This window comes from Mya arenaria, chromosome 1 (assembly GCF_026914265.1).
Source record: "Mya arenaria isolate MELC-2E11 chromosome 1, ASM2691426v1".
Taxonomy (NCBI): Eukaryota; Metazoa; Mollusca; class Bivalvia; order Myida; family Myidae; genus Mya; species Mya arenaria.
Window position 1 is genome coordinate 3,806,345 of NC_069122.1, and position 63,557 is coordinate 3,869,901.

The 63,557-nt window shown below is 36.8% G+C and overlaps 4 protein-coding genes across 8 annotated transcripts in view; 2 read left to right on the forward strand and 2 right to left on the reverse strand.

Annotated features, from left to right (window-relative positions):
• The first annotated feature begins 6,734 nt into the window (after positions 1-6,734).
• LOC128233507 (bile salt-activated lipase-like) lies at positions 6,735-10,458 on the forward strand. The gene is made up of 3 exons (XM_052947211.1): positions 6,735-8,284; positions 8,436-8,589; positions 8,967-10,458. The coding sequence occupies exons 1-3, from the start codon at positions 6,904-6,906 to the stop codon at positions 9,196-9,198; spliced, it is 1,767 nt and encodes a 588-aa protein (XP_052803171.1). The 5' UTR covers positions 6,735-6,903; the 3' UTR covers positions 9,199-10,458.
• A 141-nt stretch (positions 10,459-10,599) lies between these two features.
• LOC128233515 (uncharacterized) lies at positions 10,600-22,606 on the reverse strand. 2 transcript variants are annotated; one of them, XM_052947222.1, is made up of 9 exons: positions 22,455-22,606; positions 20,785-20,954; positions 18,557-18,665; positions 18,061-18,189; positions 16,959-17,122; positions 14,561-14,620; positions 12,724-12,991; positions 11,339-11,491; positions 10,600-11,178 (listed from the first exon to the last, which is right to left on the reverse strand). In XM_052947222.1, exons 1-9 carry the CDS (start codon positions 22,504-22,506, stop codon positions 11,090-11,092), a joined length of 1,194 nt encoding a protein of 397 aa, XP_052803182.1. In that variant the 5' UTR covers positions 22,507-22,606; the 3' UTR covers positions 10,600-11,089. The 2 variants fall into 2 exon arrangements, with proteins under 2 accessions (XP_052803182.1, XP_052803188.1); XM_052947228.1 differs by lacking the exon at positions 14,561-14,620.
• A 22,309-nt stretch (positions 22,607-44,915) lies between these two features.
• On the reverse strand, positions 44,916-47,390 carry LOC128243632 (collagen alpha-1(X) chain-like). Its single transcript, XM_052961547.1, has 3 exons — positions 47,280-47,390; positions 46,677-46,868; positions 44,916-45,378 (listed from the first exon to the last, which is right to left on the reverse strand). Exons 1-3 carry the CDS (start codon positions 47,308-47,310, stop codon positions 44,933-44,935), a joined length of 669 nt encoding a protein of 222 aa, XP_052817507.1. The 5' UTR covers positions 47,311-47,390; the 3' UTR covers positions 44,916-44,932.
• A 3,643-nt stretch (positions 47,391-51,033) lies between these two features.
• The window catches only part of LOC128240811 (uncharacterized), an 18,715-nt gene continuing 6,191 nt past the window's right edge, over positions 51,034-63,557 (forward strand). The window contains exons 1-4 of one of the 4 annotated variants that reach the window (XM_052957727.1): positions 51,088-51,148; positions 52,743-52,777; positions 61,501-61,596; positions 62,979-63,557. The exon at positions 62,979-63,557 is cut by the window's right edge and continues 6,191 nt beyond it. In XM_052957727.1, the coding sequence (XP_052813687.1) occupies positions 63,013-63,557 (545 nt within the window). In that variant the 5' untranslated portion in view covers positions 51,088-51,148; positions 52,743-52,777; positions 61,501-61,596; positions 62,979-63,012. Of the gene's footprint in view, positions 51,149-52,742; positions 52,778-61,204; positions 61,231-61,500; positions 61,597-62,978 lie in introns of those variants that run through there. The other 3 variants (XM_052957713.1, XM_052957721.1, XM_052957736.1) reach the window with 3 other exon arrangements.

The window sequence follows — 63,557 nt, forward strand, 5'->3', positions numbered from 1 at the left end:
TCTTTCGGTGAGTATATCAGTTTCATGACTTCTAAACTTTCGGTTAGTATATCTGTTCATGATTTGTTAACTTTTGGTTAGTATATCTGTTCATGATTTTTAACTTTCGGTTGATATATCAGTTCATGATTTGTTAACTTTCGGTTAGTTTATTAGTTCATTATTTGTTTACTTTCGGTTAGTATATCAGTTCATGATTTGTTAACTTTCGGTTAGTATACCAGTTCATGATTTGTTATCTTTCGGTTAGTATATTAGTTACTTGATTTGTTATCTTTTGGTTAGGAAAAAAATTTGGAAGTACCTATTAAATATAATCTTCACAGAGCATCGCCTTGCTCTTATGAAAGTAGCAAGATATGGATTATGTAATATATGTCTCAAGAATAGAGAGACATTATTTCATCTCTTTTAAGATTGTTCAGTTGTTAAACTAATTTGGAACAAAATTAACAACTTAGTGAATCAGATACTCAAATATAACAATGAAAACAGTATTCAACTGAACTATGACTGTATTGTTCTAGGGGTTGAAAAATCTAAAATAAAAGACATTATAAATACAATTATTTTTGAAACAAAATTGCAAATATGGAAACAGAGAAATGAATGTAAATTTAATGGGGCAACAGGAATATCAGAAGAAGCTGTGTTAAAAAAAATAAGGTGGAATATTAGAATATTGTACATGCATAATAAGTCATACGAAATATCAAAGATTAAAGAATTCATTTATGTACACTCATAAAAAAGATAAAAGCATAAGCTAAAAAATAAAATTTAAGAAAATGAGTGTAAAAATTCTTTCTTTAATGAAATAATTTTTTAAATACTCACAATTAAATTTAGGTTAAGAGTCACACATCAACGCTTTCATTTTTTTTGTTTTCGTTCCACACCTGAAGGCAGCGACAAGTGTCAATACTCCATGAAGTAAATTTGATAATTTCACCATTGCTTTTGTTTTAGATAACTAAGACAATGGCGAAAAGAATCAAAGATAAACATCCCTGGGACTCTCCTGAAAGACAGAAAAAATGAATTTAAATAAAATTTAACACTTAAAACGATGCAAAGCCACAAAATCTGATCTTAGCTTACATATTTATGATACTCTGTAAATATTTTATTATAGCTGGAAAAATATCAATGTCTTAATAATACTATGTACATTCTATATGATAATGTTAAACTGTTAAATGTTGATACATTTCGTATTACAATTAAAGTCATTACTCACAAAGATATTCAGTAGATTTTAATGGATGAAGTAGATCCAAATATTCTTCCTGCGTATTCCAATTGAATCTTTGCATGACAAACGAAAATAACATCTAGAACTTGACAAAAAGAATAAGGTATAAATTCGAAGCACATGTAAATTTAACGGAAGTAGAAATGTTCAAGATAAGGGAAGTAACCCGTGAATGGGGCTACACTACACCATATCTATTCCACCACTGCATTGATGTATTGCTGATAAAATATATAAAAATCATGTATATCTGATATATTTCTTTAAAACATTTCCTGTTTGGTTATTTTTGTTATGTATAATTGTAAGTGTTGTCAGGGGTGCCCCGATCCCTGGAAGCACAAATGTTTCGGGGAAAATAAAAGGGACTTCATTGATGTCTCAAAAAAAAAAAAAAAAGAAAAAAACTTTCGGTTAGTATATCTGTTCATGATTTGTTAACTTTCGGTTAGTGTATCAGATAAAGTTTTGTTCACTTTCGGATAGTTGATACGTTTATATTTGTTAACTTTCAGATAGTTGATAAGTTTATAACTTGTTAACTTTCGGTTAGTTGATAAGTAAATGATTTGTTAACTTTCGGTTAGTTAATTAGTAAATGATTTGTTAACTTTCCGTTAGTTAATCAGTAAATGATGTGTTATATTTCGGTTAGTTAATCAGTAAATGATTTGTTAACTTTCGGTTAGTTAATTAGTAAATGATTTGTTAACTTTCGGTAAGTTAATTAGTAAATGATTTGTTAACTTTCGGTTAGTTGATTAGTAAATGATTTGTTATATTTCGGTTGGTTAATCAGTAAATGATTTGTTATATTTCGGTTAGTTAATTAGTAAATGATTTGTTATATTTCGGTTAGTTAATTAGTAAATGATTTGTTAACTTTCGGTTAGTTAATTAGTAAATGATTTGTTAACTTTCGGTTAGTTAATTAGTAAATGATTTGTTAACTTTCGGTTAGTTCATCAGTAAATGATTTGTTAACTTTCGGTTAGTTCATCAGTAAATGATTTGTTAACTTTCGGTTAGTTCATCAGTTAATGATTTGTTAACTTTCGGTTAGTTAATTAGTAAATGATTTGTTAACTTTCGGTTAGTTAATTAGTAAATGATTTGTTAACTTTCGGTTAGTTAATCAATAAATGATTTGTTAACTTTCGGTTAGTTCATCAGTAAATGATTTGTTAACTTTCGGTTAGTTAATTAGTAAAGGATTTGTTAACTTTCGGTTAGTTAATCAGTAAATGATTTGTTAACTTTCGGTTAGTTAATCAATAAATGATTTGTTAACTTTCGGTTAGTTAATCAATAAATGATTTGTTAACTTTCGGTTAGTTAATCAATAAAAGATTTGTTAACTTTCGGTTAGTTAATTAGTAAATGATTTGTTAACTTTCGGTTAGTTAATCAGTAAATGATTTGTTAACTTTCGGTTAGTTAATCAGTAAATGATTTGTTATATTTCGGTTAGTTAATCAGTAAATGATTTGTTATATTTCGGTTAGTTAATCAGTAAATGATTTGTTAACTTTCGATTAGTTAATTAGTAAATGATTTGTTAACTTTCGGTTAGTTAATCAGTAAATGATTTGTTAACTTTCGGTTAGTTAATCAGTAAATGATTTGTTATATTTCGGTTAGTTAATTAGTAAATGATTAGTTAACTTTCGGTTAGTTAATTAGTAAATGATTAGTTATATTTCGGTTAGTTAATTAGTAAATGATTTGTTAACTTTCGGTTAGTTAATCAGTAAATGATTTGTTAACTTTCGGTTTGTTAATTAGTAAATGATTTGTTAACTTTCGGTTAGTTAATTAGTAAATGATTTGTTAACTTTTGGTTTGTTAATTAGTAAATGATTTGTTAACTTTTGGTTAGTTATTCAGTAAATGATTTGTTAACTTTCGGTTAGTTAATTAGTAAATGATTTGTTAACTTTCGGTTAGTTAATTAGTAAATGATTGGTTATATTTCGGTTAGTTAATCAGTAAATGCTAACTTTCGGTTAGTTAATTAGTAAATGATTTGTTAACTTTTGGTTTGTTAATTAGTAAATGATTTGTTAACTTTTGGTTAGTTATTCAGTAAATGATTTGTTATATTTCGGTTAGTTAATCAGTAAATGATTTGTTAACTTTCGGTTAGTTAATTAGTAAATGATTGGTTATATTTCGGTTAGTTAATCAGTAAATGATAACTTTCGGTTAGTTAATTAGTAAATGATTTGTTAACTTTCGGTTAGTTAATCAGTAAATGATTTGCTATATTTCGGTTAGTTAATTAGTAAATGATTTGTTAACTTTCGGTTAGTTAATTAGTAAATGATTTGTTATATTTCGGTTAGTTAATTAGTAAATGATTTGTTAACTTTCGGTTAGTTAATTAGTAAATGATTTGTTAACTTTCGGTTAGTTAATTAGTAAATGATTGGTTATATTTCGGTTAGTTAATCAGTAAATGATAACTTTCGGTTAGTTAATTAGTAAATGATTTGTTAACTTTCAGTTAGTTAAATAGTAAATGATTTGCTAACTTTCGGTTAGTTAATCAGTTAATGATGTGTTAACTTTCGGTTAGTTAATTAGTAAATGATTTGTTAACTTTCGGTTAGTTGATAAGTAAATGATTTGTTAACTTTCGGTTAGTTAATTAGTAAATGATTTGTTTACTTTCGGTTAGTTAATTAGTAAATGATTTGTTAACTTTCGGTTTGTTAATTAGTAAATGATTTGTTAACTTTCGGTTAGTTAATTAGTAAATGATTTGTTAACTTTTGGTTTGTTAATTAGTAAATGATTTGTTAACTTTTGGTTAGTTATTCAGTAAATGATTTGTTATATTTCGGTTAGTTAATCAGTAAATGATTTGTTAACTTTCGGTTAGTTAATTAGTAAATGATTTGTTATATTTCGGTTAGTTAATTAGTAAATGATTTGTTAACTTTCGGTTAGTTAATTAGTAAATGATTTGTTAACTTTCGGTTAGTTAATTAGTAAATGATTGGTTATATTTCGGTTAGTTAATCAGTAAATGATAACTTTTGGTTTGTTAATTAGTAAATGATTTGTTAACTTTTGGTTAGTTATTCAGTAAATGATTTGTTATATTATTTGTCGTTTCAGGGTGTATTCGATATATGTTCGGCTGCTAGGCTTGTCCCTATAGTTTCCATTGTAACATTGTTAAGGTTAATTGTTTGGCATTTCCTCATAGTTCTAGTATCTTTCATTTGACACGAACATGACTATATTTTCATACTTTATTAGAATAATTCTCCTTTGAGAATAAATTAGCGGTGGTCGTATTTAGTTGTGCATTCAGTTTTGTCCTTGTTTTATTATCAACCTGCATACCACTTTTATCAATAGTGTTTGTGTGTGTATTTAAGGCATTTATTAGGAATAGTGTATTTCAATGTAGGACTGAATATAGCTTTTATCTATCTCGCTCGTGGAGGGTTTTGGAACATTTCACTGCAGTAAAAGGTGACTATGTAGGACGGAGAACAGCTTTTATCTAACTAGTTCGTGAGGGGGTAATATTAGGGACGTATAGAACAGTCGGAGTTGAAAGTGTAGGACGGAATATCATCTTTATCTTAAAAATGTCCTGAAAAAGTGTCTGTACTCTTAATTGCAATAGGAGATGAGAGTGATAACATCAATCTTATGGATGATGTTCTGTAGCGGGTATTTGGGGGCATTTCCTAGCGTTTACATGTAAGATATACGACGAAGAATAGTTTGTATCAATCTTGTTCTTGGGGGCAATATTTCGGAAATTAAATTATTTGTATGAGGCTACAATTTATCACGGGAGGTGGCTCTTACTATATGAATGGTTAACGTTGTGTGAATAGCCCATATTGTTTCCAGTCAGATATAATTAGGCCGATAGGGCATTGGACTTTATATGTTTGCGTGGTTACTGATATACCCATCCCTGTGCAGGATATAGTACCTATTCCTATTCCTTTATTGCAACTAAAATCGGAAGTAAAATGGCGGATTTCGCAGTCATTCACTTTATTATATTGTAATGTTTTACGTTTTAGTTCGTTCACATTTTATCTCTACGCGATAAACCCTGAAAAGATTTCAAACTAATAGTTTACAGGCATCAAACAGTTCACGTTCTTGTACATTAGATACCGCAAGTAGGATCAAAATATACGTCAGTCAAAACATAACAATTCTTGTTAGGATACCCCTTCTTCCTGCCTATAGTAATGGTGAAATAATTGTCTCTTGTCTTCGTGTTCTTGTGCTAAGAAACAAAAAACAAAAGATGTAAAGTGGTAATACAGTTTAGAATCAATATTTAAATGACCATATAAATTATGAAATAATTCTCTTCACAATGTGTCCGTTTATAAGCTTGAGCTTTAGCTCAGGACTTATGTTTTAGACCACAAAATTCAACTGTGTACATGTGGAGTTGAAAATCAAACTCTAGAGTACAAGATTTTAATACAAATCAGTTTGTGAAACATACCTAGAATAACGTTTGGTTTACAAATTATTTCATGTTTATTCTGAAGTAAGAATGTGTAATAACAACGCCTTTTACAGTTGAGGGAACTCAGAAATACGATACATAATTCATTCAAAGCAGTTTTCTCCCCTCTGAAATATAAATTAGCTAAATTGACCACATATACCCAGTCGAATTGGTGGTTAGACGGAAGAACAGATATCCTATACATTACCAATCAATTTATACCTCAGATTTTGCAAACATATATTGGCGTTCATACTCTAACTTCTTAGAATTTAAAGCTGGGTCATTTTCCTCTGCATTGCTATATATTTTTGTGCAAGTAGAAAAATTATCAACCCTTGCATATAAATGTCTTATGTTTCATGAACATAATAATGTTTCTCATTTCCATAAAGCATTGCTACGGATAATTGGTCTAAATACTTGTATGTAAATAATTTTTAATAAGCTATGTTTGGAGTAGAAACAGTATTATCTACAATACAAGTGTGTTCATATTCTCTTGAAATTGAAATTGGAATGCATAATGGAATAACATCCTAGTAGACATGTATGGTTAAATCTGAATGATGATAATGAAGGTGATGAAGATAATTACGGTAATGTGATGGTGGAAACGATGGTGGTTGTGGTGATGATGATAATGACGGTGGTCTTCGCCCAAACCATTCAGCACTATCAGTGCTTTGATTTAGTCTTGCTTCGTTTTATTGTGCTTAGAAATAAATACAAAAGAAGTATGCAAAATGGTATAATACAGTTATTAATCAATAGTTCAATGAGCATATAAGTATAAATGTTCTATTGCAATGTCGGTTGAGCGAATAATGTAATGCTTACCTCACTGACCATATTTCAGAGATGTCAACAGTTTGAACTATTTACCCAATTAACGATGCACGGTTGTTATTTAGATAAAATTTATAGTACGCTTGTACTTTCAACACCGATAAAATCATATATAGGTTACGCGTCAAACCGACAAACGCCAGTTTGACTATAGCAACATATTAATGTCGGCTTTAGCGTAGGAAATAAATGATGAAGCAATCTGTACGACTATAGCCAAACTGTAGGTATATATAGCGGTATATCCATTGGATGTCTTTAGTGTTAATAGTCTTCAACTCACAAGAAGATCACAACCATGGCTTCGGCTTGCCTTCTGATTGTCCTCGGGGTGCTGGTGTGGGGCGACCCGTGTATGGGAAGGGCGGTGACGGTGCTGACGCCGGTCGGTAAGATCGCGGGGGCTTCAGAGCAGCTCGTTGTTAACGGTCGACCTTTCGGAATATCGCGTTTCCTTAGTATTCCTTATGCCGAGACGACCGGCGGCCAGAATCGCTTCAGGAAACCCATTCAAAAAGCACCATTTACGGACATTTTCAACGCAACTCAATTGCCTATGGGCTGTTACCCAGGACACCAGGTGAGCACAACTGCTTACGGCATGTTTTTGAACTTTACTGAGGACTGCCTCATACTTAACGTTTATGTACCGCACATGTTTGAACGTAACGCCTCGTTACCGGTGATGGTCTGGATACACGGCGGCGCGTTCGTGGAGGGTGCCGCCGCCATCTACCCGGGTGAAGGCATAGCAACGTTAGGTAACGTCATTTTGGTCACCATTAACTACCGACTCGGAATGTTCGGCTTTATCCGCAGCGCCAGTGGCGACCTGCCGGGCAACCAGGGATTGTGGGACCAACATCTCGCCATTAAGTGGGTCCATAACAACATCGCCGCTTTCACAGGAAACCCAGATGATGTAACGATAATCGGAGAATCGGCGGGTGCAGCTTCCGTTATTTTCCAAACGCTTTATGCAGGAAATAGAGGCTTGTTCCGGCGGGTCATTGCCCAGAGCGGATCACCACTCGCCTACTGGACAATTCACAACGGACCTAATGCAGACGCCCTCATGAAGAAGAAGAGTTGTGGTGGGTCACCGGATCCCGCTAGCTGCCTGCGCGCTCTTGCGCCGGAAGTGCTTCAGGACGAAGACACATCACCGTGGCTACCCATAGTGGACAATGACTTCCTAGTTGCTGATCCGAAAGATATAGTGTTTGGAAACGACCCGAGTACAGCAGCCGCAAGAAACTTATTTTCTTCTGTAGACTTTCTTACAGGGATTAATGATTTCGATGGAGCGATACAAATCACAAGTATTTGGCCATCTATTCTTGGTTACACGAACATAGACAACTTTACTCTGACGCAGGAGAAGTTCTCAAAGGTTGTTGTTCCGATAACTGTTAGTGCTGCACAGCCGTCTGTGAATAACGAGACGGCTGATGTTTTGGGTCGGCTAATGGACTTTATGTACACGGACTGGAGCCGCCCCGATGACAGTGACGCCGTGCGTAATGCCCTTGTCGATCTGTCAAATGACGTGCCATTCTTCGCGCCGGCGATGTCCACTGTGGAAGGCCATGCATCCCTTGGCGGCGCCCGGACCTTCCTATACCAGTTCAGTGTTGCTCCAACCACACACACCCTAGAAACACCTTCATGGATAACAGGTTATAATAAGTTTTATTCACCTCAAGTAGAAACACCTTCACGGGACACCTGTTTCAATTAGCTTTAATCACCTCCAGTGGAATGTGTAGTTTACAACATTTACTACCCAGTGGTTGTATATGATTTATCACTGTTCGTCTCTGACTGCAGGCCCGAACCATGCGGACGAAATACAGTACGTGTTCGGCTACCCCCTCTATAGTGCTACTCCAACGTCCATCATGAACACCGGCCACTACACGGACCAAGAGCGCCTGGTTGCCGACGCTCTCGTCACCATGTGGACAAACTTTGCCAAAACCGGGTAAGCTACAAGTTCACATGTCAATAACTTTTAACTTATTTGTTTTTCTTACAACGATTTTGAAACATGTCATTTTAACGTTATATTTATCACTCTCGTTGGCACGATGGAACGAGAGAGAGTGTGGTTATGTGTGTGGAGAATCCCGCAGGATAACCACTTGTCCGGCTTGGTGACCACATACCAATATAACATGTTCCTAGACCGGGAATAGAGCCAAGTAGAGAAGCGAGTGCACTTGTGACAGTGTGACATGTCAATTACACTAATGGTCTTCGATGACTACGTTTCTCCAATTATGACATCTTTCTTTACTGTCCTTGTCGTGTCTTGTCCAGTTTACTGTCACGTTACCAGGAAACTATGTATTCTTTTAGGGATCCCAACAAGCCGATGAACGTGCCCTGGTACACCAACACCACGTGGCCGGAGTATGACATCAAGTCACGAGCCTACATGCAGCTGAGCGGAGACGGGGCGACGGCGGGCAGCCGGTTTGCGGCACGTCGGATGGAGTTTTGGCAGCACTTGTTTCCTGCTGTAGCGAACACGTACGATTGTCACCCGCATGCACAAGGGCCTAATGTCCCTATATTGGTAGGAAAATAATCTAGCGGAATTGTGTATCGACGGATTGGGGCGACGACTTTACCCGAAACATTCTTCTCTCATTATTTTGTATTATAAAGTCACTGCAAATGAATCTTCGCTTGGTAACTGCGTAAAGGAAATTTTTGAGGACATTGATATTTCACTCCAATGACAGAGAAACATTAATCATATCACATCTGTGTGTTTATCAAACCTTATCAGAAATCTTAAAGTGGCGCTCTTATTCAAAATCAATACATATACATGTAAAATAAACAAATGTTGAGTGATACAGCCTCAACTACTTACTAAATAATGCATTTATGGAAAAATATTAATTACTATAAACAATATTATAACTGTTTATTCAATAGCTCAAAGCGTAATAAACATTAAATGACTGGTGAATGTTCAAAGATTTACTGCGATTTATTATGGTCTCATAAGGTAGAAATACCGTGTTTTCTGCACATTTCTTTTAAATTAAACTCGGTATCCTTCATAAGAACCATTGTATTCGACATTTGTTCATCCTTTTTTGTATAATAAAACAATTGTATTAAATGTGTTAAATCTTATTTGGGAGTAATAGTGCATCTTTAACAAAGCGACTTTCAACTAATTTAATAACATCTTGACAGTACAGTTCATTCTTAAAATTCATATTTGGCTTTGGCAAGTGACGTTCAAACGATTATGAAATATTGGGCGTAACTCAATTAAAACTCAAATTCAGTGCAATCAATTATATTTTATAAATTAAAAATGCTCATCACAAAGCAATACAAAATTGGCACAAAACCCTGAACGATGTTTCTGAAATACTATCGCCCGAACAAAATGACCCGAATAAAGGTCAATAAGTCACCTTCAAAATACACAAAATCATAATCAAATAAAACAAGTACATCTTAAACACTTGCTGCTATTTTGTAAGGAATAGAGTGGGTCATAATCTTTTCTGTGGACATACCAGAGCCGGATTTGAAAATGAACAACGGCGACTCTAACAACGGTTTTCACATTCACGATGTTTTAAAATATCGGCCTACATATATTGATTAGTTTGAGTTAGTGCTATATTTATTAATAATTCAAAACAATAAAAACACTCATTCTCAAAGCCTGTTTAATGGATAAATAGAGCAATGTATATTACCAAGAACTATTTCAATAAGCAGTGTATGAATAAAAAAACACTAATACATGTTGTGCTGTAAGAAATAGTATATATAACAAGTGTTCATTACTTGTTTATAATAAAAATAAATAAACATATATGTTTGTATACTATTTACAACGCCCTTTCTAACGGCTGCTAAAATAGAATGTGTCCCTATAGTGTCCACCGTATTGATAAGGCGTAAACACAACTGTGTGTATGTTCGTTTAAAGGTTCCCGACCTACCCTATGTTTTGCCCCGACCCTTGACGTTTTTTTGCCATAAGAAATTGATTGTTTCATTTGTTTGATTTAAATCGGTGTTCTAAAGCATTAAACAACAGTTTTTTGTAACACAATTTTTCAAGAAAAATATGATAATAAAAAAAATCGAAATAATATATATTTCGATCTACCTACTCTGTTTTGGTGAAACTAATACATGTTTTTAGGCCTGATGACGAAATGCCAACATTATGTATTATGTTTGTCGACTATTTTACGGCAGACATTAGTTTATTATGCGAAATATGTTTTAGTGTATATCGTAACAGAAGCAACCAAGATATTTAAAAGCAATACATATTTTATTAACGTAGTGACAGCCTGTTAAGTGTAATTCTGATATACTATACCCAATACTACAAATATTAAATGACATATATAGAGTACAACTTCTCTACAACTAAAGGGAGGTTATCACTTCTTGACCGGGATTCAGAAGGATTGCAGGGGTTGTTTCTATTGTCAATCATATATAAGTAGCATCATGGCGTGGACAAGGACCATTGTTGATACTGCTCTCGGTGCAGAGGAGGGGTGCGTACCCATGCCATCTGAAATAGACATCAATTAAACAGGTATAACACATTATTGTATAAGTATGGCTACGAGCATTGTAATAACCACATGTCAAGCGTGTGTGCATCTCCTATCATTGGTCACAGTAGCGAGAAGGATAAGTAGTAATTTTGACTAAAATGTGCTTATACATACCGTTTTCTGCTGCTGGCATATGAATCTCGGAGAGATTAAATACAGTTTTTCCAATGACATCAACAACGTGGTCAAGGAACATGAGGTTGCCTTCTGTCAACATTCTCTTGTCATCACAAGACGGACATTCGGTCAAATCCCCGCGATAGTTGCCTTAATGAGAAGGTGACGTGAAACGGTAAAGTTCATATAGCTAGTACACAGCACAAGATACCACATAGTGATTATAAGTATCTTCCATGGCCGAGAGTGTAAGATAGGTTCATTCCGACCCGAGCTTAGGGTGTTTTGCGGAAACGAGGTTTACCGAGTTTCCGCAAATCACCCTGCGCGAGGGTCGGGATGAACCTATCCTACACGAGCGGCTATGGTAGATGCTTTTTCTCCCACCTCAGTTAAACAAAATTTAGTAAAAATGTATTTTTTGCTGGAACTCCTTTGTGCTTAGTGAAAATAATTGCGTACGGATATGCGATAATTCGTGGTTGTCATGGATATTCGCGCAGAGATTCAGAGTATGTAAATGGTCTGATCGGTCTTTAAATAGTTCTAAGAAGAGTGAAGCATTATTTCTTGAAAGATGCGTGAAAACTGTTTTGTGGTGACATTTGAAGCGAGAAATAATTAACAAGCGTGCTAAATATTGCCACGAGAAAATGTGTCCATGATGCGCTACAGACGACAGTCTTCAACAAGGGAGGTAATTACAATGTGGTGACCATTAAAATAAGTTCCATACGGGCATTTTATCTTCGCCCGTGGGAAAGATATGAATTTCTAGCATGGTTAAATTAATGGATCTACTTATCTGAGGTGGGAGAAAAGTATTTCTCAGACGAGAAAAAAATCTGACCAGGTCATTTTATTAAACAGGGCCAGGCCACTTCGGACAACAGGGACATGATTCGAAGAGTCCTAACAAGGCTAATTCTGATAACAGGGACTTAATTTTGGCAATCCTAACACGGATAGTTCGGACAAAACGGACTTGATTTGAACAATTCTAACAAGGCTATTTCGGACGACGCATATATGATTTGAGCAATCCTAACAAGGCCAGTTCGGATTACAGACACATGATTTGAAGACGACTCAAAATACAAATTCGATGTCAAATTTGCAGTTATGAAGCTTATATATGGGGATTTTTAGTTATCAATAAAAAAAATAGTTGCACTACATACTGCTGCCTTTGCTCGAAAACGCATTAAAATTTTAAAGAAGGGAGAGCTTTGATTGTTTTAACACTGTATCCTTCATAAAAGCCTTGTTTTCGACATATGTTTTCATCCTTTTGAGTTTATTAAAACGATTGTATTAAATGTGTTAGCTCATATTTGGGAGTAACAGTGCATCTTTAAGGTATTCTTTAGAGTAACGTTTACCTGTATCATGGAGAACTATTGCTGGAATTTTGTCCATCCAAAAGTTGCTGGCACTGGTGCTCTTAAGAAACCTCGAGACATAAGGGTTGGAGTAGGAATTTAGGAGCCCAAATTTATGTAAGTGATACTTTGAAGCATCCGAATGAACAGCCCAGTTATTGGCCAGCGTGTATGTCAAAGAACTGTTAGGTTGGTCGCTGCTATATGTAAGAGCCAGAAAGTTTCCTGACATGTTTGTACTCGACATATTAGGAAACATCGCTGCTACCTGTCATAAAGATAGATATGAATAATATATTATGCATGAAAAGGCCAATAAAGTGACACTCTTATTCAAAATCAATACATACACATGTATAACAAACATACACTTTGATTGATAAACCTTTAACTACTTACTAAATAACGCATTTATGAAAAATATCAATTACTGATTACAAGATTGTAACCTTGTTTTTAATAGCTGAAAACGCAAAAAATATTAAATGATTGGTGAATGCTACAATATTTACTGTCATCAACTATCGTCACACAAGGTAGAAATACCGCGTTTTCTGTACCTTTCTTTCAAATTTAACTCGGTATCCTACATAAGAACCATTGTTTTTGACATTTATTCATCCTTTTTGGTATATTAAAACAATTTTATTATTGTGGTAATCTTATTTGTGAGTAAGAGTGCATCTTTAACTATTCAAGTTATCATGCACCTTTCTTTTAAAAAAATGAGAAGACTTGGGATCTTTATAACATTACTCATCATTAATTTAGTATTACATGTAAGTAACAGTATATATAGCTCGATATAATTAATTTTACCTTCAATGTATTTAACCAGTAAAACAACGTTAAAGGGGTCTTACACTGTAGTTAGTTAGTTGGTCTTGAGGTATTTGGAATGGTTTATAGATCTTAGTTTAAACATTTTTTTATTTTACGATTGTGAAGAAAGTTATGATAACTAATACTATGTCACTCTCGTTGGCACGATGTTGCGCGAGAGTGTGGTCTTCTAGAGTGGGGGAAACCGGAGTACCCAAAGAAAGCCCACTTGTCCGGCTTAGTGACCACCAACAAAATTCACATGCGCCCAGGCTGGGAATCATACTCGGGTCGCCTTGGTGAGAAAGCGAGTGCGCTAACCACTGCGCTAGCCGTACAACCGATATGTATTTTAAAGACTGAATACACTAAAACTTGTTTAAGGGGGCGTTGACCGTGGTGTAGTTGTTAAAGCTGACAGTGACCAATGTCTGTACAACTGAGGCTGATTGTTTCAAACTTGGGATGCATTTGGGCCCAATAATAATCTTCGCCACAACGTTATCACAGTCCTACGCATATGTTCCAGAGAGCGACTGAGATTCAGCAAGGGCTTATCAGCTAGTAAATCACTTATAACTGTTAATCTCCCATTAACTTCAGCTGAAAGCTTAGCCATCCCTAATTGGCCCTCTTTGATCTTATCTGGGCTGGTGAAGTTGAATTCTGAAGGGTCAAGTTAATTTCTTTAGATGCAGTTCTTCAAAATATATTATTTATTTTTTAAAAGTAAATACATTTCTTAACTAGAAAGAAGAAGAATTTTATGCTTTAATATTTTAACGTTTTTAAACATTATATGAAATTGAAAGAAAAATGAATGAAATAATAAGGCAATATGGATAATTTCTGTATTTTTGTGTTTTTCATGATTGTAATAATTAAGAATTGAATTGTCTTATGTTTTAATCATTACTTAATTTGTATACTGTAATATACAAATAATAATTTATCAATATTTACGTTGTATGGTAATGATGGGAACAAAACAGAAACAAATGAAATTTATCCTCACATGAAGGTAAAACATCGCACCGCCCGTCCTTTGTTTGCTTTTTTCTTTCCAGTCTGTTTCCTATGTACGGAAAGGGGGGAGGGGTAAATAAGATGCCCAAAGACTTGTCGTGCTCATGAACCGTATATATTGTTCAAAGGTCAATGTCACTCTTAAGTTTTACAATTTACCAATTTACAATTATGGAGGAATGTTCAAATAGTGTGTGTTTATATACCACGTGATAAATTGCGTCATTAATGCTACGTCGGAAGGCAATATTTTGATTTGAAAAAAGACTTTGATCAATGATAACTTCACTATTTCTTCACCATTTTAAATGAAACATAGCGCAGTCTTCGCCGCTTACAGAGCCCGCCCTCGGTCTTTTACCAGAGTTTGTTTGAGAGCTTAGTTTCTTAAAACACTTCGACAATTCTTTTCACAATACGGCGTCTAACGGAGCACTGTCAAAACATTATTTTGGAAACAGGTTTGTCGAAATGTTTGATAAAACTAATGACCTTATGAAATTTCGGAAATAAAACAAATACGGGGCTCTTTAAGCTTTATAGACTGCCCTTTGTTTCATTTAAAATGGTGTTGTTAAAGAAAAGTTACCTTTGATTTAAGTCTTCATTGCAAGCAAAATGTTGCCTTCCGACGTAGCATATTATGACGTAATTTATCACATGGTATACACACACTGTAAAAGGAAGGATGGATATTTTGACGATGTTACAAACTGTGAAACACGTTGCTCAGATAAGTGCTCCAGCTAAGCCTAAAATAGCAGCATCCTACTGTCTTTTTACCCTGCTGTGCACCTTTGCTTCACATAGTCAATTTTCAGAAAGTATAAAATAATAATTTTGATATTATTATATATAAATGAAAGATAACACCTTAGGTATTCATAACAAACTATTAGTATTGAAAGTAGTTAAGACACAGACCCATTACAAATTAAACATTGACCAATGCAAGTGTCCATAAGGATCAGAAGTGCCCTTGCTGACCTGGCACCAAGCTCTTTACAAATTATGGCTGGAACAATGAATAATAAGTTTGTGCAACCATTATCAATGAACTTGTTTGATGTTATTCAAGATTGGTACCTTGAAACCCCTCTCATGATTCAAGCTATCTTCAAAGGTTTCATAAACAAGGTAGCATCAGCATGATGACAAACAATATTTTTTTGTAAAGAAATATACAATATTATATTGCCAATATGACACGTTTTTGAATTCATTGAATGAAAAATAATAGTGATACGTAAATGTTTTAATCATTTATTTATCATGTGTAATGGATGATTTTTTTTAGATATATTAAGGTTTGCATTGATCATTACGTGTTGAAAATTCACAATGCAGTTTTTTGAAATTTATTGAACACTGAATGAACAGTTCTTATACAGTCCAGTTGCACAAAGTATTACTACTTGACTGACTTGTTGTAGTCGTTAATTAAAAGCATGGGCTAAACTGTAATTTCTTATTTTTTTAAGGAATCACATGACAAGGGTATTTATCTATCCATCTATCTATCTAATGTCAAACCCCTACAACGCACCTAGACATTTATTTTCAGACACTTCTTCAAGGTCTTTGAAAAGCCCCACTTATTTCAGCATTAGTGTAATATATAATTATGTTTATATTTTCAATATGAGTCGTAAGTGATATCAAACAATTACTTATTCAATCACAATTACTGTAACCTTTGTAACAAAATTGTTATTAAGTGTTGAGATAAAAAATATCTCCTTAAACCAAATTGAAAATCGCAGTCTTCGTTATTTCTAGCAATGTTCATTTTCTAACCCTAGCTAAGACTGTAATCTTGAAACTTGATAGGATCATAAAACATTCCACGGATGATACTATCAGCAGCTCATGACAGACCATGTTATTATAATTAAATGCCCATCACTAGGAATTTTTTGGGAAAAGTGGAAATCTGGTACATATGCGTAGGACTGTTTTAAATCAGCTTTAATAAAACCAGAATACAAATTTATTTTGGGATTATGAAAAATAATAAAAGGTACGGGAAGTTAATACTGCGTTGCTTGAGAAACTTTTAACTTTTTGATTGGAGTCGTCTGATTTTAATATCATTCACATTGCAAAATAAAACTTCAGAGCGAAATTGACTATCGGCGTACTGACGCCTTTGTTATTCCATCGCTTCACTCTGATTTGACAAGTGAGACATTATTTGATCAGTCATAATCGACGTTTCAAATAGCCGCCGTTCTTTTTAACAGATCTTTAAAGCCGATTACAAATATGTTTTCTCTTTATTTGAATTACTTTATATTTTAAAGTTTTAACAAAAAGAAAAATGTACATTTAAAAATTGATTCGCGTTTTTCGCACCAGTTCTACACATTTTAACATATACGTAATACCTCTACTTGAAATGTCTGTGATCGGGCTGAGCTGTTAAAATTCATCAATCCGTCAAGGATAATGATTCCATTCGGTCGCAATGCCAGTGCTGTTTCCCGTCCGTAGGTCTTGACCAACCAAGGAAGTAACCATCTGTAAATGGTCATGTTACTTCCGATATGTACTGTAAAGACATTTTCATAATTATGTTAAAAGGATGATTTAAGTGATGAGCATGCTGCTGCTGCTGCTGCTGCTGCTGCTGTTGCTGTTGTTGCTGCTGCTGATGATGATGATAATGATGATGATGTTATGCTACTGCTGCTGCTGCTGCTGCTGATGATGATGATGTTATGATGCTGCTGCAGCTACTGCTGTAGCTGCTGCTGCTGCTACTGCTGATGATGATGATTGTGGTGATGATGATGATGATGATGATGATGATGATGATGATGATGATGATGATGATGATGATGATGATGATGATTGTGGTGGTGATGATGATGATGATGATGATGATGATGATGATGATGATGATGATGATGATGATGATGACAATGATGCGATGCTGCTACTGCTGCTGACAATGATGACGTTGCTGCTGCTGCTGCTGCTGCTGGCTTTGCTTCTGCTGCTGCTGCTGGCTTTGCTTCTGCTGCTGCTGCTGCTGCTGCTGCTGCTTATGATGATGATGATGATGATGATGATGATGATGATGATGATGATGATGATGATGATGATGTAGTTTGATATGCTTCAACTGTGACTCATGTTAGGTATTTTTTACCTAAAAGGGGTCTAAGACGAGCTCGTGGCTATAGTACTTTCAGTCAAAACATTGTGACAAAACCTTTGGTAAAGTAAAATATATAATATATAATGATGCTGATGCTGTTGTTGCTGTTGCTGTTGCTGCTGCTGCTGCTGCTGCTGCCGATAATAATAATAATAATAATAATAATAATAATAATAATAATAATAATAATAATAATAATGGGGTCACCTAAAAGGGGTCTAAGACTATAGTATTTTCAGTCAAACCTTTGGTTAAGTGAATATTTAAGCCATATATATTTATCCTTTTGCATTTTTTTCATCAAACTACGCTTTACTAACGCTTACCTCCTTCCTCTAAGTCAAACGCCATGAAAATCACGGTGTTGTTTATCTGTTCGCCTTTCTGTCGATGTTCATCTATTTGCCTAGCAACCTCAAACATGGCGGCCATTCCAGATCCGTTGTCATCGACTCCTACAAAAGCGAATTTTGAAAAAACAAAAACATTTTAGTTGAAATTATCCAATCAACTCTGGAAAAAAAGGTACGCCATACTGCTTTATTGCACAGTTAAAATAAAAAAAAATATGATCGCACGTGTTAAAATCAATATAATAAGTGTATGCTATTTGAAAAAAATCGCAATTAATTTCAGAGAGAGATCACATAAAGCTTTATTTTTACAAGTGAAGAATATTCTGTTATGAAAAGTTCTTTCATATCAGTATTAAAGTAATTACGAATGACCGAAATATTAATGAGTTCATGGGATACTTTTCAGGTCGCTACATAGAACTAAGCGCCAGTGCTAGTGAAAAGTTGATATAAATATACTTCATACCAGAGGAGTTCTGTGTTGTGTCGTAGTGGGCTCCAACTGCCACTATTTTGTCGTCCTTCTTTCCAATACGAAAACCGCGTGAAACGCCAATAACGTTGGAAAAGGTGACCTGCAAATATAAAAAATTGGTATCTGATAAAGTTGTGTAGTAATGTATGGATTTTAAAATACGTCGCTTCAACTGGCATTTTAATGATTACTGTTTTGTTACCGAACGCCTCAGGTTTTTTCAGAACGTCTATTCTGTAGATTTTTTTTTTCTTTAAATCTCTATATAGTTGGATCGCATAGGCGCCGCTGGTAAGGAATACAGTGGAAAGTGCATACAGGCCCAGGGGTCAAGCATTTAAATGAATACCCTTCAAAGAGACAAAAAATTCAGATTAAATAGATATTACACGAGGGACAAATAAAACACGCCAAAACGAAAACAACATAAGGAAAAACAAAGCATGAATCGAAATACGTTAACCAGAAATATTGGAGTTAAGAAATGTCGGGTTGTCCGGTTAGCGCAGTGGTTAGCGCACTCGCTTCTCACCTAGGCGACCCGAGTCCGATTCTCGGCCTGCGCACATGTGACTTTGGTTAGTGGTCACCAAGCCGGACAAGTGGGTTTTCTCCGGGTCTCCAGTTTCCCCCACAACATAAGACCAAACTCTCGCGCAACATTGTGCTAACGAGAGTGACTTAGGATAAGTTATCATAACTTTATCGTTGTAAAATATATAATGTTTAAACTAAGAACGATCGGCAAAACAGGATTTCCACTTGAAAGTTAATACTGCTATAAAAGCACTTAAGTGTTTCCGGTTAAGATTTAAGTTAAAACTAAGAGTACTGTAAGTAGACTCCAGCGGGCGCCGATTGTGTTTGCAAGGTCAGGGGGTTTCTCTCGACGATTTTTAAATAAACAAGAAAGAATTTTTTTTTAAAAACACGACATCGACTTCAAAGTCGATTATATAAAAATACATCGACATTATGGTTTCAAATACCTTGCAATCTAAAAACTGAAGATTATCAAATTTTAAGAGAAAAACAAATGCATTTCCTTCAAATTGGTACTTGTAAATAAACGTATATATTCAAACACTCTATAGAATGAATCTGTTGGTAAAAATGCAACTAATAAAAAGTAACACTAAGCACTAGCGGATCCGGAAGGCGCATCCGAAGCCCGGCCCCTCCCCGTAAAATCGTCCAAATAAAGTAATAGAAAACGCCAAAAATGCACCATTTCGGATTAGAAAGTGTTAACATTTTCTGACGGGGAGTACCCCACACACCCCTGTGACCACTTAAACCAAATACATTTCGGTCCTGAGGGAGGGGCGCAAGTCAAAAGACTACTCCCCTAAGTAACTCCCCCTCTAACGTCGGATTCTGAATCCTCCTCTGCTAAGGCTATATACAAACGATCTATATAAAACATTAGTAGGTATTAATAATTACAACAAAAATAAAAGCAACACTGACACAGTTCTGAAATGATACGGACAGAATCCCGAATTGTTCAGAAACGCAAACGCTGATGATGATGATGATGATGATGATGATGATGATGATGATGATGATGATGATGATGATGATGATGATGATGATGATGATGATGATAAAGGATGTTTCAATACGTTACACAACTTTGATGCATTGTTTTTTTCAAATCGGAACTCGGCCATTTTCCATCGAAAATATGGGCGGTTTACAATGTCAGAAATCTTAACATTTAACTACGCTGCAATTAGATCGCGTAGTAATTTAGATTTACCAGTACAATATGTTGTTTTTACTGTTAGGAATATTAAGGAATATTAAGTATTTATGCTATAATTCACTTCACCGTGAAACAATTTAAACTACGTTATAAATACAACTTACATGTTAAAAAAACACTATTCTGAATTAATATTATTACATGTATTATATATTTTACGCACTACTTTCACTGATGTTCCAGCATACATCCGAGTTTGTTTTCGATGAAAAATGGCCGAGGAGTACCGACTGTGAATGATTTGTCGTCGGCGGCCTCTCTTTCTTAAGACCAATATTGACATCAATCATCGTTATTTTCATAACAAGTAACCCGATTAACTACATCGTTTTTAGGTAACATTATCACATTTATCAGAAAAATCAGAAATTCATTTTTGTTTATTATTTGAATCGAATAAACTTTTAAACCATTTCAAGCCTTATTTTGTTATCAAATGATGATTACCTACCTTTTCTTGCGAAAAGTTCTGAACGGTGGTTTCCAAGCCTAGCCGTTTGAACTCACTGAAAATTAAATCTCTTGACCTGTTTTTGTAATCTAAGTCGGCCTCATGGTGTCTTGGTTGTGAAAAATAGTTGCTAATGATGTTCTTCATGTAATCTTGATTAGCAGCCAGCACTGAAACGAAACAATGAATAGTTTTGGACATACATGCAATGTAAAACATGTTTTAATTGCCCTTGGCATTAATTGCAGATCATTAATTGACCCATTGTTCTGAACTGAATTAAGGAGACAAACGGGATAATGAGATTATAATGCGATTATACATACCAAGTTAAACCGATGTAAATGCTTTCAACTTGATCAAAAGAGATATAATCGCCACGTACCTTAGTGCAAGAACTAGCATCTATTTCTACATGAAGTTATTGAGTTACTGCACTAAGGGAAAGTATTATAATCACATGGAATTAATAGTCACAATTCACAAAAAATGTGTATGTGTTGTTGTTGTTTTTTTTTAAATAAAAGGGGCTCAGATCCCTTATGTTATGATCTTTAATTCTATATTTGTCATGTATTTAATTGTATATTGAAATGATTGTTCAAACATGTATACATATACGAAAGTCAAATAATATTTTTGTACTAACTTTGATAATTGCAATACTACTTTTTTTCAGTTCATCCTTTATATGTAAATAATATTAGTCGCTCACTACATAGTATAGCTGTAATGCTGATATATTTATATGAAAACTTAAACACAAAAACGGTAAAATTTACGTGTAATAAAATATGTTCTGTTCTGTATACTATTAGGGTTTGATAGATTTGTGATTTACAATTCTAGTTAATTCTTAAACATAAATTGATTATAATATTGATTTAATAGTTCACACTACATTGTATAATTGCAATTGTAATATATTAAACGAAACACAAAAAACTGTATAGTTTACGTGTTATAAATTATGTTCTGTTCTAACAGGTTTTATGTTGTCAACAGTTATTATAAAATGTGTTTAAATGAGTTATTTGACTAACATTTAGACACAACACCGAACTGCATTGGGCATATATACTTTTGAGCATATATTTTTTATTCTAAATTCAAGCATCAAGCCATTCAGTTTTTTTAATATCGCTGCTTTCGCTTTATTGCACATTTAAGTATTTAATGTCATGCATTCAGACAAAAAACATATCAATATATGAATTATCTTAACTTTTGGTGTTTGTTCTGAGATTGTGACAATCATTTTGTTTACATTTCGCATTATCTTTTCGTTTTGGTTTCTGACTCTTTTAAACGTGAATGAGTCATTTTTACACATACTTGTGTGATAGTTTGTGCACGGTACTCAACAATATAGCAGGACATGCATATAAAAAGCAAGACGAAATAATAGTGTCGTTTCTTTAAAATAGAAACTCAATCGTAAATCAATCTCTAAGATGTGGCATAATTCAGAAGTGGCAGAACAAGTTTCTCGCATTGGTTTTATATTTTCACGAAATGCTCTGTTAAATGTAATTTTATCAAAAATATGCTACATAACTCCGTACTTACGAGATCACATCCATACAGCATAGTAGCTGTATTTTTTGTATTTTGTAAGAACAATTCCGCGCTACCTTATCAATTTATTTAAATAGAAAACACCAATCTACCTTTAGTTGAAGACCAGGCACCAACGATACATATAAAGTGAACAACAAACATGTTTAAAGCCACCAGAATCAATCTCCTAAGATATATTATATCTACAGAATACACAGAGAAATCAGCCCGCCAGCTAGTAGAATCCGGAGCGCAAACAGTAAATGTTTACAGATCAAGTGCAAAACGGAAGTATATGTTTATATACTAGGGCGTTTAAGGAAATCGGTCAGCTTATTAGCTATGATTGTTATCATTCAGAAAAAGTGGATTCAATTGTTTCAGCTCTTTAGTCCAATCTTTTGATCTTTGATCATGGACATAATGTTCATAAATATACGCTTTTGAGTGTGTTTATTTCGAGCAATATTCCGCATAATCACGCGTACTTTCTAATGAAGCTCGGGGGCAGTGATTACTTACAGTCTCAAGTCTGAGTTCAGACTCAAGACTCATTATGGCAAAACTTCATTCCATTGTAACATTCCTCCTGTCAGAGTAGTGATGGTAAAATGTGCTGAAATATATTAATATTTGAATTTTTTACTATTATTAACATACATCTTTGTAAAAGAAAGGGAATACATATGATTTTTTGTTCCTTTATAAAATGCTTTTCTGAGTCTAAGTCTAAACTAGGCCTTGAGACTGTTCGTAATCATTGACCCAGGACCATTAATTACGAACAGTCTCAAGTCTGAGTTTAGACTCAATTGGCAAAACTATTATTATTTAATGCACTGTAACTTTCTTTATAGTTGATTTTTAATGATGAAATGAGCTGAAATTTTTAACTATTTGAAATTGTACAATTTTCACATTTATATTTGTATAAGTATGGAATAAATATGATTCTTTGTTATTACTTGAAACTCGCTTTTTTAAGTCTGAGTCCAGACTTGGACTTGAGACTGTTCGTAAACATGGCCCCAGGCGTCCGTGCGCTGTCTGACTTGATAAACGTGTCGGTAACGCAAATAAGTGAATATGTTATGTCTGGTGTCTCAATTTTATTTCGGCATCATTTAAAGGGATTTTATATGTAGAAATACACTGACAATGATATTCAAACACCGCTCGTTTAGCCTTGAAATATCAGAAAATACGTCATTTCACTGACTTCCGATGTCAAGTGAATAAAAAAACAGTACATTTTTATGTGAATTAGTTTACCAATCAGCAAGTAATACCTTTCAATACGATGGCTTACCGATTTAGGACCAATGGTTCGACAATTAAAAATGACTGACTTACTCATGGATCGCATACTGTTATAGCATAAAACAAGTTTCGTGCTTAGATAATGATCCAACGTCCAGAACAAGTTTGAATTTAAAAAAAAATGCAAAACACTACATGTACTGGTAACGATAAGCTAACCGTACAAGAAGTAAAACTTGCAAGTATGCTTAAAATTTGTCAATCGCTGTGTATACATTTAGACTCATAGACATTTACTCACAAAAACCGTTTTCTTTATGATTCTGTTCGTAACGGTATAAAAAAATTAACATGCTCAAACATTTCTGCCGGAGCAAGCAAAGGGACTACAACGGCAGTATAGCGCCTGTTCTCCGATATCGCTTCGTTTATGTCGATAGAGCACCGCTAGGGCCCCGTTATGGAACGGCGGCCCTCCGGTGGCCTCCTTGTGTACCGTACTGGTACAGATGTGAAACCGTAGTCCTTCCGATGTACTTACGATGTACTACCGTTCTCCCATCACACCAGACGAAGACCATGAAGACCGCACTACGTCCTGACAAATTCGATGATCGCAGCGGTCGAATTATTAAAAAAAAAGCTTTACTCAAGTTCAAACTACAACCTTTCTGTGTGCCTGTCAGGCATTCAATGCGCCTCAAACTTTCCAAATACGTTCTTACTGCGCGTTTCTTCGCGCGTGCGCCACGTTCAATTCGTTCTCTGTGCGTTCTTACTGCGCGTTTCTTCGCGCGTGCGCCACGTTCAATTCGTTCTCTGTACGTTCTTACTGCACTATTTGTTCATGTTCTTGAAATCCCCCGCTTGATTGTTATGGTTCACAGTGGCAGATCTCGTAATTCATAACTGGGGGACACAAGTGGGTTGGAGGGCTGTTCTTCCATCCACATGGATATTTTGTTTCAATGATGTATTGAAATTAAACGTTTACACCATACATGCTTATTAAGATAGTAAATGTATAACATCAGCCAAAACAGGTGGATATCATTATGATGTCCATCAAAAGTTTCATGGGTTTGCTGGAGCAGGTTTTGAACAGGGACTTGCGTTAGAGGGGGTAACTTAAGGGCACAACTTTTTGGACATGATCCATTGACATTAATATGTTTAAAATGTGGGAAGTGGGGTTAAGGGGTACTCCCCCTAGAATATATCAAATATTTTTAGTCTGAATTGGTGCATTATGGCGTAATTAAGTACTTTTTTCTGAGAAATATTGACAAAAAAATAACCTTTAAGTTCACTTGCGGGCCAACAGGGGGGGGGGGAGGGACACAGGCACTACAGCCCCCCCCCCCCCACTGAACGACCCGCCCATGGTCCACTTGTAAATAAAATAAATGATTTTTTTTTTGCCTGCTTGGGTATATAAGTAAAAAAAACTGACAGTGGCACTATAAATCTGGGTCCGTGAGCCCAGCTCAGATACACCCAACTGCAATTGACTAAATAATATGGTGATTTAAAACCCATTTAGGAACATTGATCGTCAAAATAAAATAAAAGATGAAGTTAATTTTAGTTTTTAATTGTGAAATAAAGAGAGAGTACTCGGACTTACAACCGGGAATTTACAGGAGGTAGGCGAAGATGTTATCTCCCTTGCTTGATTCGACGGAAATAAACAAAAGAAAATCTGATTCGTTAGCTCCGCCCATTCACCTTCGTTTCTTTCGGTGACATTTACCATATAAGGTATAGGCGAAATCGTCTATCCTTGTAATTCTGAACTTATCACTAGAGAAAACGCGATGAGAACGCCATTTAATATTTCCGTCCAGTACCACGCTTGCACTACGTCAATCAAGTTCATACTAGGTATTAGTTGCGCCGTCAATACGTCAAAGCCGTCGTTAATACTTTCTCATTAAGTTCTTACTACGTCCTGATCCGACCACGTCCTCACTAGGTTCTTTTAACATGTTCAAAGTCCTCTCACGTCCTTCACGCCTATAAAGACCATACCACGTCCATGTCGGTGTCTACAGCGTTCCTTTTACGTTGACCAAGTTCATGCCAGAATTTTTGAGGACGTAGTGGGAACCCGGCCTAGTGTTATGGGGGTATTATGAGCAATATGATAACGTAATACTACGGTACTAATGACGTAAGGATAAATGGCAGCGCAACGGTATCACTCCGCTATAGCTCCGATCAGCGGTGGTACATCGGTAAAACAAAAGCAGCGCTTCGGTATAACATCGATGACAGAAAATACGGTATACGGTAGCATATCAGTATGGAGGCTATTCGTTGCCAAAAGTCCAGACGTGTATGTGTGTATTTTAGGTTTGTATCATTGATGATTTACCAATTTATATTTTACAACCGCCAACTCATCGGTTGTATGTTTACATTTTACACTGCACATTTTCATTTTTCATTGTACCGATTGGAGTTTTATTCTCGTTGCATCTATTCATCAGACGATTCAGTCGTGTTTATAAAGTTGTGTATGTTAAACACACGTCATTCTGTGAAAGTCACAAGCTGGGTTTTACATTGCAGTGTGTAGAAGACAGATTTAAGTTCGTAGTTCTACAAAATACATTGTATGGTGGTAACTTTTCATTCGCAGTTGAACATGTTTAAGAGATGAATTTAATTTTATTTATAGAACCTCCGCCTTAACCATGTCTTAACTCCGCCTTAACCATGTCTTAACTCCTCCTTACGTCTTTCGGAAATTTCCGCTATCACTCGGCTCTATTTAAACCAATTATGGATACTTTGGACCATGGACATTGCGAACCTTATTATGGACATTACGCATCATCTATATTATGACACTATGGACTATGATTTGGAAACAGGATGGATTATACATTATTTCATGTCGAATAAAATAATATATGATATTACAACATGTTTTTGTCTATATAATAGTAATTAATACGCACATATGACATGAAATGAGATGTATGCAAAATGATACTTGACTCAAACACAACAAAATGTAAGTCATTAGCATTAAATTATACTTCAAAAATGAAAAGTCCCATTGTCTTATTTTTGTTTTAAACTCTCACAGATTGACCGCATAGGCGGATCCAGGGGGAGGGGGGGCGGACCCGGCGCGCGTCACCCCTAAAATTTTCCAAGTATATGTATAAATTATTAATATCGTTCCATCATTGTAGATAGCTTTTAAGGTTATGATTTGCTCCACACAAAAAAAATATATATCGATTTACCGTGGTTGTATCGAACATCTATATGGCCACATTGGACTCTTACGAAACATAATTGGTCCGAGACTTTGTGGAACGCTCTTATCGATTGAATTATCTATTATGACGCATTCAATAGAATGTGTTAGCGTTTGGCTATCCTCCGTTTTTACGGCTATACGCAGGAAGTAAAACGCCGTTCAATCGGACACATGCGTAGTTTTGTAGTGAATATCGGACGGCTGAAATTCATGCGGGGAATATCGGACACAACAGTTATTTTAATAATATATGTTCTGGTTTTATTCGACATTGTGTTGAATGTATTAACCCTGAGAAGTCAGTGAAACAGACGTTTGCTCGCCTGTTTCACTTTTCGGATCGTTCGTCATAATGACTAAATACAATGTACAGAATAGCACCCAGCAGACTACGTTCTGTGCAAACAATTTTTTTTTATTTGTCTTCACATTTCTATGACTTAGGAAGTATTTTAAAGTTTATTACTATAAGCGACTGTCTTATGCTAAACAAATTTAAATTTAAATTGTCTGGAATTCGAGTAATCCGAGTTCGAATAATCAAGGTTGGATTTTTCATGATTATGTTATCTTGATTTGGATCCAAGCTTTTAACACTCAAACTACATGAAAATTTAAAAAAAGGAAACATGTATTTTGAGCAGGCGACACTTTTTGATGTAGACTACGGGAAACAGTTGGGAATTGGAACTGATTCGACTGCTATTTTTAAAGGATGTGCTCGAAGAGATATGCCGTTAGATTTAAAGCCTGAACACTGTAATGTCGTTTTTCTGTGCTCGATTCAGATCCGATTCCGGTTTCCATAGCTCACAAACTGTAATGGTTTAACCCTCATCCTGCCTTCAAAGAAATAGTCCGCTGAATTATCATGTGTTTGGTCATTAAAACTTGTTTGGTCCGTCTGAAAACTGGTAAAACAGTTGACTGAGTGTAAATCAGCTTGGATCCAGATCAGACGCCGAGTTAGTTCGTCCAAGCTGGTTAACTTTAAAATTACTGTGGTCGCGATCGGTATGATAAGGGTCAATACTGTTTATAGCGGTAAGGGACAATTTACGAGAGGCAATTCATTTAAACTCATAAAAAAACAATTTCCCACTATGGCGTCAATTTCTATCTGCTCGAGATGCTAATACATGCGTATCTATGAAGTAAATGGGTAATTTCGATAAAGTTTTGTTTGTAACCCTAACCATGCCGATAGCGACCGTAGTGATGTCGTCAACCAGATTGGATCCGGATCAGACGCCGAGTAACTCGGCGTCTCATCCGGATCCAAACCGTTTAGCAATCCAGTAACATTTTCACCAAATCCGATAATATGAAACAAGATTAACTTAAGAGATCAAATACACGAGAATTCAGCGGACTACTTGCTTAAAGCAGACACTTTCACTCGGTGTCACTGAACAAACATTAAAGTTTGCCCAATAACTGTATGAATTACTTTTTCAATTTTACCAAGATCTTTCAATTTATGCGGGGGAAAAAAACTTGATCTATAGGGAGGTGACGATCAGCTTAACGGCGTTACTACGTTACAAAGTGTCTCTCGCAGTTCAAGCTTTGTAAAAACAGTGTAAACTATGGAACGCCGGGGCGCAATGCTTCTTGCGAAATGCGAAATACTTCATGCTTTTTGCATAATGCTTAATGTTTTTTTGCAAAACGCTTAATGCTTTATGCGAAATGCTTTTTGCGAATTGCTTAATGCGAAATTCTTTTTGCGAAATGCGAAAAGCTTCGATTCAATATTTTTTACCGTTGTTAGCATAAATTGAGCAGAATCATTTTGTATGAAATGAAAAAAGGAACACATTAATTTGAAAAATAATTTTATCTGCATGTAATATAGAGGTGAAAAATAATACGTTTGTTGTGTCTATTCATTAGAATAACATATATAAACACACCAATACAATATAATATTCAGAAACGGTAAAGTAAAGGGGTGTCCTAGAGAAAATATGCCAGAAAGTCAGTTAGATTGCGAATAGCAAGATGTGAAACTCTGTATATTGCTGTTAACGCGTTAGGTTAGAAAGAGTATCGTTTCTTCCACCGTATAATAATATTTCTGTAGCAGTATCAGTAGCCTATGTCTTACATCCCCTTCACTGCCGGGAGCAGTTCGGAACGTGCACAATATTTCGTCCGATTCAATTTGATTGTGTTATGCCATATGCGAAATGCTTTTTGGGAAATGATTTTTGTGCAAAATGCGAGATGCTAAATGCTTTTAAAATGCTTCATGCGAAATGCGAGATGCGAAGGAAATCCGTTATTCAGGAGGTGTTACTATATTTAGATTTCACATAGCACGAGCTTCCGTAATTCCGTACCCGGCCATTCGATTGGTCGAAAATGAAACTATTGTTCTATATATAGCATTTGCATAACGCATTTCGCAAGAAGCATTGAGCCCCGGCGTTCCATAGTAAACACATGCAATAGTTTAAGAGCTTGAGGCCGTCGCGAAGGCCTCCGACCCCCTGAATTAGCATGAAAACACATGGGGGCCTTAGCGGCCAACAGAAGTCAATTTCAGAAGTTACGCCCCCCCCCCCCGAACTGAGAAACCTGGATCCGCCACTGGACCGTGTTGACAACTATTTTTATTTTTTGTTTTGGAATTAGCCAATTTTTGCGTGAATGTCTGGATACCAGTGGTATAAGACTGCTGACAAAAGATCAGATACAGTTTTTCCGTTTTACATTCGCAAATTAATGTTTTATGGCTAAAAGTGATACTACAGTAACGTTTTAAGAAAAATGAAAAATGTCAGCAGTTTTCCAAACAATTTAGATCTGTTTTATTGTGGGTAATCTTATTATTTGTATAGAAAGCATTGCTGCCAAAATCAGCCGAGTCTGGGACAAAAAAGGTTGTCAAAACTGTCAATATGTGAGAGTGCAGCTTTAAATTACTATAAACACAATTTTAAATTCAACCATTAGAGGACACTTTCTTGCCTTTTTGCAATGTTTAAGATTGCAAGTAATATTAGATAATTTAAAATTTACGAAGAAAAAAATCTAAATTTTCATTAAGTGGAAATTATTCACTAAGATGCCCCAGAGGTTTCTTACCTGGTAGCTGGAACTGTATGGATAAAATACAATAAGATTACAACTTCATATAACTCGTACATTATACTGTAACGAATATTATTTTATAGGTAATTAATAAAGTATTTTAATGATGAAGTCAATTTATTGCTAATAAACAATTATTACTTGCTGCTAGCTTTTATACCCCACCCACACTCAACAGTCAGGGCTTTTTTCACATTTAGGTGAAGCGGACCTAGCCCTTTTGGAGGGGAAAAATCGCGCGTTTGTTTTTCTAATCTAAGACTCACGATATCTATTTTATCATGTTCTTGAAATCCCCCACTTGATTGTTATGGTTCACAGTGGCAGATCCCGTAATTCATAACTGGGGGACACAAGTGGGTTGGAGGGCTGTCGTTCCATCCACATGGATATTTTGTTTCAATGATGTATTGAAATTACACGTTTACACCATACATGCTTATTAAGATAGTAAATGTATAATATCAGACAAAACTAGGTGGATATCATTATGATGTCCATCAAAAGTTTCGTGGGTTTGCTGGAGCAGGTTTTGAACAGGGACTTGCGTTAGAGGGGCGTTACGGAAAAGGGCACAACTTTTTGGACATGATCCATCGAGTGGGCATGACATTAATATGTTTAAAATGTGGGAAGTGGGGTTAAGGGGTACTCCCCCTAGAATATATCAAATATTTTTAGTCTGAATTGGTGCATTATGGCGTAATTAAGTACTTTTTTTTGAGAAAAATTGACAAAAAAATAACCTTTAAGTTTACTTGCGGGCCAACAGGGGGGGGGGGCACAAGCCCTACAGCTCCCCCCCCCACCCACTGAACGACCCGTCCATGGTCCACTTGTAAATAAAATAAATGAACAATTTTTGCCTTTTAAATCTGTGTCCGTGAGCCCAGCTCAGATACACCCAACTGCAATTGACTAAATAATATGCTGATTTAAAACCCATTTAGGAACATTGATCGTCAAAATAAAATAAAAGATGAAGTTAATTTTAGTTTTTATTGTGAAATAAAGAGAGAGTACTCGGACTTACAACCGGGAATTTACAGGAGGTAGGCGAAGATGTTATCTCCCTTGCTTGATTCGACGGAAAAAAACGAAAGAAAATCTGATTCGTTAGCTCCGCCCATTCACCTTCGTTTCTTTCGGTGACATTTACCATATAAGGTATAGGCGAAATCGTCTATCCTTGTAATTCTGAACTTGTCAATTGACTTTTGTAAACCTGGACTTGTTGGACTGCAAATGTTCATTTTACGAATGCGAGTGTCAACTGTAGGATTGCAGTTTTACATATCCATGATTCGGCTTTATAAATTACATCATCATATTGTTAAAGGCAAGTTATACGATCTATGTTTTAGTGAGTTTATACAGGGCCGATCTGACAAATATACATTTTGACTACTATAATGACAAATGACAAATCAATACGGAACAACTGACGAATAGAAACAATAAATAGCACGTCTACATTGACAAATGTAAGATATATTTAGTACGATTAAGAAGCACATTGTGGGAATTACACGTCTGGACTTTTGGCAACGAATAGCCTCCATATATCAGCTGCTTCGTTGGTACTATATCAGTATTGATACAGCCAATTGTGAGTTTTGTGGTGCTTTCTCGACGGAGCCCCGCCGATTTTCTTGCCGTTAATAATTGAGTGATCCGGTTTAGTCCCAGCGGGGTACACATTAAAGCTAAAAATCAGCCTACATTTAACGATTGGCAGAATGGCATATAACACCTTTACAGATGGCAGGGCAGAATGGAGCATTAAACTTTCACTGAACGTTTGGCAGAATGGTGTATTACACCTTTGCTGAACACAGGTAGGATGGCGTATTACACTTTCACTGAACGCTGGGCAGAATGCCGTATAACACCTTTACAGAACGCTGTGCAGAATGTCGTATTACACCTTTACTGAACGCTGGGCAGAATGACGTATTACACCTTTACTGAAAGCTGGGCAGAATGTCGTATTACACCTTTACTGAACGCTGGGCAGAATGTCGGATAACACCTTCCCTAAACGCTGGGCAAAATGTCGTATTACACCGTTACTGAACGCTGGGCAGAATGTCGGATAACACCTTCACTAAACGCTGGGCAGAATGTCGTAGTACACCTTCAAAGAACACAGAGCAGAATGGCGTATTACACCTTTACTGATGACAGGGAAGGATGGAGTATTACACTTTCATTTAACGCTGGGCAGAATGTCGTATTACACATTTATTGATGGCAGGGTAGGACAGAGTTTTACACTTTCAGCGAACGCCGGGCAGAATGTCGTATTACACCTTTACTGATGGCAGGGTAGGATGGAATATTACACTTTCACTGAACGCTGGGGAGAATGGCGTAGTACACCTTTACTGATGGCAGGGAAGGATGGAGTATTACACTTTCATTGAACGCTGGGGAGAATGGCGTAGTACACCTTTACTGATGGCAGGGTAGGATGGAGTATTACATTTTCACTGAACACAGGGCATAATGTCGTATTACACCTTTACTGATGGCAGGGTAGGATGGAGTATTACACTTTCACTGAACACAGGGCCGAATGTCGTACTATACCTTTACTGATGGCAGGGTAGGATGGAGTATTACACTTTCACTGAACACAGGGCATAATGTCGTAGTACACCTTTACTGATGTCAGGGTAGGATGGAGTATTACACTTTCACTGAACGCTAGGCAAAATGTCGTATTACACCTTTACTGATGGCAGGGTAGGATGGAGTATTACACTTTCACTGAACACAAGGCATAATGTCGTATTACACCTTTACTGATGGCAGGGTAGGATGGAGTATTACACTTTCACTGAACACAAGGCATAATGTCGTATTACACCTTTGCTGATGGCAGGGTAGGATGGAGTATTACACTTTCACTGAACACAGGGCATAATGTAGTATTACACCTTTACTGATGGCAGGGTAGGATGGAGTATTACACTTTCACTGAACACAGGGCCGAATGTCGTACTATACCTTTACTGATGGCAGGGTAGGATGGAGTATTACACTTTCACTGAACACAGGGCATAATGTCGTAGTACACCTTTACTGATGTCAGGGTAGGATGGAGTATTACACTTTCACTGAACGCTAGGCAAAATGTCGTATTACACCTTTACTGATGGCAGGGTAGGATGGAGTATTACACTTTCACTGAACACAAGGCATAATGTCGTATTACACCTTTACTGATGGCAGGGTAGGATGGAGTATTACACTTTCACTGAACACAAGGCATAATGTCGTATTACACCTTTGCTGATGGCAGGGTAGGATGGAGTATTACACTTTCACTGAACACAGGGCATAATGTAGTATTACACCTTTACTGATGGCAGGGTAGGATGAAATATTTCACTTTCACTGAACACAGGGCATAATGTCGTAGTACACCTTTACTGATGGCAGGGTAGGATGGAGTATTAAACTTTCACTGAACGCTAGTCAAAATGTCGTATTACACCTTTACTGATGGCAGGGTAGGATGGAGTATTACACTTTCACTGAACGCTGGGCAGATTATCGTATGACACCTTTACTGATGGCAGTACAGAATGTCGTATTACACCTTTACTGAACACAGAGCAGAATGTCGTATTACACATTCAATGAACACAGGGGGGGGGGCGAATAATACATTCAATGAACACAGGGCAGAATGTCGTAATACACCTTTACTAAACACAGGGCAGAATGTCGTATTAAACATTCAATGAACACAGGGGGGGGGGGGGGGGGGGAGGGCGTATAATACATTCAATGAACACAGGGCAGAATGTCGTAATTCACCTTTACTAAACACAGGGCAGAATGTCGTATTAAACATTCAATGAACATAGGGGGGGGGGGGGGGGAGAGGGCGTATAATACATTCAATGAACACAGGGCAGAATGTCGTAATTCACCTTTACTAAACACAGAGCAGTATGTCGTATTTCACCTTTTCTGAACACATGGAGGGATGGCGTATAACACCTTCAATGAACACAGGGCAAAATGAAGCATTACATTTTTACTGATGGCAGGATAGGATGGAGTATTACACTTGCACTGAACGTTGGACAGAATGTCGCATTACACATTTACTGATAGCAGGGCAGGAATTAGTTGTATACCTTCATTGAACGCTGGGCAGGATGGAGTATTACACTGTCACTAATAGCTGGGCACAATGTAGTATTACACCTTTACTGAACACAGGGCAGGATGGAGTATTACACTGTCACTAATAGCTGAGCACAATGTAGTATTTCATCTCTACTGATGGCAGAGCAAGATGAAGTTTTACACTTCACTGAACGCTGGGAACAATGTAGTATTACACCGTTACTGAACACAGGGCAGGATGGAGTAATACACTGTCACTAATAGCTGGGCACAGTGTAGTATTACATCTCTACTAATATCAGGGCAGGATGGAGTTTTACACTTCACTGAACGCTGGGCAGAATGTCGTATTACACTTTTACTGAACACAGGGCAGGATGGAGTATTACACTGTCACTAATAAGTGGGCAAAATGTAGTATTACACCTCTACTGAACACAGGGCAGGATGGAGTATTACACTGTCACTAATAGCTGGGAACAATGTAGTATTACACCTCTACTGATGGCAGGGCAGGATGAAGTTTTACACTTCACTGAACGCTGGGCACAATGTAGTATTACACCTTAACTGATGGCAGGGCAGGATGGAGTTTTACACTTCACTGAACGCTGGGCAGAATGTCGTATTACACCGTTACTGAACACAGAGCAGGATGGAGTATGACACTGTCACTAATAGCTGGGCACAATGTAGTATCACATCTCTACTGATGGCAGGGCAGGATGAAGTTTAACACTTCACTGAACGCTGGGCACAATGTAGTATTACACCTTTATTGAACACAGGGCAGGATGGAGTATTACACTGTCACTAATAGCTGGGCACAATGTAGTATTTCATCTCTACTGATGGCAGGGCAGGATGAAGTTTTACACTTCACTGAACGCTGGGCACAATGTAGTATTACACCTCTACTGATGGCAGGGCAGGATGAAATTTTACACTTTACTGAACGCTGGGCAGAATGTCGTACTACACCGTTACTGAACACAGGGCAGGATGGAGTATTACACTGTCACTAATAGCTGGGCACAATGTAGTATTACATCTCTACTGATGGCAGGGCAGGATGAAGTTTTACACTTCACTGAACGCTGGGAACAATGCAGTATTACACCTTAACTGAACACAGGGCAGGATGGAGTATTACACTGTCACTAATAGCTGGGCACAATGTAGTATTACATCTCTACTGATGGCAGGGCAGGATCAAGTTTTACACTTCACTGAACGCTGGGAACAATGTAGTATTGCACCTTTACTGAACACAGGGCAGGATGGAGTATTACACTGTCACTAATAGCTGGGCACAATGTAGTATTACATCTCTACTGATAGCAGGGCAGGATGGAGTTTTACACTTCGCTGAACGCTGGGAACAATGTAGTATTACACCTTTACTGAACACAGGGCAGGATGGAGTATTACACTGTCACTAATAGCTGAGCACAATGTAGTATTTCATCTCTACTGATGGCAGAGCAAGATGAAGTTTTACACTTCACTGAACGCTGGGAACAATGTAGTATTACACCGTTACTGAACACAGGGCAGGATGGAGTATTACACTGTCACTAATAGCTGGGCACAATGTAGTATTACATCTCTACTGATGGCAGGGCAGGATGGAGTTTTACTCTTCACTGAACGCTGGGAACAATGTGGTATTACACCTTAACTGAACACAGAGCAGGATGGAGTATAACACTGTCACTAATACTGGGCACAATGTAGTATTGCATCTCTACTGATGGCAGGGCAGGATGAAGTTTTACACTTCACTGAGTGCTGGGGACAATGTAGTATTACACCGTTACTGAACACAGGGCAGGATGGAGTATTACACTGTCACTAATAGCTGGGCACAATGTAGTATTGCATCTCTACTGATGGCAGGGCAGGATGGAGTATTACACTTTCACTGAACACAGGGCAGATTGGTGTATTAGACCTTTACTGAAGGAAGGACAGGATGGCGTGTAACACCATCACTCAACATAGGGCAGAATGGTGTATTACACCTTTACTGATGGCAGGGCAGGATGGCGTATAACACCTTCACTGAACATTTGGCAGAATGGCGTATAACACCTTTACTAAAGGCAGGGCAGAATGCGTATTGCACCTTCACTGAAGGCAAGGCAAGATGGAATTTTACACCTTCACTGAACAGAGGGCAGGACGGCGTTTTACACCTTTACTGAACACAGGGCAGGATGGCGTATTACACCTTCACTGAACACAAGGCAGGATGGCGTATTACACCTTCACTGACCACAGGGCATGCTGACGTATTACACCTTCACTAAACACAGGGCAGGATGGCGTATTACACCTTCACTGAACACAGGGCAGGATGGCGTATTACACCTTCACTGAACACAGGGCAGGATGGCTAATTACACCTTCACTGAACACAGGGAAGGATGGCGTATTACACCTTCACTGAACACAGGGCAGGATGGCGTATTACACCTTCACTGAACACAGGACAGGATGGCGTATTACACCTTCACTGAACATAGGGCAGGATGGCGTATAACACCTTCACTGAACACAGGGCAGGATGGCGTATTACACCTTCACTGAACGGAAGGCAGGATGGCGTATTACACCTTCACTGAACACAGGGCAGGATGGCGTATTACACCTTCACGAAACACAGGGCAGGATGGCGTGAAACACCTTCACGAAACACAGGGAAGGATGGCGTATAACACCTTCACTGAACACAGGGCAGGATGGCGTATTACACCTTCACCGAACACAGGGCAGAATGGCGTATTACACCTTCACTGGACACAGGGCAGGATTGCGTATTACACCTTCACCAAACACAGGGCAGGATTGCGTATTACACCTTCACTAAACACAGGGCAGGATGGCATATTACACCTTCATTGAACACAGGGCAGGATGGCGTATTACACCTTCACCAAACACAGGGCAGGATGGCGTATTACACCTTCAACAAACACAGGGCAGGATGGCGTATTACACCTTCACCGAACACAGGGCAGGATGGCGTATTACACCTTCACTGAACACAGGGCAGGATTGCGTATTACACCTTCACCAAACACAGGGCAGGATTGCGTATTACACCTTCACTAAACACAGGGCAGGATGGCATATTACACCTTCATTGAACACAGGGCAGGATGGCGTATTACACCTTCACTGAACACAGGGCAGGATGGCGTATTACACCTTCAACAAACACAGGGCAGGATGGCGTATTACACCTTCACTGAACACAGGGCAGGATGGCGTATTACACCTTCACTGAACACAGGGCAGGATGTCGTATTACACCTTCACCAAACACAGGGCAGGATGGCGTATTACACCTTCACCAAACACAGGGCAGGATTGCGTATTACACCTTCACCAAACACAGTGCAGGATGGCGTATTACACCTTCACTGAACACAGGGCAGGATGGCGTATTACACCTTCACTGAACATAGGGCAGGATGGCGTATTACACCTTCACTGAAAACAGGGAAGGATGGCTTATTACACCTTCACTGAACAGAGGGCAGAATGGCGTATTAAACCTTCACTGAACACAGGGCAGAATGGCGTATTACACCTTCTCTGAAAACAGGGTAGGATGGCGTATTACACCTTCACTGAACAGAGAGCAGGATGGCGTATTACACCTTCACTGAACACAGGGCAGAATGGCGTATTACACCTTTTCTGAACACAGGACATGAATGCGTATTACGCCTTTTCTGAACACATTGCAGGATGGCGTTTAACACCTTCACTGAACACAGGACGGGATGGCGTGTTACACCTCTACAGAACACGGGACAGGATGGCGTTTTACACCTTCACTGAACACAGGGCAGGATGGCGTATTACACCTTCACTGAACACAGGGCAGGATGATGTATTGCACATTCACCAAACACAGGGCAGGATGATGTATTACACCTTCACTGAACACAGGGCAAGTTGGCGTATTACACCTTCACTGAACACAGGGCAGGATGATGTATTGCACATTCACTGAACACAGGGCAGGATGATGTATTACACCTTCACTGAACATAGGGCAGGATGATGTATTACACCTTCACTTAACACAGGGCAGGATGGCGTATTACACATTCACTGAACACAGGGCAGGATGATGTATTACACCTTCACTGAACACAGGGCATTATGATGTATTACACATTCCCTGAACACAGGGCAGGTTGGCATATTACACCTTTACTGAACACTGGTTCGAATGGCATATTACACCTTCACTGAACACAGGGCAGGATGGCGTAAAACATCTCTACTGATCACGGGACAGGATGGCGTATTACGCCTTCACTGAACACAGGACAGGATGGCGTTTAACACCTTCACTGAACATATGGAAGGATGGCGTATAACATCTCTATTGATGGCAGGGCAGAATGGCGTGTTTCATCTTCACTGAACACAGGACAGGATGGCGTATTACACCTTCACTGAACACAGGGCAGGATGGCTAATTACACCTTCACTGAACACAGGGAAGGATGGCGTATTACACCTTCACTGAACACAGGGCAGGATGGCGTATTACACCTTCACTGAACACAGGACAGGATGGCGTATTACACCTTCACTGAACATAGGGCAGGATGGCGTATAACACCTTCACTGAACACAGGGCAGGATGGCGTATTACACCTTCACTGAACGGAAGGCAGGATGGCGTATTACACCTTCACTGAACACAGGGCAGGATGGCGTATTACACCTTCACGAAACACAGGGCAGGATGGCGTGAAACACCTTCACGAAACACAGGGAAGGATGGCGTATAACACCTTCACTGAACACAGGGCAGGATGGCGTATTACACCTTCACCGAACACAGGGCAGAATGGCGTATTACACCTTCACTGGACACAGGGCAGGATTGCGTATTACACCTTCACCAAACACAGGGCAGGATTGCGTATTACACCTTCACTAAACACAGGGCAGGATGGCATATTACACCTTCATTGAACACAGGGCAGGATGGCGTATTACACCTTCACCAAACACAGGGCAGGATGGCGTATTACACCTTCAACAAACACAGGGCAGGATGGCGTATTACACCTTCACCGAACACAGGGCAGGATGGCGTATTACACCTTCACTGGACACAGGGCAGGATTGCGTATTACACCTTCACCAAACACAGGGCAGGATTGCGTATTACACCTTCACTAAACACAGGGCAGGATGGCATATTACACCTTCATTGAACACAGGGCAGGATGGCGTATTACACCTTCACCAAACACAGGGCAGGATGGCGTATTACACCTTCAACAAACACAGGGCAGGATGGCGTATTACACCTTCACCGAACACAGGGCAGGATGGCGTATTACACCTTCACTGGACACAGGGCAGGATTGCGTATTACACCTTCACCAAACACAGGGCAGGATTGCGTATTACACCTTCACTAAACACAGGGCAGGATGGCATATTACACCTTCATTGAACACAGGGCAGGATGGCGTATTACACCTTCACTGAACACAGGGCAGGATGGCGTATTACACCTTCAACAAACACAGGGCAGGATGGCGTATTACACCTTCACTGAACACAGGGCAGGATGGCGTATTACACCTTCACTGAACACAGAGCAGGATGTCGTATTACACCTTCACCAAACACAGGGCAGGATGGCGTATTACACCTTCACCAAACACAGGGCAGGATTGCGTATTACACCTTCACCAAACACAGTGCAGGATGGCGTATTACACCTTCACTGAACACAGGGCAGGATGGCGTATTACACCTTCACTGAACATAGGGCAGGATGGCGTATTACACCTTCACTGAAAACAGGGAAGGATGGCTTATTACACCTTCACTGAACAGAGGGCAGAATGGCGTATTAAACCTTCACTGAACACAGGGCAGAATGGCGTATTACACCTTCTCTGAAAACAGGGTAGGATGGCGTATTACACCTTCACTGAACAGAGAGCAGGATGGCGTATTACACCTTCACTGAACACAGGGCAGAATGGCGTATTACACCTTTTCTGAACACAGGACATGAATGCGTATTACGCCTTTTCTGAACACATTGCAGGATGGCGTTTAACACCTTCACTGAACACAGGACGGGATGGCGTGTTACACCTCTACAGAACACGGGACAGGATGGCGTTTTACACCTTCACTGAACACAGGGCAGGATGGCGTATTACACCTTCACTGAACACAGGGCAGGATGATGTATTGCACATTCACCAAACACAGGGCAGGATGATGTATTACACCTTCACTGAACACAGGGCAAGTTGGCGTATTACACCTTCACTGAACACAGGGCAGGATGATGTATTGCACATTCACTGAACACAGGGCAGGATGATGTATTACACCTTCACTGAACATAGGGCAGGATGATGTATTACACCTTCACTTAACACAGGGCAGGATGGCGTATTACACATTCACTGAACACAGGGCAGGATGATGTATTACACCTTCACTGAACACAGGGCATTATGATGTATTACACATTCCCTGAACACAGGGCAGGTTGGCATATTACACCTTTACTGAACACTGGTTCGAATGGCATATTACACCTTCACTGAACACAGGGCAGGATGGCGTAAAACATCTCTACTGATCACGGGACAGGATGGCGTATTACGCCTTCACTGAACACAGGACAGGATGGCGTTTAACACCTTCACTGAACATATGGAAGGATGGCGTATAACATCTCTATTGATGGCAGGGCAGAATGGCGTGTTTCATCTTCACTGAACACAGGACAGGATGGCGTATTACACCTTCACTGAACACAGGGCAGGATGGCGTATTACACCTTCACTGAACACAGGGAAGGATGGCGTATTACACCTTCACTGAACACAGGGCAGGATGGCGTATTACACCTTCACTGAACACAGGACAGGATGGCGTATTACACCTTCACTGAACATAGGGCAGGATGGCGTATAACACCTTCACTGAACACAGGGCAGGATGGCGTATTACACCTTCACTGAACGGAAGGCAGGATGGCGTATTACACCTTCACTGAACACAGGGCAGGATGGCGTATTACACCTTCACGAAACACAGGGCAGGATGGCGTGAAACACCTTCACGAAACACAGGGAAGGATGGCGTATAACACCTTCACTGAACACAGGGCAGGATGGCGTATTACACCTTCACCGAACACAGGGCAGAATGGCGTATTACACCTTCACTGGACACAGGGCAGGATTGCGTATTACACCTTCACCAAACACAGGGCAGGATTGCGTATTACACCTTCACTAAACACAGGGCAGGATGGCATATTACACCTTCATTGAACACAGGGCAGGATGGCGTATTACACCTTCACCAAACACAGGGCAGGATGGCGTATTACACCTTCAATGAACACAGGGCAGGATGGCGTATTACACCTTCACCGAACACAGGGCAGGATGGCGTATTACACCTTCACTGGACACAGGGCAGGATTGCGTATTACACCTTCACCAAACACAGGGCAGGATTGCGTATTACACCTTCACTAAACACAGGGCAGGATGGCATATTACACCTTCATTGAACACAGGGCAGGATGGCGTATTACACCTTCACTGAACACAGGGCAGGATGGCGTATTACACCTTCAACAAACACAGGGCAGGATGGCGTATTACACCTTCACTGAACACAGGGCAGGATGGCGTATTACACCTTCACTGAACACAGAGCAGGATGTCGTATTACACCTTCACCAAACACAGGGCAGGATGGCGTATTACACCTTCACCAAACACAGGGCAGGATTGCGTATTACACCTTCACCAAACACAGTGCAGGATGGCGTATTACACCTTCACTGAACACAGGGCAGGATGGCGTATTACACCTTCACTGAACATAGGGCAGGATGGCGTATTACACCTTCACTGAAAACAGGGAAGGATGGCTTATTACACCTTCACTGAACAGAGGGCAGAATGGCGTATTAAACCTTCACTGAACACAGGGCAGAATGGCGTATTACACCTTCTCTGAAAACAGGGTAGGATGGCGTATTACACCTTCACTGAACAGAGAGCAGGATGGCGTATTACACCTTCACTGAACACAGGGCAGAATGGCGTATTACACCTTTTCTGAACACAGGACATGAATGCGTATTACGCCTTTTCTGAACACATTGCAGGATGGCGTTTAACACCTTCACTGAACACAGGACGGGATGGCGTGTTACACCTCTACAGAACACGGGACAGGATGGCGTTTTACACCTTCACTGAACACAGGGCAGGATGGCGTATTACACCTTCACTGAACACAGGGCAGGATGATGTATTGCACATTCACCAAACACAGGGCAGGATGATGTATTACACCTTCACTGAACACAGGGCAAGTTGGCGTATTACACCTTCACTGAACACAGGGCAGGATGATGTATTGCACATTCACTGAACACAGGGCAGGATGATGTATTACACCTTCACTGAACATAGGGCAGGATGATGTATTACACCTTCACTTAACACAGGGCAGGATGGCGTATTACACATTCACTGAACACAGGGCAGGATGATGTATTACACCTTCACTGAACACAGGGCATTATGATGTATTACACATTCCCTGAACACAGGGCAGGTTGGCATATTACACCTTTACTGAACACTGGTTCGAATGGCATATTACACCTTCACTGAACACAGGGCAGGATGGCGTAAAACATCTCTACTGATCACGGGACAGGATGGCGTATTACGCCTTCACTGAACACAGGACAGGATGGCGTTTAACACCTTCACTGAACATATGGAAGGATGGCGTATAACATCTCTATTGATGGCAGGGCAGAATGGCGTGTTTCATCTTCACTGAACACAGGACAGGATGGCGTTTAGCACCTCTCTTGAACACGGGACAGGATGGCGTATTACACATTCACTGAACATCGGGCAGGATGGCGTTTAACACCTTCACTAAACACAAGGCGGGATGGCGTTTAACACCTTCACTGAACACAGGACGGGATGGCGTGTTACACCTCTACAGAACACGGGACAGGATGGCGTTTTACACCTTCACTAAACACAGGGCAGGATGGCGTATTACACCTTCACTGAACACGGGACAGGATTGCGTATAACACCTTCACTGAACACAGGGCAGGATGGCGTATAACACTTCTACTGAACACGGGACAGGATGGCGTATAACACCTCTACTGAACACGGGACAGGATGGCGTATAACACCTTAACTGAACACAGGGCAGGATGGCGTGAAACACCTTCACTGAATGCAGGGCAGGATTGCTTGAAACACCTTCACTGAATGCAGAGCAGAATGGCTTATTACACCTTTGCATGATGCTTTTACTGAGCACCGACATGAAATTGTTACAAAATACTGCACGGAATGGCGTATTACATTTTTACTGATCGTTCTGCATGCTGGCGTATAACACTTCTACAGTACGTAGGGCACATCATGAGCTTTAAATGCGATAATCTAGATGTTTGTACGATTGATCATCCAGTTTTGATTAACAAAAACATCAAATTAAACCAAATGTCTTTTTTTCGACAATGTCTTCGGAGTCTGTGATATTTCCATAAAGCTCCTGTCACGTGTACCTGTTTGTGTGGCTACATACGTATAGGGACCATATTCAGTAACGTCTTGGGTTCGAATTTGACGCTCAGAATTTAAATTTATTTTATTATTGTTATAAAAGATGCAAAGAGAATAAACATTGCTGTGTCAGTTACAATTTACCTATTCTATAAACAGACATATCTTTTGTCGATATTAGTTAAATCATATTTTGAAACATTTAAGAATTTGGAGGATGAGTCTCAAACTCAGACTGAAAACGTAAGTGAAAACTGGTCCAGTAAATATCAAACGTGTAGACGATTTACAAATTTCGTACAGGTTCATGCCTTGGAAAATTGCATGGACTAATTGTCATATTTATTTTAATTAGATACTACCGTTGTATGCACGTATACACTCACTAGTTTCTATGCATGAGCTTTCTGAGAATTAACGGCGTAGGTTACATATAAAACATTCAATCTAAGAATCCAGTTACCGAAATGTTACCAAGATCTTGTTTAAACACACACACACGCACGCACGCACGCACGCACGCACGCACGCACGCAAGCACGCACGCCCGCACGCACGCACGCACATACGCACGCACACACACACGCACGCACACGCACGCACGCACACACGTATGCACGCACGTACACACACACGCGCGCGCGCACGCACGCACGCACGCACGCACTTCTAACGGCCAAACACACACAAGATACGAAAGACATACAACGTCAGAAGTCAGTCGACACATTATACAAATTTAAAAATATAGTAAATATTTAATTGATGTTGGGGTAACTGCCCAGGCATGGTCAGAAGAGGACAGGATGTAACTTACTGGAGTGTAAACCGGCTGACCAGCGCTCAACCCCACACTTTGTCTGACTGTCCCTACTTGTACGTGTGTCCTTGTACATTAACTTACAGCTAGATGGCGTTGTAATCCGAAGAAGTCAATACAAATACAAACATGAACACGTAAAAGCGGAATTGCGCACTTTTTTTCTAATTGTCCATACACAATGAACACGGATATGTGTTTCCTATCTGCCTTCAGGGCTACCTTCGCTTTACGGAAGTCACAAATTGTTAAACATATTGCTCGCTAGAGTAATAACAAAATAAAGACATTATTTGATATTTTTATTTAACAAAAGGGGATGATCAATCGTACACACTTCTACATCATCGCAATTAAAGCCCCAGAAAAGGACGTCCACCTATTCCCAAACAGCGCATCATCGTCGGGGAAAGTTTGTTGGACCCATACTTCCTCGCCTGTCTGTAGTTCCGTCATAATCGTCGCCGATCCTTGGTCGCGCATTCCATCGGCCGAATAAGCGTGGATTCTGGTCAGAATTGCACCGTTCTTCACTATGGCGCTCTCGATGTGGACCTTTGGCACGTAGTCACTTAGGATGGATGCCGAGAACATGTATATTCCATGCATTGGGGCAATGAAAAGACCATGGCTATTGTGATAAGCCCCACCGCTGTTGAGCAGTACGGTCTCAAAGACGATTGGTTGCCCTACAGTGATGTGCTGGATTTCTTGCTTGTCCACTACAGCATGGAATGCCACTGGCTGCTCTACATCGACAACAAAGCGTTGCCGTCTTGTGTTTTCTGCAATGAAAGCATGTTTTCAAAGAATTTCATTATACGTTTTTATTGATACACATTTCAAATACAGAAAGCCCAAAATTAGGAAAAAACGTGTGTGTTATTTATAAAATACAATATAATTTCAAGATGAAAATGACCTAATCAGGGAAATAAAGGTAACATTTAAGTCATTTACATTAATGCATCCATTTGTCTATCAAAAAATACAGTACATATAGTCTTGGTTTTGAGAATGAGACCACTTTTAAATTGGGTTTATATACCGTTTTCGTAGAGACGACAATCGATCTGACGGGATAATTCAAACAGCACAATCAGTGTGTGTATACCACGTGACAAAATGCGTCATAAATGCTACGTCAGAAGGCAACATTTTGCTTCGAATGAAGACTTTTTACAAAGATAACTTTACTATTTCTTCACCATTTAAAATGAAACGTAGCGCAGTTTACGCCGCTTACAGAGCATCGCCTTCGGTAGTTTACCAGAGTTTGATTGAGAGTTTAGTTTCTTAAAATACTTTGACAAACCTTTTCACAATACGGCCGTCTGACGGAGCACTGTCAAAACATTATTTTGGAAACAGGTTTGTCGAAGTGTTTGATGAAACTAATCACCTAATCAAACTCCGGTAAAAGAACGAATGGCAGGGCCCTTTAACCAACATAGATTGCCCTTTGTTTCATTTAAAATGATGAAGTAAAAGAAAAATTATCTTTGTTTTAAGTCTTCATTTTAAGCAAAATGTTGCCTTCCAACGTATCATGTATGACGCAATTTATCACGTGGTATACACACACTGATAATATAACAAACTTAGGTCCAAAAAATGTTCACCCTCACGCTCCACTGTAATTCCACAACGTAAATTGTATTTCCTATCTTTGTCCCAGATATTTTGATTTTAAGAGATTTGTTTTTTCTAGATTTTTTTTTGAGATAAATAAACTCAAATTTCTTCTGAATTATGTATCAAGTATTCCATTTAACAGTTTCAAGTTTTAAATAAAAATATATTTTGAATTTTTCCATATTTAAAAACAAAATGTGCCTTAAAACCACAAGTTAAAAACACAAACATAAACAAACATAAAAAAACATAGCCGAAGACAATGTCTAATTGGAATACAGTAGCATAACATTTATCAATATGTATGAGAATTCCACCGATGAGGTCGGAATAACCGCCTAATGTAACCGACAGTAAAAATATAGAAATTTAGAGATATTAATTAATGCGAAAGCACATTCAGAAAACCAAATGATTATCAGAGTTGAAGTTAACTCTCGTACAGTACCGCTTAGCCGCTTGTTCGCACTTCTTGTAGATACGTTTGTATCAACGGTTGCCTCTTGAGGTCCGGCGTTCACGTTGCACATGACAACTTTCCGATTTAGTTCAGCAATCATACGACTCTGAAGAACGTTGTCTTTTGTTTGTGTTTCAAGCGAATCTTGTAGTTTTCCTATCGTTAAAGTCTTCTGCGCATCTGGTAAAGGGTAGCAATACATTAATAATGCATTATTGGAAAATTGTTCAGCAGGTGAAACCAGAAAGCATCTTTGTGAGAAAAGTCTTATTAGTGAACATTTCATTATTTTGACACAGATGAATATAAATTTCATCTACTTTTCATGCCATTATTGTACCTTGATCAATAGCAAATGTGGGTATCAATCCCATCTGCCACCAGAGTAGTTGCTATCAAATGCCTCAAAAAGGAGGAGGGAATAAATGTTCAACATCTTATTGCATTAAAATAGTGAAAAGATAATTAAAGAAGTAAATGTAAAGCACCCCATATGCATTAATTAAATGTGTCGACGATCTTTGACAAATTGTGACATATACAGAATAAAGCTATAAACAAACATTTATAAATGCAGTTTTATCATCTTACCTTTACGTTCGAGTTCTTCAATTTTGGCCATTACTTTGCTATATTCAAGTTCACTCGAAACATTCACGAAAAATGTCTGAAAAACAAACGCAATAGCAACTAAGTAGCCTCCAAGTCTTGCCATAATGTGTATATGTAATAGATCTAGACAAACTTGGTCTACAGTTACTAAGATTTCATGAATGTATTGAAAGGTCACACTGATAAGTCTTTAATTAGCACATAGTTGATACAACGATTGCTCTCTGCTCTCTTTCCCATTATGTACACTATTCAAATGATCTACTTATTATACACACGTCATACTTATACAAGATTCCCGCCTAAGTTGTGTTTGTATGTATGTCTTTAGAAATTACGGTCAAGAATATCCCGTGAAAGTGCAAGCACTTATTTTTTCAACGGGGTCCTTTGTTTTTGCTGAAGGGACAGCACGCTGAAGAGACAGTGATGGGATACAAGTAAGTCTTCTTTTTCGAAGAGACCCCTTGGTTCTTTTACGTGCTCGGTGTAAAGCACCGATACACGGGGTACAAATTTCCTGGGTTAAACCAGTACTGAGTACACCACCTTTTCCAGGCACTACCTTTTAAATGCCGAGCGCCAGGGAAGGGAGCTACTTGTACCAACTTTTAACGTCTTTTGGTATGACGCGGCCAGGGATCGAACCCACGACCTCCCGCTCCGTAGGCGGACGCTTAACAACTAGGCCACGGAGACGGTGCTGCGAAAGTTGTGAAAGTTAGCACCGTGAAAGTTGCCGTACCATTTGGTTCTTTCTTTATTGTCATTAGGTTGGGAAGCCTTCAGATTTCAGAACGAAATAAAAATATGTCCTAAAAATAAAAAATAAGCATAGAAAAATGATTTCCTCAAGCGGAATGATTAACATAACAATGAAAGGTGATACGTAGTTTTGGTAATTATAAGCTGACATTAAACAATGAATACATTTGGTATGGCCTTTCTCATGAGACGTCACATCCCCTGTATGGTACAATTAATTTTGAGCACTAAGAGCTATTCACCGTCCCTGGTTAACGAGTCCGCCGTATTCATTGATAATAATCATAATTTCAAGTATCAGATTTCATGTTTTTGTGATTTTGGGGGAGCTAGTATTCAACATTTCAACTTTGAGTTGTTCTAGATGTGTTCGTTAGATGTCTTCATAAGAGATTATTTTGTTTAATATGGAAAAGTGAAATATTTAAATGAATTAATTTTCTTTAAGAACGTTTTGTTTGACAAACAAATTCATTTATATGTTTCACGATCTTTGAACGATTCATCGCTTAGCATATAAGATTAAGATCGTTTTGCATACTTATTTGACATTTTTATAAAGATATAGCACGCACATATTTGTTTAATCAAATGTATTTTATAATGTTACCTGCATGGGCCGATCCAGGAGTTGACATTAGAGGGGGCACAACTTAGGGGGCGTATCCTCTTTCTATGAACCAAATTAGGGTTGGTATCAAATGTTGAAAGAGGGATTTGGAGGTACTCCCCAAAGAATATTTTAACAATTTCTAGTCCTAAATGATGCATTTGTGGCCTGTCGCGTTACTTTTTTTCTCCTTTATTGAAAAAATAAACTCGGAATTATACAAAAGTCATAATTAAACCAGACTCCCGCCTTGGTTTGCACTCTGAACGTTGCCTTACCATTAAATTCTGTCTTTACTGTCATTAGGTTGAAAAGCCTTCAAATTTCAGAACGAAATAAAAGATATGTACTAAAAATCTAAAATAAGCATAGCAAATAGATTTGTTGGAGCATTATGATTAATGTAACAGTGATCAACTAAGTCACGTGAAGTAGGAAGTTTTCTTCTGCGCGTATATAGGATGTTTTCATTTTTATTTACACTACTAAATATGAAACTTATCGTAAAGTAAATCAGATTTGTCTATGACGCTTTTTTCTTGATGTTTAAATTGCTCTTTCTGCTGGGTTCGTAGGTTTTAAAATTAGAGGCTTATATTAGTTAAAACATATTTTATTTAGTTCATATAGACAAAAATAACAGTACAGCAATAGTATGATGTAATGGATTGGAAAATGGCTTTTATTTAACAAGGCATTTATTTGGTATAGCCTTTTTTGAGACATACCATTCCCTTTATGGTATGATTGATTTTGAGCACTTGCTGCTATTCACAAGCACCGTTGAACGAGTCCGTCGCGTTCTTTGATAATAATCATAATTCGAAGTATCAGATTTCATGTTTTTGTGCTTTAAAGGGAGCTAGTATAGATTTCAACTTTGAGTTGTTTTAGATTTGTTCGTTAGACGTGTTCATAAGAGTTTATTTTGTTAAAATATGGAACAGTAAAATATTTAAAATTTGAATTTTCATTATAAACGTTTTGTCTGAGATATAAATAACTATATATACTTCATGATCTATTAACAAATCATTGCAAAGCATACACCGCGTTTTGCATAATTTTATTGATATATTTCACAAATATTTGTTTAACCATATATATGAAAAAATGTTAAACATATATATCAATGTATACATCAATATGAAATATTTAGAAAATATAAACAATACACATAGGTCTGATCCAAATAGGATACAACTAGTTATGTCATATCACAACCTCATTCATAACTCAATTACAAAATAACAGCATGCTATGCTAGCATGTTTCTTTATGTATGAATCCTTTATATAAACGGTTAAAATTATATTGAAATTGGAAGGTAGTTAATAATGGGAAATGACTGTTTATGTCGTATAGATTCGAATACAGTTATGGGAGTAAAAACAACAACAACAACAACATCGTAAATCTGCTAAATTAAAGTTAATTCAAACATTTAATTAAATGACAACTTATTTCAGCTTTATCAAATAAACAAAGATGATAACATTATATGAAACACTAGACATGTTGAAAAGACTAAACATACTTACATGTATTTATATTGCTTTAGTTGTTTTTTTTGGCGCATGCATATTTTAGCAATAGGGGGCGAAAACCTATTCGTTTGAAAGGGGCGTGCTAGAATAAGCAAACAAAAACAATTATACATCGTTATCGTTTTTCGAGGTCCTTATGAAAATTAAACGATCGCCAAGCTGCGCTAGGCGTAAGAGATTCATTTCCATAAAGACCTCCAAATAAACCACAATGAAATATACCTTAAATAGAAATTATGATAAATGATCTCGTCTATTCTACAGAAAATTTTATCTTTTATCAACTGTCTTTATAGAATGAGTTGTTTTCACTTGCTGTATGCATAATACATTATCCTTTTCCATTGGCACACTTTGTAACGATAAACAAGTTATTTGTATATAAATCAATGGTATTATTTGTCTACTGACTTATCAAATCAAGTACAGTTGATTCGTATAATCCATCTTAATAGACAAAATATAATTTCGACCACTAAAATATCATAATCTATAACAGAAACCTGTTATTTTTATAAAAAAGGGAGGCAATATGCAATATTTAGAATCCTACTTTTCTAGTATATGATCAAATGAATTGGATTGAGAAATGACTTAGTAAGTAGCTGTGTGACCTTTGAGTCTGATATTATGCCTTGACTCTACAGTGTGTAGCTGTGGCGAATCGTACAAGTTAGGAACTCTTATTAATAAAATATTGGTCTATCTTTACTCACTTTATCGAACCGAGTGAGTCATGTCTAAACTCTACAAACCATTCAAAAGAACGGCCTTGTTATTTCAAACGCTCTTTCAAGCTACCTAATGTAACGGGACACCCCGTTATTGACAATTATAGCTTCCCATGCAACTCTTTTGTGAAAGAGCAAAACTTTGTTCAGTGTACATGTGCCTTAAACCGCATGCTTATGGACTTGACGCAACATGTGAGTAATTAATTCAATTAATATATTCAGAATATGTATTTAACATTGTATTTTTGGACGAGTTAATATACTGGACATACATGAGGTACTGTATTTTATACTACATTAAGGAGGTGGATTGATTCTTATCTTACATAGTAACCACGTGTTTGTAATCATGTATAAATTATAGTTGATATTATAGGCATATTATCGTTCAATTTAAGGCTTTATAAAGGGATAATAATACATGCATGGTCATTCAATGTGGACTTCAGGTCTTTGTTAAAGTAAATAACGTTGTTAACGTCGTCGTTGTTAATATTTCTTATATTTTATATTACCATTCAATATCTTTAAAGCACTCAAGTTGTGTTTTATTGAACTAAGCTAATAAAGTTTACTTGCGACAAAGTTACGCCGTTGTGAAAATAGCAAGCCGCACTTACCAGTTGTATGACGGCAGCAGTTCATATCACATTTTGGCGTGGTCTGGACCGGTCAAAAATATGATATGGTCCGCCGACGTCGTAAGACTAGATTGTTATCAAAATGAAGTGATATACGGACCGATCGATGTTATCTGTACAAAGAAATGACACATTAATGTAAGGAATAATATATTCCAATATTGACTCCCCTGGATGCGTCATGGATACACATGTGATCTGCAGTATTCTAACAAGGTTCGAGGCAACTGTTTCAGCTGTACATAATTTATTGAGCATACCTGAGCTGTTAACAACGATGTTAACTTTAACAAAAAAATAACAATCGGCACAATATCTGTACAATTTGAGTAACCGAAATAACTCTTTCGGTGCCAAATATATAATAATAATTAAAAGTACATAGTAACGATATAATTATTTGTGGCACTAATGCGACTAGGGCAGTCCAACATGTTTGCGACTATGGCGCGAAAATGTTAAGAAAAACTCGTATTGAATGACCACGAATTTGATATTATATCTGTCGTAGTATTGCTCCGTCAGGAGATATTTCATCCTCGGCACCCCAGCGTATCATAACCTATATGATTCCTTGAGTAAATCAGCTGTTAAAATCTCGTACTCATGAATAATTAATTAGGTGAAACCGCATGAGACACACCTCATGCAGTGCGGAAATGGCCGAGAAGTTACGAATGTAATCTCGGTTCGAAATAATCCAATGAGATCACGGCTTATAAATCGTTTTAGACAGGATATTGTTAAATATGCCGATAGCTCTTCACAAAGGAGCTCCTTTTCTTTTTGTTATCAGCTATTTCATTGGTCGGAAAATGCTTATGAATATTCAAGATTAACGAGGTTTCCCCCAGCCTATTTGCCCAGGGTATCATATAAGCTAGCCGAGGATGGAGATATTTAGTTATTAGACGTAATTTCATGAATGACGACGTCATTTCTGACCCCCATTTCTCGAAATACCTTAAGTCCCTTATAACAGGATAAAGCTTAGCTGACTACTTTTGTTTTTCGTATAACTTGAGTAATATTTGCATTCTTTAGAGGTTTGTTAGTTTGACCAAATATAAAATTATTTGTTTCCACTAACATCTCCAAAAAATGTTTGGTAGGTAGGTATATATATAATTATCTTATTTTTTCAGAACCTGGATTCTGTACCAAACCGACCCATATCAGGGTATATCAAAATTGTAGAAAAAATGAAATATAAAATGGTCAATTTTCACCATATTCACCCAAAGAAATACAAATTTATTAAGAAATAATAGCATTTCAGTTTCAAACAACAGCAACAATGATCTTCAGTTGGAAAGAAAACATACGGTCGGTCGGGTTAATGGAAACAAACAGACAAAAAAGCGCCCTATTGGAGAAATGATAATTACGGAAAAATTAGATTATTTAGTAAAATCAAGAGAAAGTAAAAACATTTGGCTAAATGAAATAAGCTACTTCTGTTTGTAACGCTTAAGCAAGTAAATTTAGGGCCAGGTATAAATTACCATTTCAATTTAAAGTGTAAAATAAATAAGAAGTATTGGCGTTACAAATTAAACTCTCTCTCTCTCTCTCTCTCTCTCTCTCTCTCTCTCTCTCTCTCTCTCTCTCTATATATATATATATATATATATATATATATATATATATATAATATTTTTGATATAATATAATATAACTATAAATTATAAAATAATAATAATATAATTATAAAGTATACTATAATAAAGCTATATAATTTATTAAAAATAAAATAATGTGATTAAATATAATATAATTTAATATGCTAATAAATAAAATAATGCTTTATCATACTTTACCTTATAATTTAGTAATAATATAATAATTAATATAATTTATTGTTTTATAATATAATATTGAATACTATATCATATAATATGATTATGTATAAACTAACAAACGGAACAGTATTTCTTTTAAGTGACGGTTATAAAATAGTTAAACTCTTTATGTAGACCAGAGACGCTCAGTATGTATATATTATTGTTTATTTGGAGATCTCTATGGACAAATAACGTTCAAACCTAAGATCTCCAAATAATTCATAACATATAATTACAATGGCTGAAATCATTTTCAATGAGTGCATGCCCCTTCCAATCAAGCCTGGTTTAGACCCTACCACTGAAATATAAACATAAAACATATAAGTAACTGTATAAATACATACTGGTACCATTTGTGTCATTTCAACATATATACATTATGAAATACTGTTCTGTTCTTTATCTATTTAGCTGAAACAGTTTATTATTTTGTTGTTCTTTTTTTTGCGCAAGAAAATCCTCCTTGGGTTTTGTGGTTCATGCATGGTGGTGCTGATGTTAACATGCAAAGATGTTAAACATTCATTAGAAACAGTAAATGTCTTATCCTCCAACTCAGTTTAATTAAGTCGTTATTGATTATCAAGTTTAAATAGGTACTGACTTGCGTTGACTTGATTTTCCTTGACTGGCATAGTGAACGGTTAACTAGATAATATTCAAGTAACCAGTTATCTTTAAATGCATTTCTAGCTTATATCACTAACTAGTTATGATTTGCGAATTTCACTTAGTTAGTAACATAATAACTTGTTAACTACACAAAATTTGTGTTACGAATTATTTGTAAACAGATATATACAACTGGCCCCAATTTCTCGAAACTTCTTAAGTCCCTAATAACAGGATAAAGCTAAGCTCACTATTTTTGTTTCTGAATAATTTTGGTAATTTTTACTTTTTCAGTGTTTTTATACTTAAGATAGGAATTATCTTATTGATAATCACAATTAACCATTTTACATTTATCATAATTCAATGTTGGCTAATTTAATTAAGCTACTTAAGCCTGTTAAGCTTAAGAAGTTTCAAGAAATTGGGGCCAGGTAACATATTCCTTATCCAGTTAACCAGTTATGATTATTCGTATTATTCTGGAATTCGTAAACCATAACGTTGTCCATTATTTGGAGATTTTAGAGAGCATTTAACCTCTGCGAAAAAGGTTCATGAAGTTCATGAACTATTCCAAAAATTCATGAACTATTCCAAAAGTTCATGAACTTCCAAATAAGTTCATGAACTTTGAAAGAATTTTTGTGAAGTTCATGAACCAAGTATTGAAGTTCATGAACTATTATTGTGATAATTTATTAGTTCATGAACTTTTGACCAGTTAACTGAAAGTTCATGAACCACATTTGAAGTTGATGAACTTTTGAATAAGTTCATGATCTTTGAAAGTTTGTTTGTCTAGTTCCTGAACATTTCATTAAAGTTTAGTAGAACTGCAACGTAAGATTCAAGTTTGCATTTAAAAATATATTTTCTAGTTGTTAATGTACCAGTCAGACAATTGTAACAACGCCCCCCCCTCCCCCAGGGCCGGGTACACCAGGGATTGAGAGGGGAACGTGAACTGTTTTTACCTTTCTTGATCATCAACTTCGTATACTAATGATCTGTGATTTGTGGCTGAAGGAATATTCTTAACAAAGTGTTGAAAAACAAATGAAGATTTTCTCATAAACCGAAACAACTGGTTCTGAAATATTTATTGGTAAAGATTCTTAAGAAATAGTTTTCCCATACAACTTCTGTTTTAGTGACCATGCTGTACATATATAATTGATAGGCATTCATAGTCGTTTATATGATTTTTAAACTTCAAAATTGACTTACGTTTTGTTTAAACAAATGTCTTGAGTCTTGGTTTGCGGTGACGGCAATGTTCCAAACAGTAGTTTTTAATCTCCACTATTAGACAGCGTGAAAATGTAACACATTGGCTGATAGATGGTAAGATAATTAATAGCTATGATTTCTTTCCTCCAGAGTAATTCAAATTCCATTAGTTGTCTTTAACACTGAAAAAAATTGCAAACACAGCTGAATGACAACAATAAGCCGCCATTTTGAATTAAACCGGAAGTACAGTTCTGCAGACGATAATGGATGAAGCTTTCATTGTGTAGGTCATTAAAATGACCAGGATGGCAAACTGGTGAGTTTTTACCTATCACTTGTTAATTATTGTTGAACTAAATTGGTTTTGACTCCTTACTAAATGTACAACGTTATTCAATGACAATATCAATTGACTGTAAATTGTAATTTCTGGAAAGATCATGTCAATCGGCAATTTGATTTTTCTAATTATGAATTATATGTTTTTCTTACAAAAAAATCATTAGAACTTATTGTCATTTCGCTTAATCACTTTGAAATGTGTTGACTTGTGTAATACTTTCATTTGATCGGAAAAGAGACAATTTAAAGATGTCGCGAAAATATGTGACAGTTTAGAATTGTGGTATGTGACTGCATTCATTTAATGTTCTTGGGTGAAGAAAACATGTCTTACATATAATTGTTTATGATATTCACTAAAGAAAATTGTCTATTTCAGACTCAATGAAGACGAGTAAAACACAACCAATTATGCAGTTACTGAGCTATAGATGTGGCGAAAGTGAGGATGTCAACTTTTCCTGTTACCGGTACGCCTGAACCCTGATCATGTTGCCACCATACAGAGCCCCAACCCACCAACATGTCCTGTACAATTTCTGCAGATGTCCACGTGTTCATGACACTACTGACTAGAGTAACTGGTAAGGGTTTAAGCTAAGATAATTTTAAAAGTTATGAAGTTTGTTCTTGTCATAAACACGTCATAGTGGATTTCAATGGAACCAGATACATATTTGACAGAAGTGAGTGTTAATACAAAGTCATACATTTATTGTTTTTCCCGGGAGGACCCTTTTCTCTCAAACAGCAATTCAATTACGAGAGCAATGCCCCTTAACTGTCATATGACTCAAGAACTTGACAGTAGATCGCAATTGGTATCACTTTGAGGCTTAAATGTGAATCGTCCTCTACCTACAATTAATACTAGCTAATTTTGTTTCAACTGCATAGTGAAACTTAAATGTGAACAGCTTAAAATCTCATCAATTCTATAATCTTCTAGAGTTAAAATAATTTAAAACTGGCCTTATTTAAAGAAAGAAGACTTTAATTATTCATTTTAAACTTGCTTCTTATCATCAAAAGCTAAACTCAATGTCATATATTTTTCAGGGAAAACAGACTTAAAATAGAGGAAGACAACTGCCGGCTGAGAAAGAAAAGGAGGACATGGGCGATACATATTACTGCACTGCAGTATAGAATCAAATCATCTACCCATGTTAGTTGCTGTGGAAATCAACATTGATACAGATGTAATTTTGGAAACTGTTAAAAAATATGAGTTACACTATCTTAACTAGAGAAGAAGTGAAAAACTGTTCCTGTATAGTGCGGGACTGCTTTACACAAACTAGATCCTGTCAAAAAAAGTTTGGCAAGTCGCAGTGATTAAATAAATTTGAGGCTTACACACATTCTACCCTAAAGAAGAACCATCATCATCTACAATGATTACATCATTTGGCAAGGTCTTAGGTGTATATACTCACAACAGTGTTATGTGTCATAAAAAGTGGAAGTGTTATAAATGGACAACTTCTTGACAAAACCATAGAACTGTCATATTTTATAATGATTAGTCTTGTTTCATTATAACTTCTTAAACCATTATGAAAAACAATGAATAAGTATTATAAATTAATGTGTGTTCAATTGCATAACTATTGAAAGTACATTTATTAGAATATTTTATGTGATGGTCAAGTTAAATTTGCTTACAATCCACTAATAGTCTATTACAGTTGTGATCATCACATTTCTACATGTTTATTGCATAACATTCATAGTTTCCAATTATTAAGTAAATTGTTGTGATCATAGTGAAATTTTGTTGATGAATATTCATGAAATTCATAATATTAATTTGCTGCAAAAAGTTCATGAAAGAAAAATGACCACTTATGATGAACACTTAGTTCAGTTACTTTTAGTTCATGAAGTTCTTGCAATTTGGTTCAAGAACTTTAGTTGAATGACTTTTAGTTCATGAACTTCATGAATAAATTGGCCATTTTTCCTTCATGAACTTTTTATTAAAAAGTTCATGAAGTTCATGAACCTTTAGTTCATGAATAAATCGGCCATTTGTCCTTCATGAACTTTTCATGAACTATTTCATGAACCTTTAGTTCATAAATTTCATGAATAAATCGGCCATTTTTCCTTCATGAACTTTTCATTAAAAAGTTCATGAACCTTTAGTTCGTGAATAAATCGGCCATTTGTCCTTCATGAACTTTTCATGAACTATTTCATGAACCTTTAGTTCATGAACTTCATGAATAAATTGGCCATTTTTCCTTCATGAACTTTTCATTAAAAAGTTCATGAAGTTCATGAACCTTAAGTTCATGAACTTCATGAATAAATCGGCCATTTGTCCTTCATGAACTTTTCATGAACTATTTCATGAATAATTCATGAACTTCATGAACCTTTTTGTTCATAAAGACAAGACATAGGTTGAAGGACAAAACCGCATTTTTTATCTTTCCAAAAAAAATCTGACAAGCATAATACATTCATTCTTTCAATCATGTAAAAGCATTGCAAATTTAACGAACAAATAATTAATCATTTTGTTGTGATTGCCTTCAGAAAAGCATTTGCCGTTTGGACCCAGAAATGAAGTTAAAGATACTTGTTCAATATGTTATTTAATATCTTTAACTCTAGGCCGAGGAGTCACGTGACTTAAAGGGGTTCTCACATAGGTCAACACGGGTCACAACCGATATAAACTAACTTTTTAAGAGACGTTAATTTCTAAAGAACTTTTTTTTTACAGAAAAGACATGAAAATAGTTCTTAGCCTTTAAAAGACTATGTGTTTTCTGCTTCTACATGTGTGAACTATTTTAGCTTTGTCTGTATTTTAAAGATCAAATACTTGGCTAAATTTTCAGCATTGCATCGATTTACAAAATTCTGTTTCGCACGTGTAGAAACAGAAAATAGCATAGTCTTTTATAAGCCAAAAAGTATTTTTATTCATTTTTTGAAAAAAAATAATTTAGAAATAACATCATTTAATTGGTTGTTTACATTTGTCGTGACGCGTGGTGACCCCTGTGAGAACCCCTTTCAGTCACGTGATTCATCACCCTCAACTCTCTGAAAGCTTGTCCCTGAATTGAATCTGTTGGACTCCTTGATCTATTAAACCAAAACCTATGGCAAATGATGTATGGTTAACACTTGGATATGAATGTACCTCAAGCTAGATTCGACTGAAATTTGAAAAGTTTAATTGTTTGGCCTTTCTCAACCTCATTGGTTTTGTGGTATGCGCTTAACAAGATCATGATTGTGTGACACTGTTAGTGATAAACATTTCGTCGATCCATAGAAACTAGGTTTTGCTTGTAGTTAAATTGTAAAACAGCCAACATGTAATTGATATTTTATAAGGATTTAGGTATAGTGTGTTAACTTATTTTTCTAAAAACATCATTTAACCTCTTTATATTGTCTTATTTCCGTTTACAAGAAATCTACTTAAGTTATAAAACTTTATACACACTTGTACAAATTTAATTTTTAATGGTATATACACTCATTTGTTTAATTGCCAAAAATCCGATTTCATAAGCAAATAGACCCCGTCTATTTATGCTGTAATTATTATAATTGCCTTACTAGTCTTTACGAATCGTATGTCAAAACCTGTGCTATTCAGTGGGTTGGACATAAGGCATAATTTCATTTTAGATGTTATTGGAGATTAATATGTCACAACATGAACAGTGGGGGATTCAAAACAAAAACTTTTCAATGCTGGGTGTAATCTTGTGAGATATAAATCTATCAAATATGTTTTCTCTTGTGTTGCCATCTGTATATATATAATGATGCTTGTGTTTGGCCAAGGGCGTGTATTTGTGATATTGCCATTAAATTGAAACATAAACTGCTTATAACTTTTTATTTACAATTTTACTGATATTTAAAGCTGCACTCTTACAGATTTACCGTTTTGATAGCTTTTTATTTTTTGTCTTGAAATGAGCAATATTTTGCGTAAATGTCTGTAAACCAGTGATAAAATACTGTTGACAAAAGATCAGATCGCAGATTTCATATTTCCGTTCGAAAAGAAATGTTTTATGGCTAAAACCGTTACGAACGGTTTTAGAAAAATGCATAAAACATCATTTTTTGAACTAAAATATAAAAAGCTGCAATCTATTTTTTGTCAGCAGTTATATATATCACTGGTTTACATGTATTTTCGCATAAATTGGCTCGTTCCAAGGCAAAAAAAAGTCAAAACGTTCAATCTGTGAGAGTGCAGCTTTTAGAATGCGCAATAACAATAGTCGACGCATTATTTTCCCGCCGTATCATTAAAACTTGTTGGTATCAACTACCGATGTTTTTCATCCTTCCTAACCTTATCTGCATGAAAAGCAGGGCTGGCCTTGAGTTTTCTCTATTGATATTTCCTAAATCATTGTTAGTTCTAATGGTTTGCCAATGATTGCACACGGATAAGGCATCACACTCTCCAGAATAATTATGCCTTCATGCATTGCTGGGTACACTGTGAAGATATGAAACTGCAATTTATTTCCAATACATGATGTGTTTAAATGCGAAGCAGTAACGTAATATCAGTTCATGTTTCTGCAACAGAAAATGCCAAAATAAACAACAGTATTTCCTTTTTTGAAAAGAAATGTGGGGAAATATTATGTTTTATAGGATTATCAATGAGCGTGCTTTGGTTCAGTGCTCATATTTGCACAAACCCCCTATATATTCATATGCAGGTGTGCAGATGGATTAAGTTGTACTCAAATAACCTACGTCTTAAGGTTTATGAAATACTATCCAAGATGTAATCACTTTAGACAAAAAAAATGCAAAACGTGTTTTCAGTGTTATTTTTTCTTCATTTTTTAACTTATTTTGACACTTTTAAACACTTACATGTTTGCAAAAAGTTATCCGATTCACTTAAAGCTGCACCTTCACAGATTGAACGTTTTGACAAGTATTTTATTTTTGTCTTGGAACAAGTCAATTTTTGCGAAAAATCCGTGGGAACCAGTGATATAAGACTGCTGACTTTATATTTATTTAAAAAAATGATGTTTCATGCTTTTTTTCTTTACCGTTAGCCGTACATTGATTTTCGAACGGAAATATGAAAACCTACTATCTGATTTTTTGTCAGCAAACTTATATCATTGGGTTGCTGATATTTACGCAAAATATTGCTCTTTCCAAGACAAAAAATAAACAAGTTGTAAAAATGGTTTATCTGTTAGAGTGCAACTTTAAAACTTGAAATAAAAATTTAGTATAGCTAGCTCGTGAAATAAAAACACCGTTTATAACAGCAAATGCGTTCAAATACTTGTTAGGTAACCATCTTTGTTGATTTTGTTTTTGGTTCAAACGTTCATATCTGGACACTTGATCATGAATTTGTTAAAACCTTTCATATTAAACTTTGTGCCTATTAACTGGAACTAGTTATCACTACACGCAAGCAACCCAATGGCATACAAAAGAATGTTTCTTTTGGTAAAACATCTTATTTTAATATGGAATTTCTTATTATATCTAATATTTCAAAAATAATCGTAACCTGGTATAAACGTGTCCAATTTGATTGAAACTTGGATTGCATATTGATCAGGTGCCGTATTCATAACGCATCTTTAGAATGTAAAGCTAGGAAGAATTATTTTGTATTCATAGTGCTCCAGACAGATAAACTGACAAGCAACCTTGCTGGTCTTAAAAGAATAAAGGGCTTTCTCTGCTGTGTCATGGACATATACACCACAATTATTATTTTATAATTAATATAAATTTAAACTTATTCAAAGTAGGTCCTTGACAACATACAATAATCAAAATCATGATAATTTCTTATTACACGTGCACTTGTCGTTGCTTTTTTCAGCAGAGCTGACGGGATGAACGGAGATCACTGACTATCGCCGATCGAGGAACTAGCGGAATCACCCGGTACTTGCCGAGCGCGCGCTTAGGATTGGGGGTAAAGAATTTGTTATCGTTTTTTTCACCGAGTCCTATCGTTACGAGGTGAAGTGATAATTTTTTATCCCTGGTCGTGTTTACCACCACGATCCTGCATTATCCCACCACTTACCAACGTTATCTTCACCACTTTACCTCGTAACGGCTGGACTCAGTTTTAAAATTGCTACAAATGGATGCGCTTAGAATCGCTGTGCTCACCATTGAGACTCCCGACTGAACATAAATTAATATAAAATATATTTTTTGTTGAGCAAAACTTCCGTTTAGCACTCACTGTATAACAAATATAAACTGTTTCAGGGTTTCACAATGTACCCAACACGGCATGAAACCGTCTTGTTGTCACCCAAATAACATGTGTTTATGCTTATCGTGGAAAGCAGGAATGATGTTGTATTTAACAAACGCGGTTCCATTATCAGATCAATAGATATAACAATGTTTTAGGAAATGGCAGTAACGAAAACTCGAAATGAACGCTGTTTTTGTGACAAAATGGGCTCCGGGGTCGGTAGCGGTTACCAAACACGTTATCAATTCAAAAACTTTATATACGCAATCCCACGACGCAATATGAATGCATCGATCATTGTTATTACATATGGTTATCGAGTACGAAGTCTATATTACCAATCGAAATGCAAATAAAAAACAATTACCAGTTATTCAGTCCAGTATTGGCAAGTTAATGTTTGAAATCCGCCATTTTATCTGTGTTGACAAAGACTGCAAAAAATGAATTGCAAAAATGGAATTATCAGATAGATAGCTAATTTGTTGGTCGCAAAACTAAGAGGTAATAATATTCCATGACATGTCATGCACCTTAAAAGCTTTTTGCTTCTTTGTACATTAGGCAATTTTTTGAAAAGGTATCGCTCGGTTTAACAGAAAATCGTTGACAGCCTATACTTTATTAATGACGATGAAACTTGACGATCAAAATCAATGCTATTTAATTTTCTGAAAGGGGAAAGGGATCCCTATTATGATAGCAAGCCTTACCCGTAAATTGATATGTCTGTATTTAGCGCAAGTTTGCCAAGCTTTGTGCGCTTATGATTTATAAAACATTTTGAATCAGTTAAACAAAGTGAAGAACTGAAAATATATGTATAAGGTTTTATAAAATAAATAAAAACAACAACATTCCCTTTGCCAATTATATTGCATTTATATAATTATGGTTCTTCAATTAAAACAACTCTCATAAGTAAGTTTAGTGATTTTTATTCCAAAATCTTATACTAGTATGCCACAATTGTGTAACTTGTATTTATAAATATTTATTGACACGAGTCGGTAGGTAAAAGTGGCTTTATAATTCTGATTCTTATTAACAAAATATATCGACAGATTAAACTTATTGTATTTCAGAATACCAAGGCAGCTCATCCTTTCCTGCAAAGCCATGTCGAACTTCCTCGTGGACAATTTTACAATCGATGAATACCTGCTACAGTTAGCCCACATCGCGCAGGATCGGGCACCACATTATGTGAAGCAAGAACATTTACCGGACCAAAGTGATCGATACATCAAATGCAACACTTCAAATAAGCAAACGTTGCATATAGAGCAAGAACTTAATCAAGAAACCCGCCAAAGTTATCTGGATTGCAATGTCATCACCCCACATGAACATTTACTGGAGATAGAACGTAAACCTCAAATAGAAAATGGTCATGCTTATTGGGAAAACAACGCGAACACTCTAGATTATCACACACCACATATAAAGCAAGAACCTTTATCAGATACTGACAAATCGGATTGGGAAACCCAGGTCAATACTGCAGAACAGTTCCCACATCAGATAAAACAAAAACATACATGTACTAGCCATATCGATTTCATCAACCCGCAGCAGCAAGTATTACAGATTCAACATAAAGCTGAATCATTTAATGGCCAAGCAGATTGGGAAAACCATTTAAACACACCAGAGTATCAAAC

Bases quoted from the DNA above. Each gene is read 5' to 3' on its own strand.
- LOC128233507 (XM_052947211.1), top strand. From the start codon at position 6,904: ATGGCTTCGGCTTGCCTTCTGATTGTCCTCGGGGTGCTGGTGTGGGGC. The intron at 8,285-8,435 runs GTTATAATAAGT...CTCTGACTGCAG, and splicing joins AACACCTTCATGGATAACAG to GCCCGAACCATGCGGACGAA. The intron at 8,590-8,966 runs GTAAGCTACAAG...GTATTCTTTTAG, and splicing joins ACAAACTTTGCCAAAACCGG to GGATCCCAACAAGCCGATGA.
- LOC128243632 (XM_052961547.1), bottom strand. From the start codon at position 47,310: ATGGCCAAAATTGAAGAACTCGAACGTAAAG. The intron at 46,869-47,279 runs GTAAGATGATAA...ACCCTTTACCAG, and splicing joins TGAAGAACTCGAACGTAAAG to ATGCGCAGAAGACTTTAACG. The intron at 45,379-46,676 runs GTACTGTACGAG...CTTTCATTGCAG, and splicing joins TGCGAACAAGCGGCTAAGCG to AAAACACAAGACGGCAACGC.
- LOC128233515 (XM_052947222.1), bottom strand. From the start codon at position 22,506: ATGTTTGTTGTTCACTTTATATGTATCGTTGGTGCCTGGTCTTCAACT. The intron at 20,955-22,454 runs GTAGATTGGTGT...GTTTCGTTTCAG, and splicing joins TGCCTGGTCTTCAACTAAAG to TGCTGGCTGCTAATCAAGAT. The intron at 18,190-18,556 runs GTATGAAGTATA...TCGCTTTTGTAG, and splicing joins CACAACACAGAACTCCTCTG to GAGTCGATGACAACGGATCT.